Raw genomic sequence first — 72089 nt, forward strand, 5'->3', positions numbered from 1 at the left:
AGCGCCAAAAAAAAAAAAAAAAAAAAAAAAAAAAAAAAAAAAAAAAAACAGCTTCATCCAAAAAGCTTCACCCGAAAAGCTTCACCTCCAAAGCTTCACCTAAAAAGCTTCACCCAAAAAGCTTCACCTAAAAAGCTTCACCCAAAAAAGCTTCACCATCAAAGCTTCACCTAAAAAAGCTTCACCCAAAAAGCTTCACCATCAAAGCTTCACCTAAAAAGCTTCACCCAAAAAGCTTCACCATCAAAGCTTCACCTAAAAAAGCTTCACCCAAAAAGCTTCACCTAAAAAGTTTCATCCAAAAAGCTTCACCCGAAAAGCTTCACCTAAAAAGCTTCACCCACAAAACTTCACCTAAAAAGCTTCACCCAACAAGCTTCACCCACAAAGGTTCAACACCAAAGCTTCACCTACAAAGCTTCAACACAAAACCTTGCTCCAAATAAACAAATTTTGTTCACAAAACCCAAGATGCCCTTGAACTTGTACAAAAACACTTGGGTAAACATAAACATTTTTTGTTTTACACCCACAAGGGCCCAAAATTTTCCTTCTTATTTATTCACTTATATATGTTCCCAAACATATTATAATAGATCCAACAACAAGCCAAAGTCCCAAATTTCATAATGGACAAAAGTACAAGCAATTCATCAATAATGAAGGTGCTACAAAAATTGGAATCTGCCCCAAAATAGAAATCCAACCCAAGAGACTTTTTCTCTCTCTCCCTCTTCCGCCTCCTTTCATCTATCAAATTTCTGCAACCTCTGCTCTTCTCCAATGGAGCTGAATTTTGGACACCCTATAGTTCTTGAGCATATGAACAACTTTCAAGAAGGAACCATTTCTGTTTGAGCGACGGAAATTAAAGTGTTGAAGCTCCAAACATGATAGTCGGCTTCTTGCAGATTTCGAAGCTGTTGTGATGTTTCGAAGATCTGGAAATATTTAACCGTTAGTTCATCCTGAATTTTTGATATGTTATGAAAGAGTCGATGAGGAACAACTTCAATGAAGAAAGCATACCGATCTGAACAAGAGAAAATGAAGTTTCGAAGCTCACAACAAATATGACGGGTTGACAGACAAATAATAACCAGTCATTCATCATACCTGAATTTCTTGAGTTATACAGCTCCGAGGGATCTCAAATTTGGATATGTTGTAGTTCACAAGCTGAGGAACAACTTCAATGAAGAAAGCATACCGATCTGAACAAGAGAAAATGGAGTTTCGAAGCTCACAACAAATCTGACGGGTTGACAGAAAAATAATAACCAGTCACTCATCATACCTGGATTTCTGGAGTTGTACTGCTCCGATGGCTCTCCAATTTGGATATGTTGTAGTTAAGGAATTAAAGAACAACTTTCATGAAGACAACTTTGTGATTCGACCTACAGATGATGGTGTTATGTTGAAAAACAATTCCGGTTGTTAGGGGAAATGAAAAACAATTCCACCAAAGAAACATCATTATGATGTTTCATCATTATGGTGTTTTCATCATTATGATGCTTTCATCATTGTGATGCTTCCATCATTGTGATGCTTCCATTATGATGTTAATGCACCAACGGTTACACCTTCTGCAATTCCACTTATTCGGGCCTAGCAACCTTCATCAACAAAATCTATGAAGAAAAAGTCCGGGGCTACCACTTAGAAAACAAAAGAATGAAGTTTTGGTACTTACGACATGGACTATTAGCAAGACACCTCATTCGTCAACTCCCTCGACTAGAGACTTGGGGGACTCCCACCATATGCTACTACGCCTTGGTACTCAAAAGTTCGTGACTACTCAGTGACTTGGATTTTTCAAGTCTCCAACCGAGAAGTTTTCCTCACTCGGGAAATTAAGGGAACACTACCTCAAACTACATGCTTCACTCACAAAGCTTCAACAATACAGGTTTCAACAAAAGCAAAAATTCAAAGAACTTTATGAAGAAGGCTTTGGTGTATTTAACACAATATGTTGAAATGAAGCAAAGCTTATTTATTAATATTTTCGATAAGCCACAAATATGTACATATACATGAGTCAAAATAAACAAACAAAAGGGAGCCTTCACAAAGGTTGCTTAGGGGAAGTCTCAGCAGTCGGTAGAGCCCCAGAAAGAGAAAGCACCGGAGGGTGGTTATCCGGAGCCTCAGTACTTGACAAAACCCCAGAAGGAGGAGGCATTGGAGGTTCATCATTTGAAGCTTCATTACCAGGTACAACCCTAGAGGACGAAGGCAATAAATGCCTTTGGAACAAACCCACAAACCGCTGATGATCAAGTAAAACCTTACCATCAGATTCCTTCATCTGGTCAAGCTTCCTCTTCATGTTTGTAGCATAGTCATGGGCGAGCCGGTGCAACTGCTTATTCTCATGCTTGAGCCCTCTAATCTCCTGTTTGAGACTCATCACTTCAGCAGCCAATGATTCAACTTGGCGGGTTCTAGCAAATAGGCGTTGGGCCATATTAGACACAGAACCTGCACACTGAACACTAAGAGCCAGAGAGTCCTTAACAGCCAACTCATCAGACCGTTTGGAAAGTAGTCTATTATCTTTGGGAGTGAGAAGGTTCCTGGCCACCACTGCAGCGGTCATATCATTCTTCATCACAGAATCCCCAACGGTAAGAGGACCAGTAGGGGATATGAAGGATGGGCGCCATATGTTGTCTGGAGAAGGCGTGGCTGTCTCTTCTCCAAGGTTCAAGTCAAAACGACGGTCGGAGGGTCCAGACATTTTCAAATGTGTTGAAGAAGGAAGAGGTCAGACAAATCAAGATCTTAGAAGTGCAAGAAATTAGCTTCTACTGGTAGAGATTCAAGTGTGATGTGGAACTTAATGCCAGCCTCTATAAAAATCTGCACTCGACGGAGCTTCAGAAATCGAAGAGGCGTTTGCTTTCTCAAAAGCTGGGCTGCTCAGAGACCACGAGGGCCGATCTCAGAAATCGAAGAAGCACCTGCTTTTGCAGCCTCGTCAGCACCTGTCACATGCACAATCAGCTTTGCGGAAATTACGGGCACTCTGTCGAAGATTTCTGGTGAAGTAGAAAGCACGTGAATCTTACTGATCAATCACCGCTCTCCATATGCACCATCAACTCCTCGGGTACCACATATAACTTTGTCAAAGATTTCTGACAAAGTTTAGGCACGAGAATTTCGAAGTTCCAGCTACCCTACTATTACCCATAAGGGTAAAGGAACAGCACCACTGCTTGACAACTGGAAAGTCCCTATGTGTGTCGACCTCCGTGTTTTGCGGCAAGACAGGTTGGCAAGAACGTCCAACCTTTACTCACATTCGAGAAAAGACTCCCAACATAATTACTTTCTCAAAAACCGGAGTAGCACCGCTTTCCGAATCTCGAGAGTCAGATCCTCGACGGGATTGCTTGTTCGAAAACCGAAGAGGCACAACTCTCAGAACTTCGAGAGCCAGATTTCCTTAGATAAAGCTTGTCTGTAATCTCCACACGTAATATCAGCTTTCCAGATACCACATACCACTTTTTCAAAGTGCTCTGACAAAATTAAAACACGTGAAGCTGGCAGCTCCCACTACATTGCTTTGACCAAGAAGGGTAAAGGAATAGCATTACTACTTGTTATTGGGATATCCCTATATACATTGACCTCCCTCCTCAACGGACAGGCAAACCTGCAAAAATGCTCAACCCTTTCTCGCATTCGAAAAGGCACCCTCAACATAACCTCTCGAAATACTCAGCTTTATTTCCCCCCGATAATACCTCAGCAAATAAGCCACACCAAGAACAAGAGTATCTCATATCATCAGGGTCGAAAGCAAGAGTATCCCATATCATGCTTTCTCCCTGTCTTTGTCTTTGTCCTTGTCCACACCTGCAGGACAAGGAGAAAGAGAGCAGTCAGTCGGAACCTGAAATCAAACCTCCAATTTGGAACTGACTGCCTGGAGCCTTTGCCTGGTTGCTTACTTAGCATTGCTCTCGAGTACTCATCCTCAACTGCTGTCAAGGTCACGAATTCCACCGGCAAATACCTCATGACAGTTGATCAGATATTGGCTCTTTACACTGAAGCTGCCAAGCGTGGATGAGTCACTATGAAGGAATGTTCTGAAGGACCATTTAAATGCAAAGGTTGCACACCACTTCTGCCATGCAAAAGATTGAAGCAGAAGGTTCAACGGTGAGCTGAAACAGATCACTACAGCACGACACCTTTCCATACCACATTCATTATTCCGTCAACAGCAAAAGTATCCCATATCATCAAGGTCGAACGTACTCTAGATTTGATGGACTTGTTTTGACCCTCAAATTTTTGAGTCGGCCTTATACTCTGAAGGGCACCAGAACACCCTCCAGCACAGTTCAAGAATAAGCCTGTGGAAAGTTACTTCTTCAAAAGCAAAAGTATCTCATATCATCTCTTATCCATTTGCTTCTCCTTATCCTGGCAGTTGAATGAGAGACAAGGAGAATGAGAACAATCAACCGGAAGCCGACGTCAAACCTCTGATCCTGGGTTGCTTACTTGGAAGTTTGACTGCTTACCTTGTCTGTCACCTCTTTCGGCAGATCTCCTAGCTCGGCGACTTGGGGGACTCCTACTATAGGGTTTGTATCACACTTGACTAAGCCCGAAACTACAACTAAGCTTCAAGTGAAATTGATACATTACCTTGTGCGTCAACATCAGCTAAATACACCATTCCCGGATGGAGGAAAGGTACTTCCAGAGAAGGGCAGATGAAGATCAGACCACACTTCGGTACTTAGAAGTTTCGTGATTACTCAAGGGATTGGATCTTGCAAGTCCCCAACCGAGGAGTTTCCCTCACTCGGGAACTTAGGGGAGCACTGTTTGTACCATACTTGACCAATCCCGAAACTACCGAGCACCGGCCAACGCTATACTGTCAAGGACCCAGAAGAGTTCCCCTCCGACCAGGAGGCCAATCACTACTCGACACGTGTCAAGATTAGAAGCCAATCAGAGCGCAGCACGTGTCAACATCAAGAACCAATCATAACATGACACATGTCAATGTGACAAAGCTACAAGTTTTTCTATAAATAGGGGTCATTCCCCCACAATATTTCCTAATGCCATTTTGTGTTAAATCATTCACAAGAACTCACTAAATTGAGAGCTTGATCCTTTGTACTTGTGTAAGCCCTTCACTACTAATAAGAACTCCTCTACTCCGTGGACGTAGCCAATCTGGGTGAACCACGTACATCCTGTGTTTGCTTCTCTGTCTCTATTCATTTACGTACTTATCCTCACTAGTGACTGAAGCAACCAAGCAACCAAGCGAAGGTCACAAAACCTGACACTTTCTGTTGTACCAAAGTCTTCGCTGATTTTGTGCATCAACATCACCATTATTCACATCCAATCTAAATACAAAGTCCAAAATCCAAGTTCATAAATTAACAATACATCCAAAATAACAATATTACATCATCCAACATCTAAAACTCAAATCAACATACAAAATATCCAAAAGTCCAATATTGGTCTTGCATATGTCTTGAATACGACTAAAAAAAGCATGTTTGGTTAAATTAACTCGATCATAAATAGATAGGACAGTATATTGTGACCACAAAGTGGACTATACACTCGACTCGATAACCCAATGAAATGTTTTCCAAAAGAGTGGACTATACACTTAAAGACACATTCAACATCACGGTCAAAGTACCTGAAACACGGGAACTTGATGAGAATACGATATCTGACTGGAACTTGTAAGAAGCAGATCCTACATCTGTGCATTATGATGTGATACAGACACCATCTATGGAAAATCAATCATGGTGACCTTCTCGTCATCATCAATCTAAAAGAACAGAAAATTAGAAATTACTTACGAGTTTACCAATGAGTTGAAACAAGAAACTAATAAGGCATTTGGAGTGCATATACTAACTGAAATACTAATACAACATATAGAAAAATTGTACCAAGTGAGAGCATAAGTAGGAAACCAATACACAACAACTGATCCCAAGTGAGAACCATCTGCATATATTGGTACCATACTACCATTAAAGTAGAACACAGTTCCCGCCAATTCATCAGCAATACATGAGTTTGTATGAACGTAATTGTGACAATAAAAATTTATGAAAACACTGTTAACCTTAATATGAACCTTTAGAGTAAAAATTTAGTACAAATGCTGCTTCTTCTGCAGGTACGAAAATTCAGCTCAATTAAAAATTTAGTACAAATTCTACTTCTTCTGTAGGTACGAAAATTCAGCTCAATTAAGTATTAACTCTGAAAACACCTAATAAACAAGCTAAAAAATCAGAAAATCCACCAAATCAGCAAGAATAAACATGAACATCCCAATAGATTGAGCACAGATTACATACATGATACATCCCAATAGATCAAAGTTCAACTACAAAGTTACAAACATCAGAGGTTAAAGAACCTATAAAAAAAAATAAAAAAATAAAGGGCAAAAGACTGTTTACTACCCTCATGTTTCGTGGTTTTCAACATTTAGTACATCAATTTTTTTTCGTCCCAGAGTCATACCTAAAGTGTAAATTTTGGGACAGTCTCATACATTCGTTAGTCAAACTGTTAAGTCTCCCGTTAAGTGATGATGTGGCGCTCATGTGGACAATGATTGGGCGCCACATGTCATAAAAAATATTTAAATAATTAATTAAATAATTAAAAAAATTTAAAAAACAAAACCATCCATTTTCCCCCTCTCCCCCCCCCCCCCACGCCCCCAACCCAAAGGAAGAAGAAGAAGGAGGAAAAAAAAAAGAAAAAAAGAAAAATCGTCTGCCAACCCAGAAAAAGAAGAAAAAGAAGAAGAAAGAAGGAAGAAGGAAAAGGAAAAGCAGAAGAAGAAGAAAAAAAAAAAAAAACCAGAATCTGCAACCCAGATCCCCTTTGTCTTCCCCACCCCGACCCCCTCCCTTCTCCCTCTGCACATCTGCACATCCAAACTTCGCATGGTGCTCCTCCAAAAACCGCATCCAATCCAAACCCCCTATCCCAACGCGCCGCCTCAAAGATCACAGATCCGACACCCCCCACCACCCTCTCGACCCCCTCACAATCCAAGAACTCAACATCGTCCACTCTGTCGAGCTCCAGGAACCCGACAAGTCCATCGTCCTCGGATGGAAGCACGGCGACCCTCTCTTCCACAGAAATCTCACCTAGCTGCAGAGATTCAAGAACAACAAATTCTTTTGAAAACATATGTGGTTATGGTTAAGAAATTCTAGTCTAAAATTCGAAATAAAGATTTTGAAATCCTTCAGCTCTAGCAGCATATTGAAGAGTTAAAAATACCATATGCACTTGCTTCCTCTAAAACGACGCAACAAGAGGGAGATCGACTCCAGCGACACCTAGAACTACGATTCGGCTTACACATCGATATTACCACCTACTGGAGAGCTCAGATCCATGATCTGAACCTGCTTCTACACCATTTGTGGGCCAGCCGGGAGCATCTCGGTCCCAATCGCGGCCAAACAACCCTTTTCTTTCATCTTCTCTTTTCTTTCAGTTTTTTTTAATTTTTTTTCAATTTTTCAATTTTTATTTAAAAATACCATAAGGTTGATGTGGTGTTGTTGTGATAGGATTTAGTTTTTTAGGGTGAAAGTTGACAATGTTGAGTTCCGTGAGCTGAAGGGAAGCTCTGAGTCATAGGAAAAGACAAGTAAAAATTTGAATTTTTTTTTTTTTTGGGTCTCTATTTGTTGGATCAGGTTTCACAGAGAAATGGGGACCAACATGAACTTCAAGGGATTTGGGAATGAGCCGCCATTAGCGAGGCAGTCGTCGATCTATTCACTGATGTTTAAGGAGTTGCAGAACACCATTGGAGGCCCAAGGAAGGATGGATGTGCGGATGTGCAGATGTGCAGAGGGAGAAGGGAGGGGGGTCGGGGTGGGGAAGACAAACGGGATCTACGGAATTCGTCCCCCCCGCGACCCACCTGCTTTCCCCCTCACCTCGCGAACTCGACCCACCTTCTTCTTTTGGGTTGCAGATTCGATTTTTTTTTTTTTTGCTTCTTCTTCCGTCTTCCTTCTTCCTTCTTCTTCCTCCTCCTTCTTCTTCTTTTTCTTCTTCTTCTGGGTTGCAGACGGTTTTTCTTTTTTTTTTTCTCCTTCTTCTTCTGGGGTTGGAACGCGGGGGGAGAGGGGGAAAAGGGTTTTTTATTTTTTTAATTTTTTAAATTTTTTTAATGACACGTGGCGCCCAGTCATTGTCCACATAGGCACCACGTCATCACTTAACGGGAGAACTAACAGTTTGACTAACGGATGTATGAGACTGTCCCAAAATTAACACTTTAGGTATGACTCTGGGGTGAAAAAAAATTGTTGTACTAAATGTTGAAAATCATGAAACATGAGGGTAGTAAACAGTCTTTTGCCCAAAAATAAAATAAAAAATAGGTTAAACAATTCACCTGAACTGGCAACGGTGATGGAGTGTTGGTGATCGCTACGGCGGTGATGTCGTCGAGAAGGAGAGAAGGAGAATCGAGAAGATGGGTGGTGCGGGTTCCTGGGTTCTCTAGGTTTGGGGTGAGATGTCGTCGAGGAGAATAATCGAGAAGAAGATCAGCTGTGGTGGTCGTCAGGGCCCAGACTCACGACGGCGGTGATGTCGGGGGTGGGCAATGAGATAACTGACAGGGAGTGACGGAGTGCGGGTGGTGGAACCGTGGAAGGGAGGGGCTCATGGGAAGGGAGGGGCTCATGGGAGGGGAGGGGACGAGGTCAGAGACGGAGAGGTCGAGGGTCGAGAGAGAGACTCGATCAGATTCAGAGATACTAGGGTAAAAGCCAACGGTCATGATTGGAAGGTATTTTTATTTTGAATCTGGGCCGTCTATTTCAATTACAAACGGGTCAGTCCGGGGCCCCGTTTTTTTATACATCTGGAACCGGCCCGACCCTAAAATGCCATTGCCCCAGCCCTCCCCGCCCCGTTTCCCCTATTAAAAAACAGGACCCGCTCAGTACCCGCCAATACCCGCCCCTACCCGCGAGCCCAGGGCCCGTTTGCCCAGCCCTACTCTGAACTACCCTTGGTAGCAAAATCAAAGTAAAACTCAACCCCACAATCCAATCTTTCTTCATCTTTTAGTTTCCTATCCACCCATACAGTTGTGACCATGGCTGGGTTGGTTGGCAGAGCTTTTCTCTCTTCTTTCCTCTCTGTTTTGTTTGACCGAATGGCTTCTGTCCCGTCCTCGATTTCACCTCTGCGAAGAAAAACAACAACGAGCAGGGCGTGAGGGAGTTGAGGACAAGTTGCTCCTGCAACTCAATCGATCTAATACTAATTTATGAATGCTTAATTAATAATTCAATCATTAATTTTCATATCATTTAGTGTACAAAATTTTATTTATAAATTTAACCCAAAAAAAATCCAATACCATTGGAGTTTGAAAGTGCAGATTTTGGTTGTTGGAGGAAAAGTAGGGGGGCGGACTAGGAAGATATTGATTGGGTAAAAAAGTATCGTCCAAAAACAAATTGGATAAAAGTTAAAAATTTCCAAGTGAGGGACCTCATTAAACGTGTTGCATTTTCTAACTTTAATATTTTAGAAAGATAAATGTTATTGGCACTCTAAAAATTTCATTATACACCTATCATAAATATATATTTTTTTTCAAATATAGAAAGTTTGATGTGTAGAATGAGATTTTTAGAATGCCAATAACAATTTCCTTTACAAAAGGTTGCTGAATATTTTAGCATCAAAGCAAAACTTATTGAAACATCCATGTAAAAAAAGTTGACCGGATCTGACAACAATTCACATGTAGAGCTGCAAGCAAAAGATCACTGTCCCAGCAAATAAAGCATTTTTCAATCAAGAATAGTAGTTGTATTGTCCCTATCCCAGCAAATAGAGCATTTTTCAATCAAGAATAGTAGTTGCATTTTTCAATCAAGAATAGTAGTTGTATTGTCCCTATCCCAGCAAATAGAGCATTTTTCAATCAAGAATAGTAGTTGTATTGTCCCTATCCCAGCAAATAAAGCATTTTTTTGTCCAAGATCGAACAATAACATAGTAGTTGTACTGTTCCTACCGAGCAAATAAAACATTTTTGGTCAAGATCGGACAATAACATAGTAATTGCACTGTCCCTACCCAGCAAATAAACCATTTTTGGTCCAAGTTAGGACTAGACCATAGTAGTTGTACTGTCCCTACCCAGCAAATAAACTAATTTTTGGTCCAACGTCGGACAATACCATAGTAGTTGTTTTGTCCCTATCCTAGCAAATAAAAAATGGAACTTTAACGAAAAATTTCTGGTACTGTTTAATTTAACGAAAAATCACATTTTACACTAAAAAGTCAATTTTAGTACTATTTACTTTACCTTTTATTTTATTCTTATCGTTAAAACTTATTTATGCTGAATTAAGGTTGCAGCCATGCGATTTCCATGGAATGTGCAGGCTTCAATTCCATGGTTGCAGCTGTGCGTTTTTGTTTTGTAATGCCTACGAAACTGTTTGATCAGCAGCTACAGAATAACTTAGAACGTGAGAGGAGAGCGTTTGTTTTGAGTTTGGTTTTTCATTTTCTAAATGGATGTAAAAATAAATTTATATCTTGTATTGAGTTTGTGGAGGTAATTTAGGTAGTAAATTTGGGTTTAAAGAAATATTGATAGTTGAATTTTAAAAAGAGTAATGCTAGGTAGGCCAATGTTTTAAATCAAATTTGCAAACAATGTGATGTATCATTAATAGAAAATAAGCACGTTAATTAATACTTAAATAATGATTCAATCGTTAACAACTACGTTATATGGTTTACGAAATTTAGTTTATCTAGCATCACTTTCAAAATAATATGTATAAAGAGTAAGTTAAGTGTAGAATAAAATAATATGAATTCAAATAAAACTTACCTAATATCATGTGTAAGTCTTTTTTTTTCACATGACATGCATTACCTTGTTATACTTATACATCAATGTAAGTAAATCATGGAGGGGACAAGGATTGTCTGCCCTCCTAGTTGTGGTGCCCTTCCATGCCCTCCTATTTTGTGCGGTCACGGTTTAAGTCACGTTAATATTTTATATTTTTATTATTTTTTGTCTTATTATCTCATTAAAAAATTAATATAAAATGTTGACTTGGCTTAACCGTGACCGCATAAAATAAGAGAGCATGGAAGGGCACTACAACTAGGAAGGCAGACAATCCTTGTCCTCAATGGAGGAAGATGAAACTTCGACGAAAGTCACGGAATCCCCTTCTCAATGTATACATATACATACATACATACACACATACATACATATATATATATATATATATATATATATATATATATATATATATATATATATATTGTGTGTGTTAGTTACACTGTTTTGCATTCTTTCCAAGTCCAACAACAATTCACACGTAAAGCTGGAAGCAATAGATTATAGATCTCTGTCTGGATGGTCAGTCGTTGAATGGAATCCGAGAGAAAAAAAAGCCGGTCATGAACATTTTAATCATTTATTATACACCTAGAAGCTAGACCTAGTTTCATATTAGATACAAGAGCATTATACATATGGTAATATGTAAACTTTTTCATGATACAATTAAGACTTATTTTTAGCTATGTCTTTTGAAATTCAATTTTAATCTTATTTTACTTTCTGTAATTCAAAAATCGTCACTTTACTTTTTGACATTAACAAGTCTCTTCACTTTGCCTTCTGAAACATAGCTTTGAACCCAGTTTGTTCCCCTAAAAATTGAAAGTCTACAACTAACATTTGAGTTCAATTAATTGGTATATACATTTGAGTATCACCTGATAAAAATAAGACAACAAGTAATTGGTATATACATTTGAGTATCACCTGCTCGGTATTAATGTGAAAAAAATCTGTATCTTGCTGTCCTAATCATTTATACGAATCAAATGATACTGTCCATAATAAGCGTTGGAGGAGGAAACGTAGGTGGGAACAGTTGTGGCCATGGCTGAGTTGGTGGGCGGAGCTTTTCTCTCTTCTTTCCTCTCTGTTTTGTTCAACCGGATGGCTTCCCGTCCCGTCCTCGATTTCATCTCTGGGAAGAAAAACAACAACGAGCTGCTCATGAAGGAGTTGAGGATCAAGTTGCTCACTGCTAACAAGCTGGTTGACGATGCCGAGGAGAAGCAGATGAGAAGCTCCACCGTGAGGAAGTGGCTCGACGATCTCAAAGATGCTATCTACTGTGTAGGAGAGTTGCTGGATGAGATCAACACTGAAGCTCTTCGACGCCAGCTGGAAGGTGACGATGACCATTCTCCTGCAGCTACCAGCAGCACAAGCTGGATCATGAGATCAGTATTCAAGTCTTCTTCTCCGTCCGATGAATTTCACAACTCTCTTGAACAGAAGATATCAAACATTCTGTGGGTGTTAGACCTCATTCTCAATGAAAAAGACGTTCTTGGTCTAAAAGAAGGAGTTCAACATAGACCACAAGACACAACTCGTCAAACTACTTCTCGGGTCGATGAGTCTGGCGTCTTCGGAAGGGAAAAAGACAGAGAAACGATTCTTAAAGCATTGCGTTCGGATCATACGACTGGCGCTAAGATAGGAGTTCTTCCCATCGTGGGCATGGGAGGCATCGGGAAGTCCACCCTTGCTCAACTTGTGTACAAAGATGTCAAGGATGACTTTGATGTCCAAGCATGGGTTTGCGTCGGAGAAGAATTTGGTATTCTTCAAATAGCGCAAACAATATATGGGAGGATCATGGATCAAACTTGCGGGATCACAGATCTGGATCTGCTTTCTGAAAGGTTGGAGAAGGTTTTGACAGGAAAAAAGTTCCTCTTCGTTCTTGATGATGTTTGGAGTGAGGACTATCTTCTTTGGAATAACTTGATGACTCACTTCAATAGTTGCGGAGTACGCGGAAGTAAGATCATTGTCACAACACGCCAAAGACGCGTTGCATCTATCACCTGGCCTCTTTCAACACATTATCTACAGGAAATATCCGAGGACGATTCTTGGTTGTTATTTGCAAAGCATGCCTTCACGGAAGACAGTGTTATTACTGCCCATCCGTATCTTGAAGTCATTGGAAGGCAAATTGTTAAGAAGTGTCAAGGCCTTCCTTTAGCTATAAAATCAGTAGGGGGGTTGTTACACTCTGTTTTGAATCCAAGGGAATGGGAAAAGATATTGAAGAGCGACTTATGGGAGTTGCCAAACGATAAGGTTTTGCCGGCTCTACGGTTAAGTTACCAATATCTTCCACCACATCTCAAGCGTTGTTTTGCTTATTGTTCGATATTTCCAAAAGGTTACAAATTTTATAAATCAAAGTTGATCTTATTGTGGATGGCCGAAGACCTCTTACAATCCAACGAGGAGGGCGTATTGTATCCAAAAGAAGTTGGAAGTGATTACTTTGATATTCTATTATCAAGGTCTTTCTTTCAACATTCACAGTGGGGTTTCACCATGCATGACCTTATGAATGATTTAGCAAAGTTTGTAGCTGGAGAATTTTGTTTAAGATTGGAGGAAAATCAGCCGCCCAACAAAAATTTATGCAAAACTCGTCACTTTTCATTCATGAAATTTGGAGGTCATGGCATTCAGAAATTTGAGGCGCTGGATGAGGCTAAGCATTTGCACACCTTCCTACAACTTGAATCCGACTATGGAGACTGCAATAAGTTGGTATTGAACTACACGCTTGTTGATTTATTACCAAATCTACCATGTTTAAGAGTGCTCCAGTTATTAGGTGGTGTTATCGTTGAGTTGCCTAGCTCAATTGGCAACTTAAAACAATTAATGCATTTGGAAGTGTCGAACACTAAAATAACAGAATTACCTGAGACGGTGTGCACCTTGTACAATTTACAGACCTTGATATTGTTTGGTAGTTTTTATCTGATTCAACTACCATCCAATTTGGGAAGGCTAATCAACTTGCGCCATCTCAATTTCAGTCACGCAAGGATCAAAAAGATGCCTGCAGGGATGTGTAATTTGAAAAATCTCCAAACATTACGCGATTTTGTGGTGGACAAACAAACAGCTCAAAGGATTGGAGAGTTAAAAGAACTTCAGCAATTGTGCGGAACACTTCAAATCTTAGGAGTTGGTAACGTTAAGGGGAATGCTCTGGAGGCAGATATCATGAGCAACAAGGAGTATCTGGATGAACTTGTTTTGAGATGGGGAAGAGGTGATGATGATGATGATGCTAGTAATCATGATCCAGAAAATGACACAGAAGTGCTCAACAAGCTCCAACCTCATACAAACCTTGAAGAACTTGAGGTTTATTCTTACGGGGGTTTACGATTTCCAGGTTGGTTAGGAGATCCGTATTTCTCTAAACTATCTTGTATTAAACTCGTAGATTGCAAACATTGCTGCTTATTGCCACCACTTGGGCAACTACCCTCCCTCAAAGAGCTTTGTGTTCGAGGGATAAATAACGTGGTTGAGATTGGTAGCGAGTTTTACGGTAATGATAATTGTGGGATTACTCCATTTAGATCTCTACAACAATTGTCCTTGAGAGATATGTTGGAGTGCGAAAAGTGGTCATATTATGATGGAACCGGAGGTAACAGAAAAGACGGCACAATAATGTTTCCTAATCTTCGTCGGCTTGATCTGAAAAATTGTCCCAAGCTGACTGAGATATTACCGTTGGAGAAGCTGCAAAGTCTTGAAAGGGTAGAATTGTGTGGTCTGGAGTCCTTCAGTGGTTCACTTTCACATGTGGAATCTGAATGCCCTCAATTCCTTTCCCTCGTTCACTTGGGAATAGACAACTGCCCAAATTTTGTATGTTTTCCAGATGGAGGGATGGATGCGCCCAAATTGGAGGAGCTGCTTATCTCTCGATGCAAGAAGTTGAGGTCGTTGCCAGAACAAATGCATACCCTTCTACAGTCTCTTCAGAAACTAGGAGTATTCGGCTGTCCAGAAGTGGAATCATTTCCTCATGGAGGGTTGCCGTCAAATTTACGAGTCCTTCGTCTTGAGTGTTGTAGAAAACTCACTGCAAACCGCCCACTGTGGGGTTTAACAAGACTCAACTCTCTTAGAAATTTGGAAATTATTTTCACTGAAAAAGGTGGAGAAGAAATGGGATGTTCGTTTCCGGAAGAGGGTTTGCTGCCCGCCACTCTCACTAGTCTCTCCATCGGCTTTCATCCAAATCTTACAACCATCCAAGGCAAGGTTTTGAGACAACTCACCTCTCTTGAACACCTCACAATAGAAGGATGCCCGGAGCTCCAGGGCTTTCCAGAAGAAGCGCCCAAATCTCTGAAAAGCTTGACTATTTCGGAGTGCCCTAATATCGGGTGCTTGCCAGGAGAATGGCTTCCCACATCTCTTTCTCGACTGGAAATCCGGAGGTGTCCGCTGTTAGAAGAACGATTCCGAAGAGAGACCCCAAAATATATATCAGCATGAATGTCCGCATCGAGTGGAAATCCTTTGTATGACCCAAAACACTTTAGTTGGATACTTTTCTGATGGTTATTTTTTGTTTCTTTTTTTTACAAGGAAAACTAATGAAAAGAGCTTGGAAACTTTGAGTTTTAATGATAAGAACAAAATAAAGGGTAAAGTGAATAGTACCAGGTTTGACTTTTTAGTGTAAAAATGTGATTTTTCGTTAAAGTGAACAGTACCGCGAGCTTTCGTTAAAACTTCCCTTTTTTCAGTATGTTTGGTTAGTACTCCAACTCCAGGCTCATTATCATTGTATGCAAGCTGTCTCGATCCATTCGATTTGTGTTGCCAGTTTAATCAAACGATCTTTAATGAAAAGAATTTAGACTAAATTTAATTTAATCAAAAATCATTTTAAGTTATTATTTAACTAAAAGAACTTCATATTTAATCATAAGAACAAACTAACTTATATTAGGTCCTGCAAACAGTATCAAACATGGGCTGAATTAAAAAGCCCAACATGCAATTTTTTTTTCCAGCCATGCCCCTGACAGAAACGTCATTCTGTCAGCCCAATTCCGTTAGAAATAAATTTTCCTTTATTTACAAGTATGTCACCACCTCCTCAAAGCCCAAATATTATATGAAAATGAAAATTTTAAAAGTTTCCATGAATTCTCCCATCAGGATGTCCCTAATTGTAGCATTAAGTGATTTGACTCTTAAATAAATACAAAAATAAGCTATTATCATCAATGTTACCTATTATTCATGTTTGGGTGAAGTGCCGATTTAGTTCCTGAACTATCACTTTAGTGAAAATTAGGTCTCTGAATTAATTTTTTCGGTAAAATAAGTCCCTAAATGCATTAGAAATTGCTAATTTCATCCCTACTATTATATTCAAAGCTATTTTATCCAATTTTTCGTCAACTTAAGTCACTTGACATATTTTAGAGTAATACCATCATTTTCTCGTCTATAAATGCTTAACATTTCATATAGGTTGCGAATTTAATATCTAATTTACCCTCAAAAGTTAACTTACATTATTTCTTTATGAAAAATTACCAATTTCTCCTCGAAAGTTAACTCCATACACTATTTCTTTATGAAAAACTACTAATCTACCCTCCAATGTGTATAACATACAAGTAACGTGACTTATATTGACGGAAAATTGAATATAGTGGCTTCGAATATAATATTAGAGATGTAATTGGCAAATTTTTATAATTCAGGGACTAATTTTTCTTAAAAAAAATAGTTTAGGGACCTAATTTTCACTAAGGTGATAATTCAGAGACTAAATTGGTAATTTACCCTTCATGTTTTAAATAGGAATGCATCTTAATAATCAAGCAGCATGAATAAAATCAAATTAATCTTATAGTTCGACTACAAAACAAAAATAGCACATGAAATTAAAATTACATAGTAGCAATATCCCATACAAGTCGCCTTGTTATTTTTTTTTGGGTAAATTACATAGTAGCCCCTCAGGTTTGAGGTCTATTACAACCCCATACAACATCTTTAAAACATTTCACTTTCATACCTCAAGTACTATTTTATTTCAAAATAATACCTCCGTTACATTTTCCATCCATTGATCTGTTAAGTGCTGACGTGACTGTCACATTTATGCCACGTGGCTGCCAAATATGTGCCACGTGGTAAAAAAAAAGAAAGTTTTAAAACCTTAATTTTCTAAATTAAAAAAAAAATCTAAAACCCGTAACCCCCCACCCTGTAAGCAAACCCAGAAACCCCCTACCCCGCAACAAACCTAGAAACCTGCAACCCCCCTCTGCATTTATCTGCTGCTTCCCGTCTTCTCCCTCCCTCGCTGATCAAATCCAACGATCCAAACCCCCCAACTTTTCTCTCCGCACCCCAAAACCCATTATTCCCAACCCCCCCCCCCCCCCAAAACCCTCAATCCACACCCACAAATTCCTAAATGGACCATCGTCGGCCTCCCCGCACAGTCAGCGACCCTCACCGGTTCTTTTTTCTACGGTTCCTGCCTCACCGACCCGCTGTGCGATTCCGACCTCAACTGGCTCCAGTGCGTCCCTTGCTCCTATTGCTACCAACAATCTGACCCGGTTGTCAACCCAGCCGGATCTTACAGGAGTCGTAGAGCTTGGAGGGAGGAGAGGGAGGGGATGAAGGTCGGGGAAGATGGGTTGCCGATGAGTTCGCAATGTCGTGGGGGGGGTTGCAGAGGCGTCGGCCGTGGAAAGAGAAAAGAGGGAGGGTTATTTGGGGGTTGCGGGGGTGGGGGGATGGGGTGTTAAGGTTGCAGGGAAAGGGAAAGGCTTGGGAAGAAGATAGGTTGTTTTTTTGTTTTTTTTTTTTTTGAGAAGATTCAATTTTTTTTTTTTTTAAAAAAAAAAATTTTGCCACGTGGCACATAGGTGGCAGCCACATGGTACAAATATGGCAGCCACGTCAGCACTTAACGGATCAATAAATAGAAAATATAATGGAGGTACTATATTGAAATAACATAGTAGGTGAGGTATGAAAGTGAAATGTTTTAAAGATGTTGTATAGAGTTGTAATTGAAGGGAAAATTAAGAGATTCTAGAATGGGATTTCAAATAGACTATCATGCATATACAAATCATATTGAATATACGAAAGCAGCGGAAGCATTTATAACATATTATCAAAGCTATAGTCATGCAAATCCCCTTCAAGGTTCATATGTTTATATATAATGCATCAAAACATTTTAAAGAACCAAGAACAAAGTGAAGGTTAGTCTTATACCTCTTGATCTAGACTTGAGACCAAGGATGGACCACCTCCAAGCCCTTTGCTCCTTGAAATCCTTGAGCCTAGCTTCCCTCCTTGCCTCCTCCACTTTGATAGAATGAGTGCTCCTAGGTTCTCTTCAAGTTTCCAAAGTAGGAAACCTCTAAAGATCATCACCCACTAGTGTAGTGAGAAGGATGAAGGAATAACCAAAAGGGTGTAAGAGATGTTAGTAAAAACCCCCTTTGGTGGCCGGCCTTTGTGTAGTTTAGAGAGCTATTTTTCTTTTGCCTCTTTGTTGTTTTAACACACAAAAACCCTAATGAACTTTATCTCTATAAAGTTGCTTATATAGACAAAAGAAACCTAGTCAACAACTTGACTAAATATCTCACATTTCCTTACTTAAAGTGGCCGGCCCCTTTGTGTTGTTTTTGGGCTTTGGGCTTTTATTATTTCAAGTCATCCAATGCTTGAATAAAAGCCCAATGGGTTTAGGCCCAATTGGCCTAATTAAACCCGAACGTTTCTTCAAGCCAAAAACGATCTTTATCGCTTTTATGATTTCTTTACACTTTTCTAAATTAATCACAACACATAATTAATCCAATTAATTGTTTCCATCATCCATTAATTACTCACCACAATAGTGTTTTGGTGAACAATCTTTTAGGTTCTAATTAGCAAGGCAGTGAGGTGATTGACATCAATCCAATTGCTTCAATCACTTAGTGAATTGAAACTTCATTTTAATTCACCTTTCTTCTTTGACGACAACATTTAATCATCTAGAAGATCTCACAAGCTATGAGTGACATCTAACCATATGTCATAGCTACCCAAGCTAATGTAGAAGTTTATTCGAAGAACCTAGTCAGTTGGAATTACAATGTAATTCAATCATTCTCTAATACAATACTCTCAATCACATCATTAGGTTATGGATATATCATGTCAAACCCCTAATGTGATTATTCCTTCTTATATGATCCAATTGAGTCGTATAGGAACGCTTTCCTTTATTACACTCGATACTTCGGCCGAAGATTCCCGAATCATATCTTAGAGTATTCTTCCTCTCTTAACGAGGATTAGAGATTCCTTGTTGCGCATATACTTGCCTTCATGACTAAGTGGCTTAACCCCAACTATGTCGTTGACATTCTGATAGAGTGACGTTGACATAATCAAAGATTAAGTACTTAACCACAAGACAACGACGATGCCTCAGGTCAAAGGACTACTTACATTATTCCAACCATTAGAGTTACTTGCTTGACATGTGAGCAGACCTCCATGCAAGTACTCTCTTTCGATTGTGTTCAGTGAACTCATTCCCTTAATGAGCACCTACATACTTGTCTTAGTGTCACAACACGAATGGGATGAGACTTTCCATCCTTCCAATTGAAGCGGACACAGTATGTACCGGTCTAAGCATTGTCAGTGTCCCTCCGACAATCCAACGACCAGGAACCTTTTGGACATAATGATTATGTGAAGAAGGTCTCTGTAGTCTAACTTCATTAGATTACTTCTTCAATCGATCCATTGTCCATGGATCCACTATTCAGGACATATATCGTTTATTGAGATAGTCCTAATTAGTATCTTTGCCATTTGATGTATAAGAATCATCCATACATCGATTCATTTGTCCTGAAAGATTTCTTCCAAAGATTGACTTTCAGGGCATATTTCCAACAGTAATAGACCTCAAACCTGAGGGGCTACTATGTAATTTACCCTTTTTTTTATACAAATCAATTTGGAAATCTTATTATTATCTTTCTCATCATGTAATGTTGCACGATAATTTCAACTGTTTATCTTTAGGTCATCATTTAAAAATCTTCTCTACTACAAAGCTAAATGCATTCAAAAGTTTTTGCTCATGTAACGATTATTCAATAATTCTTTTGAACACTGAAATTATGAAAATATTATTCTCAAATGGTTTGACGATATCTTGTTTGGTTCTTTTGTTGCAAAGTTGCTCTTTAAAGAGTGACCTAGATAATAAACGGTTTTGATCATTGAATGACATTGCTTGATCATAAAAAAAGAAATGAGAAAGTAGAAAGAAAAATAATTTTACAATAGACTAACCAAAATAAATTAGTTCAAATTTGCTTTTGACGAGAATTGAACCTAAGACTTCTCACGTGAAAGCAATAATACTAGAATGTGAAGTTTTTTGGTAAAAGAAATAAAGGAAATAAAATAGCTGGCATGACATCATACTCACCAATCACGATGTATATGTTCCATACATGTGGGGTCTTGGCCTTTCATTTTTCCTTAGAGAGTTTTAATAAAACACTTCCAATACTGTTCATTTTTAACGAAAAACCACATTTTTACCTTTACCTGTCACTATTCACTATACCTTTAAAAATGACTTTTCGTTAAAAGAGAAGTTTTTTTGAACTTTTCGTTAGCTTTCCTTTTTCCTTATCCGGTCTATTATTAAGCTAGGTTAGGTTCGGGCATTGTTAGCAAGTGGTACATTACATTTTCATGGAAGCATAATCATGATTCATGAAGAGGAAAAAGGAAATACAAAGCTCCAATCATCCAATGGCTTATGAGTTATAGCACAATCACGATTCACTTGTCGCTCTGTTGTAGCAAATCAATTCTTTATACAAGTCACCTTGTTATTCAATTTAGTTTTTAATCAAAACAATCACTTCTATTTTTTTTTTAATTTACAACAAATTCATATGATTATTGAAAATTATTTTGTAAAGTACTACAGAGTTGTAATTATTTAAACTTTCATCTCATTCTATCAAATTCGCCAAAGTACTAGAGATAAATAAATTTACTTACACCCACCTAGGCTCCCATCTAGGCTTTGCCTAGGCCCCAGTCCATCACCCAATAAGCGTCTAGCGTCTTATAGAACCATGAGAAATAGGTGTTTTTATTCAATTTCATAAATAGTATATAACTAGAAAGATTTTCCCGCGCTTTGCTGCGAGATTAGAAATTGTGTGAAAAATTATGTTTTACAGGTATAAACACATTAACTTATATCACATCTGATTAAATCAAGCAATCTCTAAACATGAGAAATGGATCTTAGAAAGTATAAATCCTACCTCATAATATTAATACAATTAACAAATTCTCAGTGCATGATCACAAAAAGGTATTGAAAAGTAATTCAATTTCTAAATTTCAAAAATGGTAAAGATAAAAAAAGTCTTAAGTTCTCAGTTCTCACCATAACGAAATTTATGATATAATTTTAACATGAACTCGGGTTTTATTTCGGCCACCAGCATTATAAAGCTAGAGACTTCAACATGTGCAAGCAAACAACTGAATTAGACGCAAGCCTAACTTCTATTTAACCAAATCAAAAAAGCAATCACGATCAAATTAACCACTCTTATTCCCATATGTAGAAGCTATCCTTTGTTTTGCCTTTGTGAGCAATGCACTTTTCACTCTCTACACACAAAATGAACACACTCAAAATGATCAGCAACATTAAAAAACTTAATAAATTATATGCATACATTACTATATATGTATTTGGACTTAAAAGTATAAAAATTTACTACAGATTAACAAAAGAAGTAATTATGAATTGGAATTAAATGATATTGTAGTTGTTAAAAAAAATACCTTACCAATTTTTACAAATAGCATCATAAATTGTTAAAAAAATAACTGCACTGAAATATCTAATTACTCAAATTTATAATTCTATTAAAACACATCACTGAAAACCCCACGGAGAGAGGTGCATATTCCTAACCTTGCACAGTTAAATTTGCATTTTGTTTGAGGGGAGAAAAATGTTCAGAACTGATAAGTCAATGGTTAAATAGGTTTACTCTGGTGTCAAATATTTTTTAATATATACATAATGCTGTCTATTTAAATCAACATTGATTCTTGCATACCTTCGGTTATATAATGTTTGGAGTTGAATGTATGTATACCCAAATGGGAATAATTCTTTATCCGAAACTTAGAACAAACCAACTCATCCGAGAACGCAATGGAACTTAGATGCAACTCCAATTTAATCAATGTAAATTATTATACTTAAACAATGTGATCAAACTTAATCAAAACTCCAAATCCACCAAAAATTTAAATTTCTCACCTTGAGTACAGAGGGCTTCAGAAAATGATGGCATTCTAGCCTGGAAATAAAATCCCTAAAATCAGAAAAAATGAAATTTGCATATAGAATTCACAGTTCTAAACACAAAATTACCCACACCAAATCGGCTAGAGAACTTCCCCACTAAACTCAAACAAAATCAACTCCAAACTTAATTAAATTTGTTTTCTTTTCCAAAGCTTGTCTCAATCTGCAACATCATGACCAAATCAAAACCCCCCAAACAAATTGCAGGCATTTCCGAAAACCCAATTCACTCATCGCAAAACAATCAGTAAAGTGTGTACCTTTGAGCAAATTTCTCAGCTCTAGTTGGAGCATCAAGAACTGATGCATCGGACTCAGCTCTTTTCCTGCCGAAAACCAATCAAAACCATTAACGAAAAACCCAAGAAATTAAGATTTATGATGGAGGTTGGGGAAAGGATGAGGATTATCACTTGAAGGAGGGGGTGGAGTTGTATAGGAGCACGATCCAGGAGAGCTCAGTGGGAGTGGGCGGGGATTGTCGGAGGGGAATCTGTAGGGGATGGTGCATGCTCTGTAGTTGAATTCGATCGGCATCGTGAGCAGTGGAAATAAAGAGTGAATTAAAAGAATAATCAGAGAGCTTACCTCTGCAGTTGTTGCCACTGCGCCTTCATGTTTCACCCACTCATGTGAAGATGCAAACTTCAATCTATCCAAAACTGCAAGATCCAAACATAAACCCCAATATTACAATTCTTTTCAACTTAATTACCCAAAAACAATAAACTTTAAAATACCCCAAATACATAACACCCCTAAATTCACCATCGTCTTTGACAAACGAAACTCAGCTCTCAGCGACGGCGACATTCGGTTCCAGCGAGTTGTCAAAGGTGATCGGCTAGCACAAAAATCGACCCCATCAATACTCACATCCCAAATTTCACAATTTTTATCCAAATTGATGCAAAATGAAAACCCATCAAAATCAGGGAAGAAGATGAGTTTTACCCGAGGAATCAAGCTTAACATATATCTTATGGGTTCTTCCTTTACCTGCACAGAAAGTCAAAAATTAAAAACCCACAAACCAAAAACTTAAAAAAATAAAAATTCAAATTTCTTTCTCCAGAGATTATGACCAAGAAACCTGAAGAGATCTCCGATGGGTTTCCAAAGGTGAGGTCGAAATGAAGGAGATGTTGTCCAACGGATGGGGAGGAAGAAGGAAGGAAGAACAACACATCGTTTCTATTTTTCCAGAAAAATATCTGCACAAATTTTGACTGGTTTGTCGTTCTTAGCAAGAAAGCGAGAGAGAGAGACGAAGAACTCGAGATCAGAGCCAGAAAACGTGAGGATTGAGAGGAAGAAAAGCGTTTGTGAGACACGGATCGAAAAGGATGGAAGGCTCCAGAAGACCAACGCGTCGACATCCTATGGACGCAGACGGACTCGTGGCGCAAAACTGAGAATTCACTATAGAGAAGCCAAAACAAAAGGAGCACGATGACCAACATGTGTGAAACATGGCACAAATGAAATTAAACAAATCAAGCAGGGGCAAAATGGGTATCACACTGTGCTTATAAACAGTGTTTTAGGCGTTTTTCTCTTTTAGTATATATATAATTTTGCAATAGTTTCAGCAATAGTGTGCATTATTTTTTGTTCACATCTATAATTAGTGTGAGTTATTTTGTATTAGTTCCATGAATAGTGTTTATTTTGTTATTTTTCATAAATAGTGTGAGTTATTTTACTTTCAGAAATAGTACGAGTTATTATGTTGTAGTTCAAGAAATAGTGTGGGTTATTTTAGTTCACTTTAAAAAATAGTGTAGGTTATAATGTTGTTTCAGAAATAGTGTGGGCTAGTTTGGTTCACTTTCAGAAAATAGTGTGAGTTATTTTATTGTAGTTCAAGAAATAGTGATTCACTGTTAGAAATAGTTTAGAAATAATGTTTATTTTGCTCCCTTGCATAAATAGTATGAGTTATTTTGGTTCAGCAATAGTGTGCATTATTTTTTGTTCAAATCCAGAATTAGTGTGAGTTATTTTGTATTAGTTTTAGAAATAGTGTCTATTTTGTTATTTTTCATAAATAGTGAGTTATTTTACTTTCAGAAATAGTACGAGTTATTATGTTGTAGTTTAAGAAATAATGTGGGTTATTTTAATTCACTTTCAAAAATAGTATGGGTTATAATTTTGTCATTTCAGAAATAGTGTAGGTTAGTTTGGTTCACTTTCAGAAATAGTGTGAGTTATTTTGTTGCAGTTCAAGAAATAATAGTTCATTGTCAGAAATACTTCAGAAATAATGTTTATTTTGCTCCCTTGCATAAATAGTATGAGTTATTTTGGTTTGGTTTCATAAATAGTGTGAGTTCGTTGTAGTTCCAAAAATAGTATGAACGAGAAAATATGACCGCGCGTTGCTGTGGGACTTGAATGCATCACCTTGAACTGCATGAATAAGACACATTTTAGTCGGATAATAGGGGTATTTATAGGATGGTGGCCGGCCCTATTGTTGTGTATGTTTAGATGCCATGGATGTGAATAAATAATCAAATATCTTGCCATTAACATGACAATTATTTCTAAATTAAATAGGAAGTTTTGAGAGTTAACTTTTGAATAAAATCAATAAGGGATTGATGAGGAGTGATGAGAGAGATTTGAATAAATACCATATTGATTACCTTTGACTCTTCCTTGATTTAGCTGTTATTGTCCATTGCATGCGCGTGAGAATCAATGTGTTCCTCGAGGGTAATCTTTCTTTCTTTTTTACCCAAAAATTCACGAGTCACCTCCATAGTTTTTTGAATTATTTTTAGCTCCACATGCATCATTCTTGCGGACATACATTCGACGCGAGTACCTAACGCGTCACTAAAGTTAAACTTAAAGTTTTTCTTAGATTAAAAAAAAAAACAAAAAAAGAAGTGCAAATTTTGGTTGTTGGAGAAAAAGGAGGTGGGAACACTGGGAAAGATATTTGATTAGATAAACGTTTCGTCCATAAAAAAAATTAGGTAAAAGTTAAAAATCTCCAATTGGCGGATCCTATAAAATGCATTGCATTTTCCAACTTTAATATTTTAGCACCAAAACAAAACTCATTGAAACATCCCAAGTGAGAAAAGTTGACGGAGATCTAGACGCATACGCCAAATGACAGACCCCATAAAACGCGTTGCATTTTCCAACTTAAATATTTTAGCATCAAAACAAGACTTATTGAAACGTTCCAAGTGAGAAAAGTAGACGGAGATCTGAGCGCATACAAAAAAAACTAGTTATTAGTTTATAGAATGCAGTGCAGTTGAAGAAGGAAAGTGGGTGGAAAACACTAGAAAGTAACAGAGCCCATATAACGCGTCATCTGAACTACATTTTTTCGTCTTTTGAAAATTTGGGACGTCTTTGCCATGATTTTATCCGGAAAAGCACTTTTCTTTTGCACATATACAAAATTAATTTAAAATTTTAACTATTAAGCAAAGTCCCCAAGTTGAACTAGCCATAGTAGCAAAATCAAAGTAAAACTCATTCCCACAACCCACACTCTTTCTTCATCCTTCAGTTTCCCATCCAACCATACAGTTGTGACCATGGCTGGGTTGGTTGGCGGAGCTTTTCTCTCTTCTTTCCTCTTTGTTTTGTGTTGGAAGTATGCCCACAAAGCCACTCATTTGATGTAATAGCTTTTTGGAATACTTATTGTATTAAACTTTTATATGTTTAATGAAGGGCAAAGCTTATTGATAATCACTATTTATTGTATCATGTGTTTAAGCAATAAGGGAATCCAAGGAATGTATTTGTTCTAAGAGAGAAGTGATCTAATGAGTTAGATTATCGAGACCTCTCTTATGTTCATTCCTAAAACGTTCCTAGCCATAGGATTGCCAATTGGGCATTGACAATCCGCTAAGGTTAGTATGTGTTATGTTGACTCAAACGTGAGTATGAACTAGTCTCAAGTCATTTGGTGTTGGACACTGAGACAAACACATAGGTGCTCGAAAGAGTAATCGAGTACACTGAACGTCGATCAAAAGAGAGTTCGAACATACATGTCATGTATGAACTCTAAAGTTGCAATATGCAAAGTAGTCCTTTGACCTGAGGCATCATAGATGTCTAATGGTTAGGTCCTTGATCTTTGATCATGTCAATGGCATTCCTTCGGATTGTCCACGGCATTGTTGGGGTCAAGCTATCTAGTCATGTAGGCATATGAATGCACAACAAGGGATCTCTAACCTTCCATGGTGGAAGGAGAATACTCTAAGATATGATTCTAAAGTCTTTGGCCAAAGCATATGAATATGACTTAGGAAGTTTGTTCCAAATCATATTCAAAGGAATCATATAGGAAAGTATCACATTGGATAGTAGACATGAAACAAACTATCACTTAAAACAATGTGATTAAGAGTATTGTATTAGAGAAGGACCGTATTGCATTGTAGTTGTAACTGGATAGGTTCTCCAACCAATTCTACTTAGCTTGGGTAACCATGATATGCTGCTAGGTGTCACTCATGGTTTGTGGAAGCCCTGAAGATTAGCAAACACTAATCTTAAGGGAGAATTGAAATGTGGTTTCAATTCACAATCGATCGTTAAGAGTAACATCGCCCACTGCCTCGCTAATTGGAACCTAATGGATCGCACACCACATAAGGATGTTAGTGAAGAAATTATATGAAATGGATAAGCAATTAAATGGTTTAATTGAAGAATGGTCAAGATTAATTAATTGGTTAATTAATTATACGAAAGGTTCATATTGGGCTTATATGTTGGTTTTGGGTTTCGGGGCCCAAAAGTGTTTTGGTCCACAAGGCCCATTATGTTTAAGTTGTATGACAACTAAAACAAAATGGGCAAATTAGCCCAATAACAAGGAGAGGCCGGCCATTAGGGTGAATGGGCAAGCTTGCTTAATTACAAGTTTGCCACTCACCAAAGAAAATGTTATAAAAGCAACTTTATAGCAATTTTCTCATTAGGGTTTTCTAATAGAAATTGGGTGAAACATTTTCTCTCTTTTTCTACATAGAGGCCGGCCACTTAGAGGATTTTTACTAGCATCTAAAATCTCTCTAAGTCATCCATATCATCTTCACAATATACAACCTTGGTGAAGAGACTTAGAGACTTCAAGCTTTTGATGTTTTTGGAGAACAAATCATTTTTCCTCTAATCATCAAAGGAGCACTAAAGGGAGGAAAACACAAGGAGGATTCAAGGAGCTTGGAGGTGACTTGAAGGCCCTCCACTTGGGTGAATCCCTTGTGTAAACAAGGATGAGCTTCAAGGGTAAAGAATCACTAAATCTTTACTTCTCTTTAATTTTGTTAAAGAGTTTATTTTGGTTCACCATATACTAGGCTTTGAAAGTCATGGGTTTTATGAATTGTTTTTGGATGCATGCCTACTTTAAAGTGTTGATAGCTCGCATGTGTATTCAAATGTTCATACTTGTTCTTAGCTAGGACAAAATTTTTCCTTCAAATGGTATCAGAGCCTAGGCCTAGTGTATGGTGAATCCTTTTGGGTTTTGTGATGTTCATATTTTGTGATTTAAATGTTGTAAATGTTACAAGCTTTGTTCTTGCTTTTGAATATATAAATTTTGCTAGAAAATTTAGCATCTCAAATGTTGTAGATGTATTTCATTTAAGCATGAATATTGGAACTAAAATTTGGTGCCATGTGTTTTGGGAAATTCGGCCAAATCCTTAGGGTGATTTTTTGGGTTCATGTTTGTCTTGTTAAAATGGTTTTAAGGTGACTTTTGGAACCCCTAAGTACCCTAGGATATTTGCCCTCTTTTGAGAGGTGAAAAATTGAGTTTTGGTGAATGAAAACATCCATGGGGCTATTATGAGTTTTCATGGTGTTCTTCAAATGTTCTTGAAGTTCTTGCCAAGAACAAAAAGGTTTGAAGTTTTGATTCAAAAGTTTTATGTTTTTTATAAAGTTTTGGTTTAATTTTGATGGGTGATGGATATTGGTGAAGCATTAAAATTGGCTTTAATGTTTGTCTAAACTCATTAATGTTTTTACAAAACATTTTCTTACAAACCATCAATTTCACCTCACCCACCAAAATCAACTTGCATATTGCACATGCATGCACTAAAACCCTTTCACACTTGTTCACACACTCCCTTGGCCGGCCACCCCTCAAGTGGGGTACTTTTGGGGTCTTTTGTGCAATTACATAAAGTTGTGAAAATTTTGTGTTTTTGCATTTTGGCCCAAAAGTTTACGTTTTTACGTTAAGGTCCTAAAACGCTAAAGGACGAATTGTTTTGATCCTTTAATGATGTTTTTACATTAATAAAATTTTGGGATCTAGTTGTATTTACATGAAGTTGTGGACTATTGTGTTTATACAAAGTGACCCCAAAAGTTTTTGTATTTACATTATGGCCCAATTGTTGTGGTCATAGTTTCCTTTTGGCCCAAATAAAATGAGAACAAAATTGTTTTGTCTCTTTAATGAGAATTTGATTTTCATTTCATTTAGTTCCATTTAAATCAATTCTATGGATCCAAAAACCAATTGTTTAAAGTTGTTTTCTTAGTTAATATGATTGATTAAGAAAATGGTGATTATGAACCAAAGGCCACGATAATTGAGCTATGTGATTGGCCGATATACATTATGAATGTTTGGGTTTTAGTAGTATAGATTTGAATGTAATTTGATTAATTCAATTTGTTGTAAATGGACATAAGTCCATCATTTGATTTGTGTTGTAAAAGGGCATAAGCCCTTATTATTATTTCATGTATTCCTTTTGTTTATATGTATGCAAATGGAATAGTTGGGTCCAACGCCCAATAGGAAATAACGGTTTAATTGGATTAAACGCGTAACTAAAATCAACAACTATCTACCTTAAACCCAAGGTCCAACACAAGGCTCGTGTTGGATCAAATCAAACGGTTCATAATCATCCTAAAACCTAATATGACTATATAGTCCATATGAGGATGCAATGCATTCGTTAGTAGTTCCATATAGTCTCGCTTGTTTCAACGAAACAGTGGGAGTATTATATGCTACTAAATCATATTGACTTGGACCAATAGTTGTGATAGGCCCAAGTTCTTTTAATGTGATTAAAATGTTTTGATGTAGCCCAAAACTACTCCCTCAAATCAAATATTAAGTTGATAAGCGAGAGATGTTTTGAACATCTCTTCGTAGGCCTTCCACCGTGGTGGGTTCCAAGCGTTTGTGACTCATGCACCGGCTTCACCCTATCATGGGGAAGTACAAAGCATGTGCTTACATCCAGGAGGAATTCATATACATATGATGAGGTGAATGTAGGCAACGAGGATAGCCGACATCGTATCATCGTGAGGCTATTCTTGAACCCCTATACAAACTAAGCATGGTGGGAATAACTTAACTAAGTGCAATGAAGCCGACATCGTATCATCGTGAGGCAACATTCTCTAGAGGCCAAACGGATGGGTAATTACAAAAGTTGTAAATGAATAATGCGTTATTCTCTCATCATTATTTTTGCTAGCCAACATCGTATCATCGTGAGGTGGGCATGGTAATGGTGAGTCTCCCATAACCCGCTAAGAGTTCAATATAACTCTCGAATTCTATTGAGGGATGTGGAATTTGCCAAAAATAGTGGGTGGTACTATTTGATTCAAAGACCCAATCAAATAGTTTTAAACAAACAATCTAATACGATTTCTGTTATGTTATGTAGTGAACGACATGCCTAAAATTATACCCACCATTATACTTGACAAAAGGGGCCTTAAGGGCCAACGTTTCCTTGCTTGGTATCGCCACATTGAGAATGTCTCAAAGGTGAAAGACATATTGTATGTGCTTAAGCAATCCCCTCCTCATGTACCTCCTACGAAATTAGCTTCAAAGGAGGAGTGTCAAAACTATGTTAGACACTATGAGGATGACTTACAAGCCAAATGCTTAATCCTCACTTCACTTAGTAAGGAGCTTATGAAGCTACATAAGCACATGGACACTTCTTGTGCCATGGTTGAAAGTTTGCATAAGATGCATGACATTGAGACTAGTAATGTACGATTCTCAAATGTTTGTAGTCTAATGAATGCCAAAATGGCAATGGGGACATCGGTCCATAAACATGGACAAAAGATGGAAAAGATATTTAAAGATCTTAAAAGTTTAGGAACTTCCATCGATGGGAAAATGGCCCAAGATTTTTTCCTTGCATCTCTCTCGGATGATTTCACTAAGTTTATTGTAAACTATAAAGTGAATAGATTCGATCATTCTTTGAAATAGATGATTGACATGTGCTGTAAATTTGAAAAAGGTTTCAAAATAAACAGTGGGAGTGAGAATGCAAACATAAGGAAAAGATTGCATAAGAAGAAGGCAAAGAAATCCAAAGGAACATGCTTTCATTGTGGAAAGGATGAACGTTGGAAGAAGAAATACAGGGTGCGCATTGCGAGCCTTATGACACGAACTTTTGAAGAGACTATTTCTGTCATAGAGAGTGCTTTTACAGTGAGCTCCAGTTCCTGGATATTTGATTCAGGCGCTAGTCAACATATCTGTAATACGATGCAGGGACTAGTGGGGAGCAAATCACTGCGCAATAATGAGATGGTTGTGCGAGTTGGGAACAGCACTAAAATCTCTGCAAAAGCAATAGGCACCTACATGCTTAACCTACCCTCTGGGGAAGTCCTGGAACTTAAAAATTGTTTATATTTTCCTTCATGTATAAAGAATTTGATTTCCATCTCTAAGCTTTTACGAGATGGGCACTCAGTATTGTTTGACAAAATGAGTTTCACTTTATACTTGAACGGTCGTATTATCTCTCATGGTAATATGATAGAGGGACTTTTTCACCTAGAGACGAATAGTGGGATGCACTGTATTGCGAGCAGGAATACCTCAAAACCCAAAAGGGCTAGATAAGAAGTTAACCAAGAAAAGATGTGGCATCTTAAACTTGGACATGTGAACCTTGAAAAGATTCACAAGATGTCGAAAGACAGATACATCCACCCATTAGGTAATGACCGGATGGGTACTTGTGAATGTTGCTTGAAAGGGAAAATGACCAAATCTCCATTTACTGGAAAAGGAGAGCGTGCCACTGAAATTCTAGGGTTAATCCACACTGACGTATGTGGACCTATGTCTACTACGTCGAGAGGAGGCTTCTCCTACTATATCACATTCACCGACGATCACTCTCGGTTTGGCTATGTGTATCTTATGAAGTACAAGTCAGAATCCTTTGAAAGGTTCAAAGAATTCAAGAATGAAGTTGAGAAGCAAACTGGGAAACAGATAAAGATCCTAAGATCGGATCGAGGGGGTGAATATCTGAGTAACGAGTTCCTAGATTACCTCAAAGAGTGTGGAATAATATCACAGTGGACTCCACCGGGAACTCCACAACTCAATGGAGTTTCTGAAAGGAGAAATCGAACCTTGATGAACATGGTTCGTTCTATGATGAGTTCTGCTGATCTACCAGTAACATTCTGGGGATACGCTCTATATACAGCAGCTTACTTGCTTAATAGAATACCTTCCAAATCAGTTTCACAAACGCCCTATGAGATATGGCATGGAAGAAAGCCAAGTCTTAAACACATTAAGATTTGGGGTTGTGAAGCATATGTCAAGAAGCTTGAAGCTACTAAGCTTGAAGCGAGATCAGTAAGATGCTATTTTGTGGGATATCCTAAATAAACTATGGGATATGAGTTCTACCATCCTGACGACCAGAAAGTCTTTGTCGCCAGAACTGCTAAGTTTCTAGAGGACGAATTCGTTCTCAAATGGACTATAAGCAAACAGATGGAAATTAATGAGATTAATAATGAACCACAAACAAGCACTAGACATATTGACAACCTTGTTCCTGAACCCCTGGCTCCACGTAGATCTGAACGGGTTAGTAAGCCACCTAAGAGGTATGGCTTAGACAATGACTTTGATGAATTGTACCTTCTAGGTGACAATGAAACAAAGGAGGACCCTAGAGACTACATTGAAGCAATGTCCGACATTGATTCAAAGAGATGGCAAGAGGCCATGAAATCCGAGATGGATTCCATGTATCAAAATCAGGTCTGGACTCTTGTAGACCCTCCAGAAGGTATTGTACCAGTTGGAAACAAATGGGTCTTCAAGAGGAAGATAGGCGTTGATGGGAACGTGGAGACTTATAAGGCTAGATTGGTAGCCAAGGGTTACAGGCAAAGAGAAGGGATTGACTATGAAGAAACTTTCTCTCCTGTAGCCATGATTAAGTCCATTCGGATTTTGCTTGCTATAGCTGCGTACCATGATTATGAGATCTGGCAAATGGACGTGAAGACGGCCTTTCTGAACGGCTACCTAAAGGAAGAGCTCTATATGACTCAACCCGAAGGTTTCGTGTCCAAGTATGAAAAGACTAAGGTATGCAAGCTTCAAAGGTCCATTTATGGACTCAAGCAAGCCTCCAGGAGTTGGAACATTCGTTTCGACACTGAAATCAAAACGTTTGGTTTTACTCAAAACAAAGACGACAATTGTGTTTATCAAAAAGTCGTTGGGGATGCAGTTGTATTCCTAGTGTTATATGTAGATGACATATTACTATTCGGGAATGACACTGCAATACTTTCTTCTGTAAAAGTGTGGTTGTCCAAAACCTTCCACATGAAAGATTTAGGAGATGCATCTTATGTACTTGGGATAAAGCTCTATCGTGATAGATCCAGAAAATTAATTGGATTATCCCAATCTATGTACATTGATAAGGTGCTAAGTAGGTTCGAGATGGAACAATGTAAGAAAGGCTTTCTTCCTGTAAGACATGGAATTCACCTTTCTAAGTCCATGGAACCTAAGACTCCTGAAGAGATAAGGCATATGAGTAGAATTCCTTATGCTTCAGCCATAGGAAGTCTCATGTATGCCATGATATGCACAAGGCCTGATATCGCATATGCTGTGAGCATTACTAGTCAATATCAATCTAACCCAGGATTAGAACACTGGGCAACTGTCAAGACGGTCCTTAAGTACTTAAGAAGAACTAAGGACATGTTCCTCGTATATGGAGGAGCATCAGAGTTGCGAGTGGAAGGCTATACAGACGCAGATTTCCAATCTGACGTCGATGATAGAAGTTCCAACTCCGGATATGTATTCACTCTGAATGGTGGGGTTGTCAGTTGGAAAAGCAAGAAGCAAAGTGTAATTGTTGATTCCACAACAGAGGCTGAATATGTCGTTACAGCTAAAGCCGACAAAGAAGCGTTCTGGATGAAGAAGTTCATTACTGAACTTGGAGTGGTTCCAACCATTACATCACCAGTAACTTTGTACTGTGATAATAGTGGGGCGATAGCTCAAGCCAAGGAACCCAGGGCACATCAAAAGAACAAGCATTTTGATAGGCGCTTTAATATCATTAGAAGATATGCTGCCGAGGGGAAAGTCAACATCCTCAAAGTTGCCTCAGCCGATAACGTAGCAGATCCACTGACAAAGCCAATGTCTCAAATCCAGCTTGATCGTCATATGGATAAGATGGGTATTAGATACATGGGAAGATGGCTTTGAGTGCAAGTGGGAGATTGTTGGAAGTATGCCCACAAAGCCACTCATTTGATGTAATAGCTTTTTGGAATACTTATTGTATTAAACTTTTATATGTTTAATGAAGGGCAAAGCTTATTGATAATCACTATTTATTGTATCATGTGTTTAAGCAATAAGGGAATCCAAGGAATGTATTTGTTCTAAGAGAGAAGTGATCTAATGAGTTAGATTATCGAGACCTCTCTCTTATGTTCATTCCTAAAACGTTCCTAGCCATAGGATTGCCAATTGGGCATTGACAATCCGCTAAGGTTAGTATGTGTTATGTTGACTCAAACGTGAGTATGAACTAGTCTCAAGTCATTTGGTGTTGGACACTGAGACAAACACATAGGTGCTCGAAAGAGTAATCGAGTACACTGAACGTCGATCAAAAGAGAGTTCGAACATACATGTCATGTATGAACTCTAAAGTTGCAATATGCAAAGTAGTCATTTGACCTGAGGCATCATAGATGTCTAATGGTTAGGTCCTTAATCTTTGATCATGTCAATGGCATTCCTTCGGATTGTCCACGGCATTGTTGGGGTCAAGCTATCTAGTCATGTAGGCATATGAATGCACAACAAGGGATCTCTAACCTTCCATGGTGGAAGGAGAATACTCTAAGATATGATTCTAAAGTCTTTGGCCAAAGCATATGAATATGACTTAGGAAGTTTGTTCCAAATCATATTCAAATGAATCATATAGGAAAGTATCACATTGGATAGTAGACATGAAACAAACTATCACTTAAAACAATGTGATTAAGAGTATTGTATTAGAGAAGGACCGTATTGCATTGTAGTTGTAACTGGATAGGTTCTCCAACCAATTCTACTTAGCTTGGGTAACCATGATATGCTGCTAGGTGTCACTCATGGTTTGTGGAAGCCCTGAAGATTAGCAAACACTAATCTTAAGGGAGAATTGAAATGTGGTTTCAATTCACAATCGATCGTTAAGAGTAACATCGCCCACTGCCTCGCTAATTGGAACCTAATGGATCGCACACCACATAAGGATGTTAGTGAAGAAATTATATGAAATGGATAAGCAATTAAATGGTTTAATTGAAGAATGGTCAAGATTAATTAATTGGTTAATTAATTATACGAAAGGTTCGTATTGGGCTTATATGTTGGTTTTGGGTTTCGGGGCCCAAAAGTGTTTTGGTCCACAAGGCCCATTATGTTTAAGTTGTATGACAACTAAAACAAAATGGGAAAATTAGCCCAATAACTTAGAATAAGGTTGCAGCCATGCGATTTCCATGGAATGTGCAGGCTTCATTCCATGGTTGCAGCTGTGCGTTTTTGTTTTGTAATGCCTACGAAACTGTTCGATCAGCAGCTACCAAATAACTTAGAACGTCAGAGGATAGTGTTTGTTTTGATTTTGGTTTTTCATTTTCTAAATGATGTAAAAATAAATGTACATCTTGAATTGGGTTTGTGAAATTAATTTAGGTAATAAATTTGGATTCAAAGAAATATTGATAGTTGAATTTTTAAAAAAGCAATTCTAGGTAGATCAATTTTTAGACCAAATTTGCAAATCATGTGGTGTATGTATATATATATATATATATGTATATATACACATAGGAAATCTTTAAGGGAAGGAATCCCCATTTTTATAAAAAAAATGGGGACTAGTTGTGGGTCCACACTACATCGAACTTTAACAATCTGAACCGTCTATTTTTCAAGTTGCACCTCATAGATCATCCTTACAAAATATTAGCTAAATTGGAAATGTTTAAGACATCTAATTAGGTTCAAAGAAATGAACGAATACTTTGTTGTATAAGAAACAATGAAATTTGATCTTGATAATTAAATAGGCAAATGGTTTCAGATTGAATTGAATTTTTGCAAGGGTGATCTATGAATCAAGACTAACAAAATAGACTGCTCGAATCATTGAAATTTGATGTGAAGTGAGTCCCACACTTAATCCTTATTTTTTTCAAAAAATAAGAATCCATTTGCATAAGGGCATGTATATATATATATACTGTTCCACTGTTCCAACAACAATTCACACGTAAAGCTGGTGGACAAGGATTGTCTGCCCTCCCACTTCCGGTGCCCGTGCTCTCCTGTTTTGTGTGGTCACGGTTAAGCCACGTCAACATTTTATATTATTTTTTTATACAGATAATAAGATAAAAATGAATAGTAATATAAAATGTTGACGTGGCTTAACCGTGACCACACAAACAATAAGGCATCGGAGGGCACCGGAAGTGAGAGACAATCCTTGTCCAAAGCTGGTAGCAATAGATTATAGATCTCTGTCTGGATGATCAGTCGTTGAATGGAATCCGAGAGAAAAAAAGCGGGTCATGAACATTTTAATAATTTATTATACACCTAGAGGCTAGACCTAGTTATACAGAAGCACTATATATATGGTAATATGTAAACTTTTTCATGGTGCAATTAAGGCTTATTTTTGGCTATATATCTTTTGAAATTCAATTTTAATATTAATTTAAGTCACTTCAATTTGCTCTTAACTTTGAACCCAGTTTGCCCCCCTAAAAATTGAAAGTCAACTACTAATTGGTATATACATTTTAGTTCAATTAATTGGTATGTATATTTGAGTATCGCCTGATAAAAATAAGACTACAATTAATTGGTATATACATTTGAGTATCACCTGCTCAGTATTAATGTGAAAAAGAAAAAAAAATCTGTATCTTGCTGTCCTAATCATTTATTCGAATCAAATGACATGGTCCATAATACGCGTTGGAGGAGGAAAAGTAGGTGAGAACACTGGGAGGAACATAGTGATTAGCGGCCTGGCAATTCCTGACACGACCCGATAACCCGACACGACACGACACGAAATTAACAGGTGTTCGGGTCGACACGATAACGAAACGGATCATTATCGGGTAACCCGATAAGCACATGTTAAGATAACGGGTTGGTTCGGGTATACACGTGGGTAACACGATACATGATAAGCATAATATTAATTTAATAATTTTATAACCCTAAAAAAATACTATAATAATTATATATATTAATTTAACAATTTTATACCCCTAAAAACTATAATAATTATATATATATATATATTATATTAACTATAATAATTATAATAATTATATATACTATAATAATTATAACCCCAAAATATTAACTATAATAGTTATACTTATATATATATATATATATATATATATATTAAATTTTAAATTAAATTGTATACCCCTAAAAACTATAATAAGTATACATACAAAATAAATAGATTTAAATCTACTTAATAAATAAATAAATATATATATATATATACACACACACACCAATGAACTTCATGGGATACGAAGTATACGAAACTAATTTCAACGATCCAACCGTCAAACTTGTTTGTATATGCTTCGAGATCACATCAGCAAAAAATTACTAAAAACAAACATTCACAGATCAAGTAACGAGACAAAACATTTCGACGGTTATAAACGAAAAATCACGATTTAACGGTTATTTTAACTCTAATTTTGATAATTTTTTACAGCTACACTCCTTGACCCTATATGAATACAATGAATGAATTCGATCTTCAATTTAAAATATTTACACTAGTGGATACCACAAAATCTTATGTTATACTTAATGAAAATATGATTAAACTCTTAAGTGTTAGTGAATTTATTGTTTTGATGAGATACGCATTTTGCGAACTAGTTTCAACGATCCAACCGTCAAACTTGTTTGTATATGCTTCGAGATCGCATACGCCAAAATTTTCAAAAAACAAACATTCAGAGATCAAGTAACGGGACAAAAATTTTCGACGGTTATAAACGAAAAATTAAGATTTAACGGTTATTTTAACTCCGATTTTGATGATTTTTTACATCTACACTCCTTGACCCTATATGAATACAATGAATGAATTCGATCTTCAATTTAAAATATTTACACTAGTGGATACCACAAAATCTTATGTTATACTTGATTAAAATATGAATGAACTCTTAAGTGTTAGTGAATCTATTGTTTTGATAGGATACGCATTATACGAAACTAGTTTCAACGATCCAACCGTCAAACATGTTTGTATATACTTCGAGATCGCATATGCCAAAAATTGCAAAAAAAAAACATTCAGAGATAAAGTAACAAGACATAACTTTTCGACGGTTATAAACGAAAAATCACGATTTAACGGTTATTTTAACTCCGATTTTGATAATTTTTTACAGCTACACTCCTTGACCCTATATGAATACAATGAATGAATTCGATCTTCAATTTAAAATATTTACACTAGTGGATATCACAAAATCTTATGTTATACTTAATGAAAATATTAATAAACTCTTTAAGTGTTTTTAAATATATTGTTTTGATGAGATACGTATTTTGCGAAACTATTTTCAATGATCCAACCGTCAAATTTGTTTGTATATACTTCGAGATCGCATATGCCAAAAATTGCAAAAAACAAACATTCAGAGATCAAGTAACGGGACAAAACTTATCGACGGTTATAAACGAAAAATCACGATTTAACGGTTATTTTAACTCCGATTTTGATGATTTTTTACAGCTACACTCCTTGACCCTATATAAATACAAGGAATGAATTCGATCTTCAATTTAAAATATTTACACTAGTGGATACCACAAAATCTTATGTTATACTTGATGAAAGTATGAATAAAATCTTTAAGTGTTAGTGAATCTATTGTTTTGATGGGATACGCATTTTACGAAACTAGTTTCAACTATTCAACCGTCAAATTTGTTTGTATATGCTTCGAGATCGCATATACCAAAAATTGCAAAAAACAAACATTCAAAGATCAAGTAACGGGACAAAACTTATCGACGGTTATAAACGAAAAATCACGATTTAACGGTTATTTTAACTCCGATTTTGATGATTTTTTACAGCTACACTCCTTGACCCTATATAAATACAATGAATGAATTCGATCTTCAATTTAAAATATTTACACTTATACCTGATGAAAGTATGAATAAAATCTTTAAGTGTTAGTGAATCTATTGTTTTGATGGGATACGCATTCTACGAAACTAGTTTCAACGATCCAACCGTCAAACATGTTTGTATATACTTCGAGATTGCATATGCCAAAAATTGCAAAAAACAAACATTCAGAGATCAAGTAATGAGACAAAACTTTTCGACGGTTATAAATGAAAAATCACGATTTAACGGTTATTTTAACTCCGATTTTGATGATTTTTTACAGCTACACTCCTTGACCCTATATGAATACAATGAATGAATTTGATCTTCAATTTAAAATATTTACACTAGTGGATACCACAAAATCTTATGTTATACTTAATGAAAATATTAATAAACTCTTTAAGTGTTTTTAAATATATTGTTTTGATGAGATACGTATTTTGCGAAACTATTTTCAATGATCCAACCGTCATACTTGTTCGTATATGCTTCGAGATCGCATACGCCAAAAATTGCAAAAAACAAATATTTAAAGATTAAGTAACGGGACAAAACTTTTCAACGGTTATAAACGAAAAATCACAATTTAACGGTTATTTTAACTCCGATATTGATGATCTTTTACAAATACACTCCTTGACCCTATATGAATCCAATGAATGAATTCGATCTTCAATTTAAAATATTTACACTAGTGGATACCACAAAATCTTATGTTATACTTAATGAAAGTACGAATAAACACTCTAGTGGGTCACTTTCATTAAGCTTTGAGTTCCATTGGCAATGTTTAAACTTTTGAGAAAGGCTTCACAACCTTGAAAACAAAAACGCTTTCATTTTACATATCCTTGCACATTTAATATTTGTAATAGATTAGTAGTGTATGAATGTATTTTTTATGAGGCTCTTATTTTCGAGTGTAGATGTAGTACTTAAACGACAAATGTGTTTTAATATTTTGAAGTAATATTTATGTGACAATGTGTGGTATGTGCAAATTTAAGAAAAAAAAAATTTCTTAATGGGTCATAACGGGTCGGATCACTTTACCAGTTGGGTAAAGTGACCCGACCTGTTAAGGACCCGTTAAGATAACAGGTGTGACACGACACGACCCGTTAAGATAATAGGTGTTACACGAAAACGACACGAATACGACTGACACGACCCGTTTGCCAGGGCTGTGATTAGGTAAAAGTTTAAGATCTCCTAGTGGAAGACTCCGTAAGACGCGTAGCCTTTTCTAACTTTAAATGTTTCATATTTGGCATCGAAAATAGAACTCATTGAAACATCCCACGTGGAAAAAAGTTGACCGAGATCTGAACTAGCAACAAAGCAAAACTAGCTCATCCCCACAATCCAAACACTTTCTTCATCTTTGAGATTCCTATCCGTCGACGACACAGTTGTGACCATGGCTGAGTTGGTGGGCGGAGCTTTTCTCTCTTCTTTCCTCTCTGTTTTGTTCGACCGGATGGCTTCCCGTCCCGTCCTCGATTTCATCTCTGGGAAGAAAAACAACAACGAGCTGCCCATGAAGGAGTTGGGGATCAAGTTGCTCGCTGCTAACAAGCTGGTTGACGATGCCGAGGAGAAGCAGATGACAAGCTCGACCGTGAGGAAGTGGCTCGACGATCTCAAAGATGCTATCTACTGTGTAGGAGAGTTGCTGGACGAGATCAACACTGAAGCTCTTCGACGCCAGCTGGAAGGTGACGATGACCATTCTCCTGCAGCTAGCAGCAGCACAAGCTGGATCACGAGATCGGTATTCAAGTCTTCTTCTCCGTCCGATGAATTTCACAACTCTCTTGAACCGAAGATATCAAAGGTTATGCGGGTGTTAGACCTCACTCTCAATGAAAAAGACGTTCTTGGTCTGAAAGAAGGAATTCAACATAGACCACAAGACACAACTCGTCAAACTACTTCTCGGGTCGATGAGTCTGGCGTATTCGGAAGGGAAAAGGACAGAGAAACGATTCTTAAATCATTGCGTTCGAATGATACTGCTGGCCCTAAGATAGGAGTGCTTCCCATCGTGGGCATGGGAGGGATCGGGAAGTCCACCCTTGCTCAACTTGTGTACAAAGATGTCAAGGATGACTTTGATGTCCAAGCATGGGTTTGTGTCGGAGAAGAATTTCGTATTCTTCAAATAGCGCAAACAATATATGGGAGGATCACAGATCAAACTTGCGGGATCACAGATCTGGATCTGCTTTCTGAAAGGTTGGAGAAGGTTTTGACAGGAAAAAAGTTCCTCTTCGTTCTTGATGATGTCTGGAGTGAAGATTATGAGCTTTGGAATAAGTTGACGACTCACTTCAATAGTTGCGGAGTACATGGAAGCAAGATCATTGTCACAACACGCCTCGGACGCGTTGCATCTATCACCGGGACTCTTTCAGCACATTATCCGAGGATGATTCTTGGTTGTTATTTTCAAAGCATGCCTTCACAGATGCCGGTGTTATTACCGCCCATCCGTATCTTGAAGTTATTAGGGGGTCTATTACACTCTAATTTAAATCCAAAGGAATGGGAAAAGATATTGAAGAGTGACTTATGGAAGTTGTCGAACGATAAGATTTTGCCGGCTTTATGGTTAAGCTACCATTATCTTCCACCACAACTCAAGCGTTGTTTTGCTCATTGTTCGTTATTTCCAAAAGGTTACGAATTTGAAAAATCAGAGCTGATTTTATGGTGGATGGCCGAAGACCTCATACAATCGAACGAGGAGGGCGTATTGGATCCGGAAGAAGTTGGAAGTGATTACTTTGATATTCTATTATCAAGGTCTTTCTTTCAACATTCAAGTAACAAGTGGGGTGAGTCATGTATCACCATGCATGACCTTGTCAAAGATTTAGCAAAGTTTGTAGCTGGAGAATTTTGTTTAAGATTGGAGGAAAATCAGCGGCCCAACAAAAATTTATGCAAAACTCGTCACTTTTCATTCATGAAATTTAGAGGTCATGGCATTCAGAAATTTGAGGCGCTGGATGAGGCTAAGCACTTGCACACCTTCCTACAACTTGAATCCAACTATGGAGACTGCAATAAGTTGGTATTGAACTACACGCTTGTTGATTTATTACCAAATCTACCATGTTTAAGAGTGCTCAAGTTATCAGGTTGGGATATTGATGAGTTACCTAGCTCAATTGGCAACTTAAAACAATTAAGGCATTTGGACGTGTCTTTTACTCGCATAAGAGAATTACCTGAGACGGTGTGCACCTTATACAATTTACAGACCTTGTTATTGTTTGGTTGTGATAGTTTGATTCAACTACCATCCAATTTTGGAAGGCTAATCAACTTGCGCCATCTCAATTTCAGTTACCCAATGATCAAAAAGATGCCTGCAGGGATGTGTAATTTGAAAAATCTCCAAACATTAAGCCATTTTGTGTTGGACAAACAAACAGCTCAAAGGATTGGAGAGTTAAAAGAACTTCAGCATTTGCGCCAAAAACTTACAATCTCAGGAGTTGACAACATTGACCATGAGGGGAATGCTTTGGAGGCAGGTATCACGAGCAACAAGGAGTACCTGGATAAACTTGTTTTGAAATGGGGAAGAGTTCGACATGCTCACGAAAAGAAATTGGGAGTATATATTTCGGAAGATGGAAGAGGCGATGATGATCATGATCCAGAAAATGACAGAGAAGTGCTCAACAAGCTCCAACCTCATACAAACCTCAAACAACTTGAGATTATATCTTACGGGGGTTTAAGATTTCCAGGTTGGTTAGGAGATCCATATTTCTCTAAACTATCTTGTATTGAACTCCGAGGTTGCCAACATTGCTGCTTATTGCCACCACTTGGGCAACTACCCTCCCTCAAAGGGCTTCGTGTTCGAAGGATGAATAACGTGGTTGAGATTGGTAGCGAGTTTTACGGTAACGATACTTGTGGGATTATTCCATTTAGATCTCTACAAAAATTGTTCTTGGAAGGTATGTTGGAGTGGGAAAAGTGGTCCTATTACGATGGAAGCAGAGGCTGTAAGAATGTGAGTATGAGATAGAGGAGTTTTAGGACCGGCTATAGGTGTTCAATAAGATAGAAAAGTCTTGTTAATAAAATACAAGTGCAGACCTTAATTAACCATTCGGTGCATTCTTTGATCACTTTCAAAATGCTTTTTATATGTATGAGACACCATTAAACCATTTGGTGTCTAAGGATATATGGCAGAAATCAGCGGATCGTTTTTCAAGTTCTTGCTTAATCATTCCACTCTATGTATGCTTATCAATAGATTGTTGATTAAGACTATATATATGGGTTTGTGATTATAGTCATGATGTGCAAAGTGATGTTGAGATGAAATCAGGAACTAATAAGTTCAAATTGTGATTTCATTGCAGGTTCAACATCTGCAATATCGTTCCGGACTATGAACTTGGCAAACATTCCTGTTCTCACAGGGGGAAGCAACTACAAGAAGTGGAGACGTGAGATTGGGCTCTTATTGACACTCAATGACTTTGACATAGCCCTTGAAACTCCCAAGCCGATTCTAACTGATCAAAGTACAAGGGCTGAGAAAGCTGATGCAGAGAGATGGGTCAGAGCGAACAAAGTGGCACTTTCTATACTTGAAAGTGCCATGACTGATACTGTTCGCGGTGGAATCAAGAAGCATGAACTAGCTATTGAGTATTTACAAGCAATTGAAAGAAAGTTCAAAGAATCTCAGAAGGCAGAAATCAGTCACTATATGGCAATGCTGACCACATACAAGATTGAAGGCATAGGGTCAATCAGAGACCATATCTTGAAAATGACTGATGCAGCTGAGAAATTAAATTCTTTAGATGTTAATATTGGTGAAAAACAGTTAGTTTTCATGATCCTTCAAGCTCTTCCAAACAAATATAGTCAGTTAAAGGTGTCTTACAACACTCAAGACAAGAACTGGGATGTTGATGAGCTAATAGAACAGTGCGTTCAAGAAGAGGCTAGACAGAAGCAAGAAAGAGGGAAAGAAACTGAAACGGTGAATTTTGTGCAACCAGACAAGGGGAAGAAATCATTCAAGTCATTCTCTGGACACTCTGGTAAGAACAATAATACCAAGGTAACCTCTTTTAAGTCTACTGCATCTGCCAAAGTAAAGGACTCTATTAAGGGATCTAGCAATCTTATGGTCAAAACTAAAAATATTACCAAACTCAGATGTTTTTTCTGCAAAACTAAAGGACACTTAAGAAAAGATTGTCAAGTTTTTCAGGACTATCTTAAAAGTAAGGGTGTAGAAAATGTCAATGTCTGTGTTGAGTCTAATTTGATTGAAATCCCTGTGAATTCTTGGTGGTTTGATACCGGTTGCTCAGTTCACATTTCAAATTCTTTGGAGGGTTTTGTGAAATCAAAACAAACTGGTTTTAAAAATTATAATGTCTTTGTGGGAGAAGGTACTAAAGTTGCGGTAGAAGCTATAGGTATGGTGTGTTTAAAATTGTCTTCTGGTTTTATACTAAAACTAAAGGATGTACTTTATGTGCCTAAAATGAGGAGAAATCTGATCTCTGCTTCAATAATTGTCAAAGACGGTTTTGCCTTTCTAGGTGATGATGAAAGTTTAAAATTTTTTTAGAAGAACCACCTAGATTGTGTTTTGGGAACTGCATATTTGAGTGACAATCTGTGGTGTCTGAATTGTACTTTGGAGTCCCTAAATCAACATGTTTTAAACACAAGCACTAAGAGGATGCACTGCAGTGATGATTCTTTCCTCCTTTGGCACAAGAGGTTAGGTCACATATCCAAAGAAAGAGTTTTAAAACTGTCCAAAGCTCAGTTGATCCCTGAATTAAATCTTGCTACTGCAATTGAGTGTGTTGATTGTGCAAAAGGGAAGATGACTAATTCTAGAAAGTTAGATGCCAAAAGGAGCCAGAATTTGCTAGAGATCATACACACTGACATCTGCGGCCCTTTTCCAACCAAAACTATTTGCGGTAATTCTTATTTTGTCAACTTTATTGATGATTTCTCAAGGTTTTGTTACACTTATTTAATTAGTGAGAAATCATCGGTCCTTGATTATTTCAAAATTTATAAAACTGAGGTAGAAAAACAATTAGGCAAGACCATTAAGATTGTTAGATCGGATAGAGGAGGAGAGTATTTTGGCAGGTACAGTGAGACTGGACAACACAAGGGTCCGTTTGCGCTTTATCTTGAACAACAAGGCATTGTTGCTCAATACACTACACCAGGAACACCACAGCAAAACGGAGTTTCAGAAAGGAGGAATCGAACTCTAATTGGAATGGTACGAAGCATGATGACAAGATCAAAGTTACCAGGATTCCTATGGGGTGAAGCATTGAAGACAGCCACTTATATACTGAACAGAGTTCCGAGCAAAGCGGTTTCATCAACACCTTTTGAAATCTGGAATGGCAGGAAGCCCAGTTTTAGTCATTTCCATGTTTGGGGATGTAAAGCTGAGGCTAGAATTTACAATCCAAATGAGAAGAAATTGGACTCAAGGACAGAATCATGCTACTTCATTGGCTACTCAGAGAAATCTAAAGGCTTCAAGTTTTATTGTCCTCAAGCTCACACCAGGATTCATGAAACTCACAATGCTAGGTTCTTTGAAGATCAAGATATTACAGACTTATCGCAGGGCAGGTTCATTTTTGAAGAGATTGATCAAAATGAGAAGTCCTTTTACAGTAATTCTTACAAAGAAATGTTGATCACTCCCGCTTCCATGATTGAATTGGAGGAAGAACAATTAGACTGTCCAGAAAATATTGACAGAATGAAAATTGATCTTGGGTCCCAACCACAGCAACAAGGGGATCCAACTCCAACTAATGATGCACCAATGAATCCGAGCACTGAAGTTCTCCATGATCCGACATTACCATTGAGACAATTTTCAAGAATCAGAAAAACCACAATGTCAAATGACTATGTTTATTTGCAGGAGCATGAGTTTGATTTTGGTGATGTGGATGACCCTCTCACTTATTCTCAGGCCATGAATAGTTCTCAACAATCCTTATGGCACAGTGCAATGAAGGAGGAATTGGAGTCGATGTCCAAAAACAAAGTATGGACATTAGTGGATTCCAATCCTCAATTCAAGGCTATTGGGTGTAAATGGGTTTATAAGACCAAAAGAGATGCTCACGGCAATATTGAAAGGTACAAGGCAAGGCTAGTTGCCAAAGGATTCACTCAGAGGGAAGGGGTGGATTACAATGACACCTTTTCTCCCGTCTCTTCCAAAGATTCTATGAGGGTCATAATGGCACTTGTTGCTCATTACAATCTGGAACTGCATCAAATGGATGTTAAAACTACCTTTCTTAATGGTGAACTGGCCGAAGACATTTATATGAAGCAGCCTCCTGGATTTGTTGAAAAGGGGAAAGAAGACATGGTTTGTAAACTTAACAAGTCAATCTACGGGCTTAAACAGGCATCAAGACAATGGTTCTTAAAGTTTGATCAAGTAGTTACGAGACAAGGTTTTGTGGAAAACAAATTAGATGATTGCATCTATGTTAAGTTTTCAGGCACTAATTTTATATTTTTAGTGTTGTATGTCGATGACATCCTCCTTGCCAGTTCTAACATGAAGCTGCTCAAAGACACTAAGACCATGCTCAGTAAGAATTTTGAAATGAAGGACCTTGGTGAAGCACACTATGTACTTGGTATTGAAATTGTTCGAGATAGATCAAGAAATTTACTCGGTTTATCACAAAAGGGATACATAGAAAGGGTACTCATGAGGTTCAATATGTCAAGCTGCAGTAATGGTGAAGTGCCAGTAAACAAGGGAGACAGATTCTCAAAGGCTCAATGTCCCAAGATGCCTATGGAGATAGATAAAATGAAAAATAAGCCTTATGCTTCATTGGTGGGAAGTTTGATGTATACAACTATCTGCACTAGACCGGACATTGTTTTTATAGTTGGAATGTTGGGCAGGTTTCAAGCAAATCCAGGAGAGACACATTGGGTAGCAGCAAAGAAAGTTTTGAGGTACTTGCAAAGAACCAAGAACTATATGTTGGTTTATGGCAGGAATGAGCTATTGGAGTTAGTTGGCTACACTGATTCTGATTTAGCCGGTGATGTAGATGATAGAAAATATACTGGAGGTTATATCTTTATGCTAAGTGGTGGTGCAGTCTCTTGGAAAAGTGCAAAACAGACTATCATCGCAACATCGACAATGGAGGCAGAATTTATAGCTTGTTTTGAAGGAATGAAACAAGTTGTATGGTTGAAAAACTTTGTGACAGATTTGAAAATTGTAAATTCTGTGCAAAGGCCTATCATAATGTATTGTGATAACAATTCTGCAGTATTTTTTAGCAAGAACAATAAGAGAACTTCAGCTTCAAGACTGATGGATGTAAAATTCCTCAAGGTCTGAGAAAAGGTTAGAGAAGGAGCAATTCAGGTGGAGCACTTAAGCACAAATGCAATGATTGCGGATCCTTTGACTAAGGCATTGCCGATTGGAGTATTTAAAACGCATGTCTCTCGGATGGGAATACTTGAATCATTTGATCAGTGGGAGTGATTTGTTAGTCTTATTATGACTGTTTATTTGCCGCTGTGAAGTTCAGAGAGCTGGTGCGGTAATATAGACAGGTTTCAAATTCCAAATTTTAAAAGCTTATGGCTGGATATTGATAGTATTAGGTTTGTTAGTTTTGTTTTGTTTATTTTATCGAATTGAGATCAGTTATGATGATCTATTGCTTCGACCAAAATAAAGTTTGATATAATTCATTTGTTGCTTTTATAATGGTTTATCTGTTTAAAGCATTTAGTGATGAATTGTTGATTCATGCATTGTTTTGAAGCAAAGATTTGTTTTTCATCTTGCTGACAATGGTTTAAAATAGTGGGAGCAAATTATTTTGCTGATATTGATCCAGTTCACAACGTTGAGCATACAAATTGAATGTCTGTGACTCTTGAAAAACTGTTTGCTTTATTGTGGTAATACAGTTACAAGCGTTCTGCATTTTGAGATGTATGATAGCTGGTTGTGATTGAAATTTTATTAACAAGCTTAGTGATCACTTCTATCTGAACATAATTGACTTGGCCGAGTACTTAAAACTGTTCTCATACTCAAGTGGGAGAATGTAAGAATGTGAGTATGAGATAGAGGAGTTTTAGGACCGGCTATAGGTGTTCAATAAGATAGAAAAGTCTTGTTAATAAAAGGAATGCTAATCCCTTTTGTAGAGGGATTCTGTACAGCATGAAGATCAGAACAAGGAAACAAGAATTTGTTTCCTATATGGATTTTGATAGGGAATCCTAATCAGTTATGGTAAAGATTATATGTATATATATAGTGGCCTCTCTTCTCACAGGGAAATGCTCATTATTTTGGACTTAATCCTATTTATAAGTCGAGCTCTTGATAACCTGCGAGAGAAGAGAAGGTACACTGAAAGCTTGCTGCTATGGCTTCGGGTTCTGCTACAAGTGCAGGTATGTTCTTCTTGCTGTGTTTTCTCATATACATAAATTGAATATTTCTCTCTAAGTTGTAGTTCATGTTTTGGTCTTGGTGATTATGATTAAGGGTCTTACAGAGGCAACACCACAATAATGTTTCCTAATCTTCGTGAGCTTGGACTGAAAAATTGTCCCAAGCTGACTGAGATATTACCGTTGGAGAAGCTGCAAAGTCTTGAAAGGGTAAAATTGTGTGGTCTGGAGTCCTTCAGTGGTTCACTTCCACATGTGGAATCTGAATGCCCTCAATTCCTTTCCCTCACTGACTTAAAAATAAGAGAATGCCCAAATTGTGTATGTTTTCCAGATGGAGGGATGGATGCGCCCAAATTGGAGGAGCTGCGTATCTATGAATGCAAGAAATTGAGGTCGCTGCCAGAACAAATGCATACCCTTCTACCGTCTCTTCAGAAGTGGAATCATTTCCTCAAGGAGGGTTGCCCTCAAATTTACAAGACCTTTCTTTTGAGTGTTGTAGAAAACTCGCTGCAAACCGCTCACTGTGGGGTTTAACAAGACTCAACTCTCTTAGAAAGTTGGATATCGTTTTCACTGAAGAAGGTGGAGAAGAAATGGGATGTTCGTTTCCGGAAGAGGGGCTCCTGCCCGCCGCTCTCACTCATCTCGCCATCCACAAACATCCGAATCTTACAACCATCCAAGGCAAGGTGTTGAGACAACTCACCTCTCTTGAAGACCTCACAATAGTAGAATGCCCTGAGCTCCAGTGCTTTCTTGAAGAAGCGCCAAAATCTCTGAAAAGCTTGACTGTTTGGGAGTGCCCTAATATCAGGTGCTTGCCAGGAGAATGGCTTCCCACGTCTCTTTCTGAACTGCATATCATGAGTTGTCCGCTGCTAGAAGAACGATTCCGGAGAGAGACGGGGGAAGATTGGCCCAAGATTGCTCACATCCGCAGCGTGATTTTATAATGCAACAACAAAGGGGGAGCTGGTATAGCCCTTGTTGTTTTGCGATGGAGTAGGTACTAGGTACATGATTACTAGGTTAAAACAAGAGCAACTTTGATTTTGTCAATTTGTCTATTCGAATATATAACCTTGCTCATTGTCATTGTATGTATCATGCTGTCTCGATCCAGCCGATTTCATTTCTCTGTTTGATTAATGTCTGGCACCGTGAAGAACAAAAGTGAAGAGTTTCCATTCTGCATTGCATGATCCCTGTCAAACTTTAATGATTAGCAGATCCCAATTTCATTCAAAACACAAAGCTTAAATCCAACTACTACTAAAATAAAACCACATTACCAAAAACTACAAGGAATCATAAAATCGAAAAAACCCAAGAAATTCGAAGTTTTACGCTTTCAACTTACGAAAAACAAGAACAAGCAGTATAATTTGTCGTGTGTAAAAATCTGGTTTAGACAAATCATCTAACATCTGGTGTGCATCGAGCACCCAGTCTCAGAGAAAGGAGAGAGACATAGTTTACTTGGGGGATTGTATGAGGGAAAACTTGAGTGAGCCGAACTGTAGCTCCGCCCATCGAATAGTGCAGATATTAACGGTGAAGTCCAACCCTTCGGTGTTGAACCGGGAGGCTTTTGGCACTTCCTTGTGCAGCTGCAGTAGCCACCTATACGACTCCGCTGCCATTGTTTCCCTCGCTTTCTAGGCTGTGTACTTCTGACTGAAGGAAACTGACTCACTGGTTGTCGTTTTAATACGACATGTCGTTTTGAGGGTCTCAAAATTAAATTGGGGGATTAGCTTATGATGCATGGGCCCGGATATATATACTCAGCTTATATCGGTCCCACCTCTAAACTATGGCGATAATTATTGTTATACAGAAAAATTTCTTATTTGGACATAAATATTAAAATTTCATTAGAGGTCGTCATTCAATTTGTTACTTTTTAGGATGAAAGTTGCCCTTTAGCTTTGCTTGACTCCTATTTTCATAATTTTTTTCTTTTTCAATTTTTGACCTAATCTTAGACATGATTGCTTCTTTTAGGGTATCAAGAGATTCTACAAGCTTAAGTTTTATGAATGAACTCTCAGAATGTTTGGTGACTGAAATCTAAAACCTAAGTGAGAAATTTGTGTTGATCAACTGGAAAGATAGACCATGTGACAAAATTGATATCAGCACGAAAAATCAGACATTAAAGTCTGAATAAGAGGCAAATTGCTTCGTTGTACATATTGTTTAACTAGAGTCAATTACTCCGGAATCATTTCTATGATTATTGCATATATTATAGAAATGTAATTTCTAATTGTAACTTGTGTAGGATTCCTATCTAAATAGGAATTGATATTGTGAAAACTACCAAGCTGGAGTACGATAGAATCATCTCTGTGATTATTGCATATAGTATAGTGATTTATATAAATTAATACAAAGAATCATATTTCTACGCATATTAAACAGTTGCCTCTATTTGTTTTGTCATCTCCACTCTCTTTTGAAGTTGTTACAATATTTTAAAACCTTTCTAGGGTAGGAAATATGAGAAAGGTTGCTTTTTTGTTTAAGATTGAACAATAATAAGAATTGAACCATGTGGGCTGCCCTATATTCAAACAAATTAATATATACCACACACCCAGAAATCAAGGTAAATATTTTTAGTACATATTTTCGTGTCTAGAGCGTCACGGAAATGACTAAGCTTGGATAAGTTGGGGTTAAGATTGGGAAGGAGATTAGGCATGATTCTATTGCTGTACATTAATAATATTTGAGTAAAAACAACCAAACTGTAAACTTCATGTTATTTGGCTACAAATGAGGATAATCCTCCGACCAAATTTAACATCAAAGGTAAACTAGTTGCAACCTACTCTAAAGACACAAGGTTATTGCGAAGCGCTTCATCATCATCGTCATTAACTTTTGCTACTCGCTCTTCAAGGTACAAGCTCAAGCCTGTCTCTGTGTTTCCCTTTTGAAAAGCTCATCAAACTGTATAATGTTGTTGAATTGTATCGATGTCTAGCCCTTTGAGCTTCACAACAGATTCAACATGGCCCTTCAGAGTAGTCAACTCACGAAGCCTGCAACCAAAACGAAAGGCTCTTTTAGAACTCAATTCTCACGTGGAACAAGTCCAACCAGCAAAGGAAAACAATGCAAGATGAAGCATTTTCCCGGAAACAGAAACAGAACCGGCAGACATCATTATTGAGACAAGCATGTTTCTTTATCTATGTATGAGTGCAATTGGTCCTTACCTTGCAACCTCAGCCCTCCGCTTGGCTTGTTCTGCAATCTCAGAAAGCTCCCTGTAACTGTTCCTCTCATTGAAAAGGTTGCTTGTTTCAGGTGGCTGAAGACCGTGAAGGGTCCTCTGAGCTGCAGCCCACTGTGCTTCTCTCTCCTCTTTTCCATAATCTTTCTTTGTAGTGAAGGCAGTCTGGTGGGAAGACACAATAAGGAAAATTGTGGCAAGAAACATGCATCTAACATATAATGTCGAGTAGTGCTTACAATGTAGCGGAATGCAACATACCTTGTTCTCCAAAAGATTATTCCACGCTTTTCCACTTTGAATGTATCGGATTGCGAATTTAAGAAAGTCAAGAGGGACATATGTTACTATACTGTAAAGCCAGATGACACCAGCCCACCCCCAGCCAGCTCCCTTTATCCGTGCAAAACCCCAGTTTGCATAGACTGCTATGAGAGTCGCAACCTGCCATTTTCTATTTTGTCATACGGATACCAGAGCAACCAATTGAAATATCAAACAGGTTTTTAAGCCTGCTAACAGAGTATAATTCTTACTCTGAAAATGTACAAATTTTTTAGATTAATAGCCTTAACATTATTGGAAATTACTACAAATTATAAAACTTCAACACATCCAGTAGAGCAATTAGGTAAAATTATAATGGTACTCAGTTGGCAAAAATGCTTACCAGTTGAGCAATCATGAAAGCTCCAAGTAAGAGAAGTCCAGGGCGTTCAACAAAAGACCAGCTACGTGACCTTGTGACGAAAATAAGGGCTTGGCTCACAATACTCACTTGCAAGTACAACGCCGCCATCATTTGCTCAGGCCTATCCCTCAAAGATCTCACATGAAACTTTTCCTGCATTATGAGAATAACTAAATAAAATCAGAAGAATGAACATACTTGCCAAAATAACTGTGACCTAAATAGCTTATATATTAATGGAAAACGAAGAACTATATATTCCTACCGAGAAGAAGTCGGTATCATTCATAAGCCAGAAGAACACTACTGTCATTAGTGCCAAGTAACCTCCAAGGACAATGCCAGTAGCAAAGATCTCCTTCAGTTTCCAGCTGTCTGGTTGTGGAGATGGCTTCACTCGATCCTTTGAGATTGTCATGATAGTTCCTAGCAGATTCGTAAAAACAAAGTCAGACTCATTTAAAACTATGGTGTTCTAATGGTAACTGATACAAACAGATAGGCGGATAATCTTACCGTCATTTAGGATGGCGATGATCAATACCATGAAGGGTGCAAAGTCAAACTTCCATATCAAAGCAATTAACATAAATCCAAACTGCACATAACTTAGCAACATGAGAACAAACCACAACCAAAAATAGGAAAACTCTAAAATCTAAATACCGATCATTGCTTCACTTACCACTATACGTATGGTAATTGAAACAGCATAGATCTGCAAATAGAAAAAAAGAATTAGAATGGCCTGAGAAGATTAACAAAACATCTATGGACCATCTACAGCTCCACTCAATGAACATAAATGTAACTTACAGTATAGTTCTTCATCCTCTGGAATATGGCTCTGCTTGTCAGTACTGCACTTATGATCACACTTAGCCCTGGTTCAGTGAGAACAATATCTGAAGCACCTCTTGCAGCATCAGTAGCATCAGCTACGGCAATACCAATATCTGCTTTTTTCAAAGCAGGAGCGTCATTGACACCATCTCCAGTCATTCCACAGATGTGCTTCCTCTCTTGCAGCCTCTTTACAATTTCATATTTGTGTTCTATAATATTAAAAAGACGTGTTAGATCAATGGTCAATGACTCAATATCAAGTTATCAGCATTCATAAACCGTGCACATTTAATTAATAATGAAACAAAAAAATCAAAATAAAAAATGGACAATTGTGAAAGTGTCGCCAAACAAGTAGGCAGAGCAACATGCCCAATAACTTTCATGCTATGAGCAATCATGAGTCTAGACTGAATTTAAACCAATAACAATGGATTAGGAAATGCAAACTACTACCAAGAAATGTGAGGTTTATGACTTCTCATTAAAGAGATTGTATGTTTAATTAGAAAGCAAAAGGAACAAAGAAACTCTGGTAGAACCCACCAGGAAATACTCCAGCAAATCCATCAGCCTTCTCAATCAACTCGTCCACAGGGAGGGAAGCTATGGCCGCATCCTTGTCTTGGCCAAGCAATGCGGAAGATGGGTACATGTTTGTTCCCATGCCAAGCCTCCTTCCAGTTTCCTTGCCAATGGCAAGCTGATCCCCTACACAATAGGAACACAAATTATACTGAATGAGTAAAGCATCGAAATTCCCCAAGCAGGAGAAAAATAGGAGGGACTATATGTAGCCATGGTGTAATACACAATTTTTAAGGGGAAATGAAGCTTACCTGTAATCATCTTCACATTCACACCGAGATTGAGAGCCCTGCGAATTGTTTCTGCACTGTCATGCCTGGGAGGATCAAATAACGGCAATAAACCAACGAACTGCCATGGTGTCCCAGGACTCTCTTTTGTTTTCTCTGGTACTTGCTGGAGATAAATCAATGACAGAAATATCAGAAATTCAGTTGACACTGCAATAAGCATATGATAAAGGTTTTTCTTTCAAACCTGTCTTGCAACACCCAGAGAACGAAGTCCACGTTCAGCAAACTTATCAATCACCCCATGCACCTTTTTCTTGAAATCTTCCTTGCAGTTGCATAGGGTTAATATCTGAGGATAAGAAATATATGCATTTGTTATGTCCAGAGAGGGATATTTCTTCCCCAAATCAATGGCTAGAATTGACTTCAGACTAGATTACCTGCTCAGGGGCACCTTTACTAGCGCGATGCCAATTTCCATCAGAATCGATGTAGGTAAGAGCAGTCCTCTTGTCTACGGGGTTGAAAGGTAGGAAATGGACTTCTCTTATACCAGCTCGTGCCTGCCCAAATTATTATACGACACAGAGAATTAGAATTATAAAAGCTTGGACCACAAAGCAATGATAAAGAAAAGAAAAGCAAGGGACCAATTACCTCCTTAGGATCAGCAAGCATTCCTACAATTGCAGCATCAATAGCATCCTGATTTTCAGTCCTAGAAGCCCTTGCTGCAAGAAGCATAACATGCTCTTTCTCCACACCCTTGGCAAACACTTCTATCAGATTTCTATCAACTGAGAGCTTGTTCAGGGTCAAAGTCCCAGTCTTATCACTGCAGAGGACGTCCATGCCAGCCATTTCCTCAATGGCAGTCATTCTCTTGGTGATAGCTCCTTGCTGTGAAAGCCTGTGGGAGCCAATAGCCATGGTGACTGATAAAACAGTTGGCATGGCAATTGGGATTCCTCCAATCAAGAGAACCAGCAAATTATCAATCCCTTGCCTGTACTTGCGCTTCTGTATTGGGTACATTACTATTATCTCAATTAGTATCCCCACAGCAATTGAACAAATGCAGAAGTTCCCGATGGCAGTGAGAACTTTCTGGAAGTGCCCAACTTGATTGGTGTTGTCCACCAGATGTGCAGCCTTGCCAAAGAAGGTGTGCACACCAGTAGCGATAACAACTGCTTCAATTTCACCCTGTTTACATGTTGAGCCAGAAAACACTTCATCCGAAGGATTCTTAGTAACAGGAAGGGACTCCCCAGTAAGGGCAGATTGATCAATTTTCAAAGGATCACCCTCGAGAAGGCGGGCATCAGCAGGAACAATATCTCCCAATTTGATACTGATTATGTCTCCAGGCACCAAAATTGAAGCATCTTGCTCACTCCATCGACCATCTCTAAGAACCTACATCAGGTAACCATAAAAAATCAAGAAATATTCAAGAGAATATTTGCAGCACCAGTATAAGCATTGTTCAACAATTTTATTTCTTCACCTTAGTCTTGGGAGCTAGACCGGCCATAAGGGCTGCAGCAGCATTACCAGCATTGTTTTCTTCGATGAAACTGATAGTAGAGTTAATGACCAGAAGAACAACAATGCCAACAAAGTCCTGCCAATCAGGAGGCTTTCCACCACCATTTGCCAAGGCAATAGCCATCAGAGCAGCAGCTTCCATGACCCATGACAAAGGATTCCACATAAATCCCAAGAACTTGAGCAGTTTGCTCTCCTGTTTACAGAAGACGAAATCATCATCACGTCACACCAAAAAAAAAACATCTGAGGAGGAACAAAAGATTTCAATAAGTCCGAAATTATAACAAACCTTTTTCTCTTCTAGTTTGTTTGGTCCAAAGACTTGAAGCCTGCTGGCTCCTTCTTCTCCAGTCAGACCTTCTTTTGTACATTTCAGCTGCTCAAAGACTTCCTCTACCGGAATCCGTTCCTGTGAACAAAAATGAACAAATACACATGAACGAACAGTTTCACTTCTTAGGGGTAACTGCATGCAACCAACTGTTTTCTGCAATACGAAATTCAAACAATACCTATTTTCTTTACACGAAACTTTCAAGGTGATTCCTATAATACAAACATTTCCGTTTCAATATTATTCCGAATCGTTTGTATGCAGCACCGATAGATGCTGTTTGACATCTTGTAAAAGCCAACCCGACGTGATATTTAAATCGCATTTGTCATGATTAAGTTCGGTGCTACACGCATACAATTATTTCAAACTAAAAACTTATTGAAACAATTCACCACTGCACCATAGTTTATTTGTAATTAGCAAACAAACAGTTCATGATATTTTACGATTTTTCTTCGGAAAACCAAAATCCTCCAACAGCTAGGGTTCACAGATTAACGATCAATAGAATCACGAATTACATGTGTTAACAGAAGACAATTGATTTCATGGATGAAAAGTCAAACATTTCAGTCTCCCTTATTGACTTCAAGACATAGGGAATTAAAATAATTAAATACTTAAAAATGATATTTCAACTGCTTACCAACACACTTTTGACCTTATCTAGCTTTAAACCAAACAAGACCATGGGATAAGTGACAATCATAAATATCAACAACACACTTTATTTAGTCTATACGCGCCTATATTTAAGGATAATACATGTTATTTAATTTTTTTGGATTTAAAAAGTAAGTAATACAATAACATTTTTTATTGAGCCAAATCAGAAAATGAATACATAAAGTGGACATTTAAATATTATCCCTATACTTAATCATGTAGATTTTTTTTTTCTATCAGGAGAAAAATAAGGTGAGATTATCATTTACTAAACAATTTAGGTATTCAATAGAAATTTAATGTTTGACCAAATATAAAAAAATTAAAGAAATATATAAATGAAAGATCCAAGCATATATGTAGTACAAGGAAGGAACTTAAAACGCCCAAATCCCAAAACAAGAAAGCTAATAAAATACAACCGTATACAATAAAATAAATAAAATCATCAACACAGGTCGTCAGATAGAATAATTCAATCAATAAATTAATTTCCAAATAAAAAAGATATTCTTTTCTTTTATATAAAACCACTTAAGAATCGCCCAATAACAGGGTGCGTGACGACCACGCGTCCAATTGGGCGCGTGAGGGTAAACTAATATTCGGTTGTCAGCCATGTTCTCTGGTAAAGCAGCGTTGCGTTTGTCAAGCCGCTGATTTCATGTGATTTCGGAAAGGCACAGACCATACAAATTTTTTAAAAACATTTTCCGAAAACAAAAACAAAACTGCAATCTTTTTTTTTAAATAAAAAGTGCCTGAAGCAGAAGCGATGGTAGGGAAGCATCTGGGCCGTTCGTTCTGGGATCTGAGCCCATCAGAAGGCGAGGACAAACGGCCCCAACGATTCGGATGGCCTGAAAAAGGTTTTCATGTGTCGGCTCTCTATGATGATCGCCGAAATGACAGACTCAAAAAAAGGGAAAAGTCCCGCCGCCGATTAACCACGAAAAAAAAAAAGATGATTTATTAGTTTTTATTTTTTTTATTTTATTTTTGAAGAATCGCAACGAAGAAGCGAAATCTCCTGCTTAAAATATCAACAACCGTTTGGTAGGTGAGAAAATTAGCGAAAATAATAAAATAAAAGTAGAGCACCGAGAAAAAATTAAGAAAAAGCAACAAATTAATTGTAAATTAACTTTTTTCGCGAAAGAAAAATAATTAAAAAAAATCTTCAAAGTGAGTGAGATGAACTGACGATACTGATACAGAAATCTCTAATATTTCAAGTAGATCACTTTTTGTTTGAGTAATTTTTCTCGGAAACCCTTTTTGGTCATTTTTTCCCGGAAACCAAACACATGCAGCAGAGTTCAACAGAGAAAAGGAGAGCATATAGATATATGTATATACCAGATCGACGGACTCGTTTTTTATCTCTTCGAGGCTGATGGCCTTATCGCCGGCCATGGTGGAGGAGTAGCGGGGGAGCTCGGAGGAGCTCAGAGCTGCAGACAGAGAGGGCTTGATTAGTTTTTGAGCAAAAAATTGGAGAAAGGACGGGGACTATATATAGTGTGAAAAAATAAAGGCCTAGAATCTAGAGAGAGAGAGCCATAGTGAGAGAAGACGAACGATCACCCACCATGAAAAGTCTACAGAGGATGAAGGATTGTGGGAATCGGGTTTTCGGGTATCGGAGCCTCCCGGGTCGGGTGAAACGGTGGAAGTGAATGAATGAATGAAGGAGAAAAGAGTCGACACTGGTTTGATTTATATACACCTGACTTTGGGAGGGGGTGAGGGCCCACTTGGGGCCCAAATGCAAGCGTTTTTGACTTGCCGCCCTTTTGCGCAATGCGGCGCGTGGAAGTGGTGGGAATCAGTGACGGTCATTTTCTCTGTTTTACTTTTCAGGAAAATTTTAAAATATCTTATATATTCATACACATTTTTTAATTTATCCTATAAACTAAAGGGAACTTTAACGAAAAGCATCCGGTACTGTTCATTTTAACGAAAAACCACATTTTTACACTAAAAAGTCAATCCTGGTACTATTTATTTTACCCTTTATTTTGTCCTTATCATTAAAACTCAAAGCTTGTCCTTTTCATTAGTTTTTCTTAAACTAAATATGCGATTTTTTATATTAACTTTTAATTTGTCATGTCTTTATTTTAAAAATAATTTGTGAGCCTTTACACATAACTTATGTTTAGAATTATTTAGGACATTTCAAAATCTCCGAAAATCTATAGTTTTACAAACTATAAAAAGTGAAAATGATTACAATAAAATATTTTTTTTTTTCTAAAATGAAAATAGTATAATCCTGATCGAGTTTCTCTTTAACATCATAGTCCTCGGAACATATATCGCATGCTCTTGAAATATAGTTGTCCTCTAAAATAATGATATATACTAAACTTATAGTGCTTTTACTAATTTATTGTTTTGACAAAGAATGAAATGAAAATGATGTGAAACATTTGAAATAACCCTAAACACAAGTCATGTGCACGAATTTTAGATGGAAAACTTAACAGTTTAGGATGAGATGACAAAGTAATGATTTTGGAAAGGTGATATAACAAATTGTTTAAAATTTTAGTTCAAATGATAAATTGAAAAAATGTGTATAGGTCCTTAAAAAACATTCCCCCTTTTTTTTTCAGTAAAGGATTGAGACATGGAACTCGCATCAAATAAGAAATTCAACTCCCTATCCTATTTCGGACGAATTGGATTTGCGTAAGTGATATTCTGATTTTAGGAGAAATAAAGGATTTGGCTACAATACTAACATATATTTGATACAATCACCATCTCGATGGTCAAATTGTGATTATATCATATACATGTTGGAAATGTGCCCTAAAGCCAATCATGTGATGATACTTTACGGACATTTCACATGTTAAACTAATCTAGTTTTACATATAAAGGGCATACATTATTGTTTGAGCCGTCTCATATAAATGTTATATGCTTAAACAATAAAGTCCAAGGAATTTGTGATTGGGAGAATGTAATCTAATGAAGTTAGATTCTTGAGACCATTCTTTCGTAGACACATCCTAAACGTTCCTGATCATAGGATTGCCAATTGGGCATTGACAGTCCGTCAAGATCGGTACGTACTATGTCTTCTCTCAGGGAGAGTGATTAGTCTCGAATCATTGGTGTGTGTGACATCAAGACAAGTGCGGTAGGTGCTCAATAGAGAATGAGTTCACTGAACGCGATCAACGAAGAGTTCTCATATTCCATGTCACATGAGAACTCATGGTTGGGATAATGCAAAGTAGTCCTTTGACCTGAGGCATCATAGTTGTCTTGTGGTTAAGACCTTGATCTTTGATTATGTCAAAGTCATCCCACCAGGAGGGTGTCCACGGCATCGTTGGGGTCAAGCCGCTTAGCTATGGAGACAAGTGAATGCGCAACAAGGGATCTCTAACCTTCAAACCGTTTGAAGGAGAATACTCTCTGATATGATTTGAATCTCTGGCCAGAGTATGAATGAGATTTGGGAATGCGTTCCTAATCACATTCAAGGTAATCATATAAGCACAAGACACACATTGGATAGTAGACATGAGAAAATAAACTATCAAACCAAACAATGTGGTCAAGAGTATTAGATTAGAGAATGACCGTATTGCATTTGTAATCCCAGACTGAATAGGTTCTCCACCTCTTCTGATTAGCTTGGGTAACCATGACATACGGCTAGGTGTCACTCATGGTTTGTGGAAGCCCTAAACGTGTGTAATCACTAAAGGGAGAATTGAAAATAGTTTCAATTCACAATCGATGTAAAATGGTTTTAATCGCCCACTACCTCGCTAAAAGGAACCTAATGGATCGTACACCGTGTAAGGTAGAGATGGACGAAATAAATGAAATGAGTAAGATTAATTGAATGGTTTAATTATTTATGGCAAGGATTAATTAATATGTTAATTAATCAAACGAATAAGTTCGTTAAAGACTACGGGATAGTTTTGGACCTTAAGGCCCAATGGGCTTCGAACGTCAAGCCCATTAACTTAAGTTGTATGACAATTTAATGAATAAAGATTCATTAAAGCCCAAAAGCCCAAAAATCCCTAAATGGCCAGCCATGATGAAATGAATTAGGGTTTTGGTTGTTTAGGTCACTTAAAGAAGTGACTATATAAATGATTTTATAGCCAAATATTCATTAAGTAAAATAAGGGTTTATTTTTGGGGAAAATGGGTGAGAATTGTCTCTCCATTTTCTCTCTAAAGAGGCCAACACCTTGGAGGTGATTAGCTAGTCATCTAATCCTCCAAGGTCACTCATTCATCATCCAATCTCTCCTTGGTGTAGAGACTTAGAGGTTCTCAATTTTGGGAACTTGGAGAACCTATTCTTCCATCCAAATCCATGGATCTAAGAAGCAAGGAATGAAGGCCCTATCTCTTTGGGTGATTAGCCTTTGCTTATGCAAAGAGGAATCTACAAAGGTATTAATTTCAACTCACTTATTTTTGAGTTGATTATTGGTTCACCAATCTACTAGGCTTTGAATTTCATGGGTAAATGTTTTGTATTTGAGTGCATGTAAGCATGATTCCGCCTTTAATTGTTAATTGCATGCTATATGATGTTGCTCAAATGAACATGTTTTACAAAATAAATCCTTCAAGTGGTATCAGAGCCTAGGTCTAGTAGTTGGTGAATCCTTTTGTGTTTTGTAGTTCATAAGTTTGTGATCTAAAAGTTGTAATTGTTACAAGCTTTATTCTTGCTTCTTTGAAAGTAAATTTTGTTGGAAAATTTGCTATCTCAAATGTTGTAGATGTTGTTCATATGAGCATGAATATTGGAGCTAAAATTTGGTGCCATGCTTTTGGGAAAATTCGGCCAAAATCAAAGGGTGAATTTTTGGGTTCTTGTTTGACTTGTTAAAAGTGTTTTAATGTGTTCTTTGGAACCCCTAAGTACCCTAGTTTGGTTAGATGTTATTTCCCTTAAGTAAGAATGGTTTTGGAATGTTTTTGGGTGGAAAAAGTTCATGGAAAAATTTGGGTTTTTCATGGATGTTCTTCATTGTTCTTGATGTTCTTGCCAAGAACAAAAAGGTTTGGTGTTTTGATTCAAAGTTTTGAATTATTTCATAAAGTTTATGTGATATGTTTTTAAATGATTTATTATGTATTTAAAGTGTTAAATATTTGTATAAATGATGATTGAAATAATTGTGTTTGAATTATTTCAAAAACATATCTTATCTTACATACACTTGCATGTTTTTGACAAAACTCACAAATCAACACACACACCAACCTTATCTCTCCCTAAAACAGGCCACTCCCTCAAAGGGAGTACTTTTGGGGCTTTTATGCAATTACATAAAGTTTTGATACTTTTGTGTATTTGCACTTTGGCCCAAAAGTTTACGTTTTTACGTTTAGGTCCAAAAACGCTAAAGGGCAAATTGTTTTGTTCCTTTAATGAAGTTTTTGCATTATTAAAAGTTTGGGTTCTTGTTGTATTTACATGAAGTTGTGACTTTTGTGTATTATACAAAGTGACCCCAAAAGTTTTTGTTATTGCAATATGGCCCAAAAGTTGAGGTTAATTGCATGATGGCCCAAATAGGATGAGAACAAAATTGTTTTGTCTCTTTAAATGAGAATTGGATTTTCATTTTGTTTAGCTCCATTTAAATCAATTTTATGGATACAAAAACCAAATGAAAATGTTGCATTCATTAATTAGTTAAAGTGTTAATTAATTAAAGGGTGATTATGAACCTAAGCCTAATATAATTGAGCTATGTGAAAGGCGTTTCAAATTTGTTTGAACCATGGGAATGTGTAGATTAGATTTTGGTTGTAATTTGATTTGATCAAATGTTGTAAAAGGGCTTAAGCTCTTCTTTACTTTAAAGTAATTTGTTATATGCAAATGTTGTAATGAGCATAAGCTCACCTTTACTTTGAAGTACTTCTTTCTTGCTTTATACGATATGCATGAAAATGAAGTAGTTGGGTCCAACGCCCATAAGACAACACGCCTTAATGTGATTAAACGCGTAACTAAAATCAATCTTCATTCCTAGACCGAGGTTCAACACAAGGCTCGTGTTGAATCTAAACAAAGGTTCATAATCATCCTTAGGCCCTAAGGCAACTATGTAGTCCATCAAATGAATGCAAAGTTTATGTTAGTAGTATCATATACTCTTGCTTTAAAATCGTTTTAAAAGCATAGTGGGAGTATTATGTACAACTAAAACAATGAGATGGACCAATAGTTGTAATAGGACCAAAATAGTTTTAATAGAGATTAAAATGTATGTTTATATGTGATGAGACCTAAAACCCTCAATCAAACCAATATTAAGTTGATAAGCGAGAGATGTTTAGAATATCTCTTCGTGGCCTTCCACCGTGGTGGGATCCAATCGTTTATGACTTGTACACCGGCTTCACCCTATCATGGGGGAGTACACAGTGCATGCTTATACTCAGGAGGAATCCATATACATATGATGAGGTGAGTGTAGGCAACGAGGATAGCTATATATCGTATCATCGTGAGGCTATTCTTGAACCCCTTCACACACTAAGCATGGTGGGAAGAACTTAACTAAGTGCAATGGAACCAATATCATATCATTGTGAGGTTACATTCTCTAGAGGCCAAATAAGATGGGTACTTGCATGAGTTGCAAATGAGTAAGCGTACTCTCTCATTATTATTGTTGCTAGCCATATATCGTATCATCGTGAGGTGGGCTTGGTAATAGTGAGCCTCCCATAACCTACTAGGAGTTTCATCCAAAACTCTCGAATTCCTATGAGGGATATGGAATTTGCCAAAAATAGTGGGTGGTGCTATTTTGATTTAAAGACCCGAATCAAATGGCTTAAAATCAATCAATTTATATTCGTTATGTATTTGTTTACCAATATATTTGCAAACGCTATCCAACACTTGACAAAACCGAACGTTTAGTTTACGGACTTGGTACTACAATCCCATAGAATGTCTTAAATGGATTGTATATGTATCTAAGTAGTCTCTTCCTCACAATCTTACTATTGATAATGTATCATTAGAAGAATATGTTAGAAAAGGTCTATCATAAAGAGGACAACACTTTTAATGTCATAATTCTTCAATTACAAATTGTTGTATGAAGAAATAGGAGTTGCTTTGAACAACTCTTAGTCAATGCAAACACTTAGTGCTTGTTTCTTTGTTAAATGAACAAAGAACTTGAGAAGAAAGCACAAAGGCATGAACACTTAAATGTGCCATGATTCTTCATTTACAATTGTTGTATGAAGAAATGAGAGTTGCCTTGTACAACTCTTGAAGGTTTGTAATTATGTTTAGAACATAATTGTTGGTTGACAAAAATAGTCCATTAACATGGACTTATGATGATTTTGAATCATTGAATGTTGAAGTGATAAACCACTTAACGAGACGGAAACTAGGCAAGGACTTCACCTTTGTTTCCCTATCCCAATCGTTCACTAAGTTTATTGTAAACTATGTAGTGAAAAATAACCACATGCTCTCCAAAATGTTTGATGTGTATAACACAATTGAAAAAGGTTTCAAGAGAGATAGTGGGAGTTTAGGGACCATGACTAATGTAGTCAAAGGTGAAAGTCAAATAAAGAAGATAAATAACTCCAAGGGAACAAACTTTCTTTATGAAAGGATGGATATTGGAAGGGGTATTTGCAAGAAATGTCTTGCAAGTGTCAAGGACACACCTTTCGAAGGTGTTGTAAATTGTTCTTGAATAGTTCAAAACAGTTGGTTCTTCTACTTGAATGCATGATTCCGTATTAGTGACTATGTTTTACAATCGTTGTAAAAGTGTGGCTAATAAGAAGTAGAAGATTAATGAGAGAAGAGAAAGTACTTCACATTCGAAGCGTGAATCAAATGTAGATCTCTGCGAAAGCAGATGGTACTTACTTCCTCATATGAACTACCAAAGAAATTGGAAAAACATAGATTGTCTTTATATTCCAATTTTAAGGAACTAAATTCCGTCACTATGTGAAATGGATAAATGTTTTGTTTGACAAAACAATGTTCTTTTTTAATCAATGATTAGATTATGGTAATCTAATTAATTGTCTCTATAGTAGAGATAATATGGTAGTGTTAACTGTTTAGAAAATAATGATGCTTAAAACCCAAAAGGTTGCAAGGTAGTGACTAATCTCAACTAAAGTTGTGATACCTCTAAAACATAAATTACGAGTTGGTCATAAATGGACGCTTTGGATCGTTAGATCCGGATCCAATACCTTCTTGTTAAAATTGTATGGAGGCGAAATGTTCGAATCTTTATTCTTTTGGAAGAAGAAAGAATCACAAAGTTGTTGAGGTTAATTCACTTAGATGTTAGTGGCACTTGTCCACAAACATAATACTACTCATGTTGGATAACATTCACCGAAGATCACTCTCGGTTGGACTGTAGTTTATTTTGAATAAACACAAGTCCGAATACTTTGCAAAATGTTTCAAAGAATTCAAGTAATGTAAGTTGATGAGTAAGACATCTAAAGTATTTACCTCCTTAGATTTGATCCAAGGAAAGGTAACACTTTAGATAAGTTTCCTTGAAAGATATCAAGGAAAATAGCATCATAAGATAATGTATTTCTCCATTAGGAGAAGAACGAACTTGAATAAGATTTAGTTCGTTAGATGTTATCTATTACCCATATATAGGATATATACTTCTAAAAAACAATATGATTGTCAATGAGAAGATCTTCCAATATTTTCATGACTCCATAAGATGTAGTTGGAAAGAAAGACAAATCTTAAGCATGTTAAAGATTTGGGGTTGTGTGCTAACAAGCAATATTTGTTTGATAATAATCTTGTAGGATATCCTTAAAATAACTTTTGGATATCGCTTCTATAAACCAACTAACAAATGTTGTTTTGTTGGGTAGTTCATTGTAATTCTACAATGTGATTTGCCTAAAAGCAAATGAACGAGAGATAGAACTCAAAGAATGGGTTCTTTGAGAGACAAGAAAGTAATCAACAAATATAACAACCTAGTTCCTATACCACAAGCTCCAAGGTAGTCGATAAGGATTTATAAACCGTCTCAGTTGAATGGTTTTGAACTTTATGACTATGTCATAGAGTTACACCTCTTAATTCGAAAGAAATAAGAATAAAAATCTTTATGACTACATTGAGTGCATATACGATATATACTCAAGGAAATGGTAAAGTACCATTTGACTCGAAATAATGAAACCTTCATAGCTAATTGGTAGCTTAAGGTGACTACAATCAAAGAGAATGGTTGACTTTAAAGGAACCATTTTTGACGTAGTCTTAGTTTCAATAAATTCGAAGATTGCTAGCTACAACTAAATGGTGATTCAATGTTTGGACATAATATGGGTTTCCGAAACCATTATTAAGACAGTCTTGATAATATATGTCTAAAACTATAAATCACAAGACTTGTAAGTTGTAGAGATCCATCCATCATGGATCTTAGCAAGTTAGTGGGAGCTATTTGCATTTTATGAGAAAAATGATCAAATCGTTTGATTTCTCATAAAGATGTAAATGAATCTTTTGTTTACTAGTTTTACAAAAGATTAGTGGGAGTTAATCATGTTCCTAAAAATTTAAATATATATGATATATTAATTTTGGAAATGAAAAGAATACTTCTTCGTTAAAGTTATGACTTTAATACATTATATGAAGATAGAATGTATATGGGAGATATAGTCTATATACATGGGATGGAAATCTATAATGATATATTTCATGATATAATTGGATTATATCAATCCCTAATAATAGACAATGGATGCTAGGAAGTTTCTCATATGATGATAAACTTCAATTAGAAGGATGACTCTAGTAAGACTAGCAAGTTGCCCTTCTCAAAGGGAACGTGCCCCTTTGACTCCCAAAGAAATAATGCGTAAATAGAATCCTTTATGCATACGCAGAAAGGTGATTTATGTATTTCATATTGTATGAAAAACATTGATATGAGTTGTACCTAGAACGGTACAAGATGATATCAGTGCAAGCCCAGGATCAGAACCATGGCAACTGTCAAGTGAGTCCTTAAGTATTTAAGAAATACTAAAGGATAAATTCCTCAAAGATCGAGGAAGAATCAAAGTAACGTAATGGAAGCGTAAATGTATTAGATTATGAATCTAATCCATCATTGGATGTTTCTTCATTATGAATGAAGAGATAAACAGATATCTCTTTATTATGAGTAAAGAGATATTTGGATGGAAACATTAAAGTAATGACTTTAGTGTGTTCCATTATGAATGCAAGATATATTGCCATATAGAAGTTTACAACAATGTTGTTTGGATGGGAAAGTTCATTTATGAACTCTCTATTCGGTTCCAACCAGAAAGTGTATGACACTAATGGGGCGATAACTCAAGCCTGGGAATCAAGGTCTCATCAAGATCCGAACACAAATGAGAGACTGAACCACATGATTGAGAATCATGTATAATGGTGACGTTGTTATTCTCAAGGTTGCTTCTGTGGATAACACATATAGATATCCACTGCCTAGGCCTACTATTCAGCCATTTATGAAATGACTACAGAAGAGATATCATCATTGATGATCAAGCTGATTGGCTCTAGTGCAAGTGGGAGATTGTTGGAAATGTGCCCTAAAGCCAATCATGTGATGATACTTTACGGACATTTCACATGTTAAACTAATCTAGTTTTACATATAAAGGGCATACATTATTGTTTGAGCCGTCTCATATAAATGTTATATGCTTAAACAATAAAGTCCAAGGAATTTGTGATTGGGAGAATGTAATCTAATGAAGTTAGATTCTTGAGACCATTCTTTCGTAGACACATCCTAAACGTTCCTGATCATAGGATTGCCAATTGGGCATTGACAGTCCGTCAAGATCGGTACGTACTATGTCTTCTCTCAGGGAGAGTGATTAGTCTCGAATCATTGGTGTGTGTGACATCAAGACAAGTGCGGTAGGTGCTCAATAGAGAATGAGTTCACTGAACGCGATCAACGAAGAGTTCTCATATTCCATGTCACATGAGAACTCATGGTTGGGATAATGCAAAGTAGTCCTTTGACCTGAGGCATCATAGTTGTCTTGTGGTTAAGACCTTGATCTTTGATTATGTCAAAGTCATCCCACCAGGAGGGTGTCCACGGCATCGTTGGGGTCAAGCCGCTTAGCTATGGAGACAAGTGAATGCGCAACAAGGGATCTCTAACCTTCAAACCGTTTGAAGGAGAATACTCTCTGATATGATTTGAATCTCTGGCCAGAGTATGAATGAGATTTGGGAATGCGTTCCTAATCACATTCAAGGTAATCATATAAGCACAAGACACACATTGGATAGTAGACATGAGAAAATAAACTATCAAACCAAACAATGTGGTCAAGAGTATTAGATTAGAGAAGGACCGTATTGCATTTGTAATCCCAGACTGAATAGGTTCTCCACCTCTTCTGATTAGCTTGGGTAACCATGACATACGGCTAGGTGTCACTCATGGTTTGTGGAAGCCCTAAACGTGTGTAATCACTAAAGGGAGAATTGAAAATAGTTTCAATTCACAATCGATGTAAAATGGTTTTAATCGCCCACTACCTCGCTAAAAGGAACCTAATGGATCGTACACCGTGTAAGGTAGAGATGGACGAAATAAATGAAATGAGTAAGATTAATTGAATGGTTTAATTATTTATGGCAAGGATTAATTAATATGTTAATTAATCAAACGAATAAGTTCGTTAAAGACTACGGGATAGTTTTGGACCTTAAGGCCCAATGGGCTTCGAACGTCAAGCCCATTAACTTAAGTTGTATGACAATTTAATGAATAAAGATTCATTAAAGCCCAAAAGCCCAAAAATCCCTAAATGGCCAGCCATGATGAAATGAATTAGGGTTTTGGTTGTTTAGGTCACTTAAAGAAGTGACTATATAAATGATTTTATAGCCAAATATTCATTAAGTAAAATAAGGGTTTATTTTTGGGGAAAATGGGTGAGAATTGTCTCTCCATTTTCTCTCTAAAGAGGCCAACACCTTGGAGGTGATTAGCTAGTCATCTAATCCTCCAAGGTCACTCATTCATCATCCAATCTCTCCTTGGTGTAGAGACTTAGAGGTTCTCAATTTTGGGAACTTGGAGAACCTATTCTTCCATCCAAATCCATGGATCTAAGAAGCAAGGAATGAAGGCCCTATCTCTTTGGGTGATTAGCCTTTGCTTATGCAAAGAGGAATCTACAAAGGTATTAATTTCAACTCACTTATTTTTGAGTTGATTATTGGTTCACCAATCTACTAGGCTTTGAATTTCATGGGTAAATGTTTTGTATTTGAGTGCATGTAAGCATGATTCCGCCTTTAATTGTTAATTGCATGCTATATGATGTTGCTCAAATGAACATGTTTTACAAAATAAATCCTTCAATACATATATAGATAAATTATCTCTGACTGTCCGATGATGATTGTATTAAACACAACATGTAAATTTATTACTTTTAATATGCAAGTTTACTATTAACTAGCCTATACATTAATATCTTCGAATAAGGGCATCTTAACTGGTAAGTGAGAGGTCTTAGGTTCGATTCTCGCCAAAGGCGAATTTGAACCACATTATTGCTAACTCATTATAAGGCTAAGTCCACCCCCTCCCCTTAGTAAATATAATATCGATTGTTAAAAAAAAAAAATATATATATATATATATACACACACACACACACACACACACACACACACACACTTGTTTTCATTCCGATTAACATCTAATTAGATAAATTTATTAATTGATGTAACACATAAACAACACTTCTCACATCAGATGAATGGTACACAAATGTGGTACAAAAATATAGTATTCTTAGCATTTTTATTAAGAATTTAATTTCTTCATATAATGCCAAATATTCATTTAAAGGCTTCCAACTGACGATATTTCTCTTACTTTTATGAGGGGAAGAATCTAAATATGAATTTAATCGTTTTGTTCTCTACCTCTTTAAAATATGATGCTCGAACATGTACTTGTTTTGAGTGTCTACTTACTTTCTATCGGTATCTATGGATTAATTAAGCTGGAATATGGTTAGAGCTGTGTCTTGAACTTATACTGAATGCAGTTAATATAAATTTTGTAACCTTTTCTGTTTAATCATTTTGTTCTTTTCCTCTTTAAAATATGCAAATTCATTGTACAATAACTTCTCGCATGATTTTTGTTACAAACTCAAATTATTGGTTCGTTTAGGAAGTGCTTTTAAAATGTTTTTAAAACAAATTCTTAGTAAAAATACAAATGACGTATACAATCAACATCTAATTAGATAAATTCATTAATTGACGTGATATGGACACATCACTTATCACGTCATATGGTACATAATGTGGTACAAAAAATGATCTTCCTAACATTTTGTTTTTAAGAATTTAATTTCTTCATATAATGCCCAAAATACATTTATAGGTTTCCAACTGACGATATTTTTCTTATTTTTAAGATGGGAAGAATCCAAATATGATCTTATCGTTTTGTTCTCTACCTCTTTGAAAAATGCAAATTCATTGTACAATAATTTCTCGCATGATGTTGTTACAACCATGAAAGTGTGTTTGGAACTACTTTTCAAATGATTGAAAACACTTTAAATGGAAATGCTTTTGGAATCAATCATTAGTCAAAATACAAGTGAATTCTAAAAAAGCATTTCAAGTGCAACCTGCAATGAAGCACATAACTAGTGTTTTTAAAACCTAAAAACATTTTCACCAAAACATTTTCAGTTATTTTACAAGTAATTTCAAACAAACTCTCAAATTATTGGCTCATTTGGAAAGTGCTTTTAAAATGTTTTTTAAACAAATTATTAGTAAAAATACAAGTTAATCATAGAAAATCACTTAAAGTGCTTCCTATAAGAAACATCTGGAACCCAAAACATTTTCTCTAAAAAATACTTCCAGTCATTTAAAAACACCTCTCAAACACACCCTATAACATAAAACATAATTTATCAATAGGAGACGAGGATTTGAACTTAAAACAAGAAGAACTAGTGGTTTTTAATACTCAAATATAGTACATGTTTACACATTTTCACTACTTAATCATAAAACAAAAAAGGGTTTTTGAGTTCTTCCCCATACATTTGGTAGAACTTTTTTTTTTTTTTGTCATTAGTTAAATTTGGGGGTGGGGAGAATCGAACTTGAGTGAGGTGGGAGTTTTCTTGGCACTGCAACTAGGCCCCCATCCTCATTTGGTAGAACATTGATGATGCTCAAGTTAATTTGCAAAAATAATGCCAACATGTTGAAGGTTTTCCATCATGTCAACTTACAATGCTCCTTACAAGCTTCGCTGAGATTACTGCATGGCATTTCGATGCCGAAATTAGCCAAGCAAAAACATGTCCCGTTTTTGTCTTCTGGTTTTTAAAACAACAAAAGCTTTGCATTCGCAACTTTTTATTTTAAATATTCGTATGAGCTAAAAAACAGTAACATTCTTTTCTCTCTTTTTTTTTTTTTTTTGGTCAGTAACATTCTTTTCTCTCACAAACTTATTGTACTCTTATCTTCGGCTTTGGATTATGATCACGTGACATAATTAACATTATGCGGTTTCTGTCTATGTTATTATACATGATTGAATTATTAATACTATACTTTAAAGTACAATCTATAAAATTGTAATTTGTTCATATTATAACAAAGGTCGTTCTTGAAATTTTTGGGGTCATGTACGAGATTCAAACCGAGGCTTTTATAAGGTCTACAATTTTAGTTTCTATCTTTTCTATTATGTTTTATCTTTATTTGATTATGTATAAATTGATATAATGCAAACAAACAAAAAATGAAGCGTGGTGTGGTGCTAAGTACCTAGCTATCTACGGAAATGGATTATCTTCGGATCCCTTCCTCCTAATCCATTAAGTCTGGAGATCCAGACCATTGAAATTTGATCCAACTGCTACAAACAGGGGCCCACTTTAAAAGTTATAATAACTTTAGCTGTTAGATCAAATTTCAATGGTCCAGATCCCCAAACTTGGTGAATTAGGAGGAAGGGATCGGGAGAGGATCCCTTTCCGCTATCTACATCTCCTATGCTTTTAGGTTCAAAACTCTTTAATTTTAAATACAAAAAAATAAAAACATGAAAAAATGTGCTGCAAGAGGTATTTGAACTCAGTTGAGAGAGATTCAGTGTGCCCGGTCTAGTACATCAAGTGTCATAATACAAGTGGTTGAAATTCTTTTTCAAGTATCCAACCACTTATATTATAACTTATGGTGTACGGGACCGTGTTTCTAGCACATGAAAAATGTATCCTCAGTTAGAGCTACAAAAATAAGAAGCACAAAAACAATTAC

The 72089-nt window shown here is 36.9% G+C and overlaps 3 protein-coding genes and 3 long non-coding RNA genes across 7 annotated transcripts; 2 read left to right on the forward strand and 4 right to left on the reverse strand.

Annotated features, from left to right (window-relative positions):
- The first annotated feature begins 12029 nt into the window (after positions 1–12029).
- Positions 12030–15500, forward strand: LOC103408474 (putative disease resistance RPP13-like protein 1). Its single transcript, XM_029107005.2, has one exon. The coding sequence runs from the start codon at positions 12030–12032 to the stop codon at positions 15498–15500; it is 3471 nt and encodes a 1156-aa protein (XP_028962838.2).
- Positions 15501–21586: 6086 nt separating this feature from the next.
- Positions 21587–22285, reverse strand: LOC139198186 (uncharacterized). The gene is made up of 2 exons (XR_011583455.1): positions 22172–22285; positions 21587–21713 (listed from the first exon to the last, which is right to left on the reverse strand). It is a non-coding gene; the product is annotated as an uncharacterized lncRNA (long non-coding RNA).
- Positions 22286–22615: 330 nt separating this feature from the next.
- Positions 22616–23655, reverse strand: LOC139198187 (uncharacterized). The gene is made up of 6 exons (XR_011583456.1): positions 23519–23655; positions 23380–23424; positions 23194–23269; positions 23014–23087; positions 22839–22939; positions 22616–22751 (listed from the first exon to the last, which is right to left on the reverse strand). It is a non-coding gene; the product is annotated as an uncharacterized lncRNA (long non-coding RNA).
- Positions 23656–40273: 16618 nt separating this feature from the next.
- LOC139198185 (putative disease resistance RPP13-like protein 1) lies at positions 40274–49298 on the forward strand. The gene is made up of 2 exons (XM_070826453.1): positions 40274–43018; positions 48616–49298. Exons 1-2 carry the CDS (start codon positions 40414–40416, stop codon positions 49047–49049), a joined length of 3039 nt encoding a protein of 1012 aa, XP_070682554.1. The 5' UTR covers positions 40274–40413; the 3' UTR covers positions 49050–49298.
- A 242-nt stretch (positions 49299–49540) lies between these two features.
- LOC139198188 (uncharacterized) lies at positions 49541–50009 on the reverse strand. Its single transcript, XR_011583457.1, has 2 exons — positions 49876–50009; positions 49541–49720 (listed from the first exon to the last, which is right to left on the reverse strand). It is a non-coding gene; the product is annotated as an uncharacterized lncRNA (long non-coding RNA).
- Positions 50010–51217: 1208 nt separating this feature from the next.
- Positions 51218–58395, reverse strand: LOC103441340 (plasma membrane ATPase 4-like). 2 transcript variants are annotated; one of them, XM_070826454.1, is made up of 18 exons: positions 58269–58395; positions 58037–58131; positions 55964–56083; positions 55631–55867; positions 54778–55539; positions 54561–54683; positions 54365–54469; positions 54139–54283; positions 53846–54010; positions 53270–53508; positions 53139–53171; positions 52970–53051; positions 52719–52879; positions 52433–52606; positions 52024–52206; positions 51746–51927; positions 51472–51568; positions 51218–51421 (listed from the first exon to the last, which is right to left on the reverse strand). In XM_070826454.1, exons 2-17 carry the CDS (start codon positions 58091–58093, stop codon positions 51472–51474), a joined length of 2865 nt encoding a protein of 954 aa, XP_070682555.1. In that variant the 5' UTR covers positions 58094–58131; positions 58269–58395; the 3' UTR covers positions 51218–51421. The 2 variants fall into 2 exon arrangements, with proteins under 2 accessions (XP_070682555.1, XP_008378243.3); XM_008380021.4 differs by having other exon boundaries at positions 51218–51568.
- Between the last annotated feature and the right edge of the window lie 13694 nt (positions 58396–72089).

Source organism: Malus domestica, chromosome 08, assembly GCF_042453785.1.
Source record: "Malus domestica chromosome 08, GDT2T_hap1".
In the NCBI taxonomy this organism is placed as follows: domain Eukaryota; kingdom Viridiplantae; phylum Streptophyta; class Magnoliopsida; order Rosales; family Rosaceae; genus Malus; species Malus domestica.

Coding starts and splice junctions, on each gene's coding strand:
- LOC103408474 (XM_029107005.2), top strand. CDS start 12,030: ATGGCTGAGTTGGTGGGCGGAGCTTTTCTCTCTTCTTTCCTCTCTGTT.
- LOC139198185 (XM_070826453.1), top strand. CDS start 40,414: ATGGCTGAGTTGGTGGGCGGAGCTTTTCTCTCTTCTTTCCTCTCTGTT. Junction 43,019..48,615: donor CTATTACGATGGAAGCAGAG/GCTGTAAGAATG, acceptor GGTCTTACAGAG/GCAACACCACAATAATGTTT.
- LOC103441340 (XM_070826454.1), bottom strand. CDS start 58,093: ATGGCCGGCGATAAGGCCATCAGCCTCGAAGAGATAAAAAACGAGTCC. Junction 52,880..52,969: donor CATCGCCATCCTAAATGACG/GTAAGATTATCC, acceptor CGAATCTGCTAG/GAACTATCATGACAATCTCA. Junction 51,928..52,023: donor ATAATCTTTTGGAGAACAAG/GTATGTTGCATT, acceptor TCTTCCCACCAG/ACTGCCTTCACTACAAAGAA.